Consider the following 72089-nt stretch of genomic DNA (forward strand, 5'->3'; position numbering starts at 1 on the left):
CCTGGCTCCACCTGAAAATCCTTGCAGAAAAAGCGTCACTTCATCTCACCTGGATTGTTCATCTCCTTTGTGGCCCATCTGAATCCATCTACCCTTGTTCAGTAAATATTCAACAAAGCAGCCCGAATGAAACTTTTAATACAGTGGAAGGAAGGGAGGAAGGGGGGAAGGAAGAAAGGGGGGAGGGAAGGAAGGAAGGAAGGAAGGGAGGGAGGAAAAGGGAAAGGGAGGGTAGGGTAGGAAAGAGACAGAGACAGAGGGAAGGAAAGTAAAGGAAAGAGGGAGGGAGGGAGGAAGGAAGGAAGGAAAAAAGAAAAGAAAAGATAAAAGAGGGAAAGAAAGACAAAAAGAGGACAGCATGTGTTTCTCCTCTTCTCTGAGCCCACAGTGGCACACAGCTTAAGGGGTTTACTGAGAGCACACAGTACTGTGGATCATTCCTGATAAGTGAGTAAATCAATGTGGCCAGCCAGCTTATGCCCACATCAGGAACCAACAGTTCTGTTAATTCACTGTGGTTTTAGTTCACTATTTTTGCTGTGTTCTATTCCTTCCTCTTATACTTGAGTGAAATCATTGGGAATATTATCTTCATTTGACCATGAAAAATTCATAAGGGATGAAAACATTATCTTTTTTTTTCCAGCATAACAGTATTCATTATTTTTTCACCACACCCAGTGCTCCATGCAATCCATGCCCTCTATAATACCCACAACCTGGTACCCCAACCTCCCACTCCCCTGCCACTTCAAATCCCTCAGATTGTTTTTCAGAGTCCATAGTCTGAAAAACATTATCTTAATAAAATCTATGCACTTGCTCCCAGTGATACAATACTGGATGTCTCTTACACATACTGAATTATGTGGTATATGATTCCTTAAAGCTTAAGAAAGAAAAATCCAAAGCCTTCCCAGTAAATCAGCCCCCATTTTTCTCCTCCCATCTCCTCTACAAGCTCTTTGTCCACTTTTATCCTACCCCATTCTGCTCCCAGCACTCCAGCCCCCTTAGTATTGTTCAAACCATGTAGGTTTTGACTCCTTTTCAATTCAACACAGTCAGTTCCCTGCGATATTATCTCTGTGTATTTCTAGGGGGCTCATACCCTATGCTGCTCAGATACCTTCTCCATGGTATCTTTTCTAGTTTCTTTATAGCCATTCTGGGAGTTTAGGACTTCAACTCAATGTTCAATGCTAGAAGGACCTTAATTATATTAAGCTAAAAAATAAAACCAAGGGGCACCTGGCTGGCTCAGGGGTTAAATCCTCTGCCTTTGGCTCAGGTCATGATCTCAGGGTCCTGTAATTAAGCCCTGCATCGGGTCTGCTCAGCAGGGAGACTGCTTCCCACCTCTCTCTGCCTGCCTCTCTGCCTACTTGAGATCTCTGCCTGTCAAATAAATAAATAAAATCTAAAACAAAACAAAACAAACAAACAACAACAACAAAAAAGATCAAATCAAAATGAAAACATTGCCTCCTAAAATGCTCAGTTCATGTTAGCATTAAAACCTACTTGAGATCTCTGTGTCAAATAAATAAATAAAATCTAAAACAAAACAAAACAAACAAACAACAACAAAAAAGATCAAATCAAAATGAAAACATTGACTCCTAAAATGCTCAGTTCATGTTAGCATTAAAACCACCAGCGTAACCTCAGATCTAAGTTTGGAGGTTTCTTTGAGATTATATGAAAATAAACATTAAAACTGGTATTGTTGCAATCCTGCCTAGAGTCAACTAAACAGCCTTTGGCTCCTTGAAAATTCGTTCTTGGTTATTTTTCCATTATTACAGATGTGTATACTAAACAATTTAGGCAAGACCATTTACTTAGTTTTCACATGGATAGAACATCAGCAAAGGCTGAAACTACCTTGATAATGAGAAAGAATTTATGGATATCTGTGTAATTTGAGAATTCAATGTCAATAACCAAAGCAAACAACACAACAAAGTGTATGTCACTTGACACTAAAGCAAACACCACATTGATTTCCTTCTGAAAACCTTTGTGGCTGTCTACATGAGCCTCTCCTACCTGTCCTTCTCCCCAAAATGGAGAGCCCTGATGTGTCCCTTGCAGGGTCTCTCTTGCCCTCCTTGATCCCAAATGTGGGCCGTGCTTTCCTCATGCAAGTGGAAATTTCCCATCTTCTCTGGTGGGGTTTGACCCTGGATGAAGCCATCTTCTCCTTTTAATAACTGAGTTTCTTGGGGACCTGGCCCTTCTGAGAATCCCAATCCCCAGATATTTTGTCTGTAATTTGTCAGTTGAGTTAGTAAACAATGGAACCAATCTTCCGTGATTCAGCTCTACCCACTGAGGCATAGATGTCTATAACACATTCAGGATAAGTGAATCTTCACATCCTTTTCTTTCAGTTAGGATTGGTCTAAAAAATGTTGAGACAAAAATTGAAGCAAAAAGAGGGTTTTTCTAAAATAGACCAAGCAGGCCATTACTGAATCACCTATCCTGAGAACTGGGTATTAAATAGCTGCTTTTTGTTGAATGGCATTTTGCCATCATATTTTAATTGCAAGTATAAGTAAATGAAAAACAAAAACAATTTATGATTGAAAATTAATTAATTTATGCAATGAGAGCAATCTGTACCCAAGCTCATTCTAAGTGTGAATCTGTCAATTTATCAAAGAAAATGCAATATCTGAGTTTTCTGAGAGGCTGTTTTAATGTGAGTTTTGGGAGATGAGTTGGAAAAGAAAAGATTCTCATACCATTTATAATTTAGCAGGATTAAAAACAAAACAAAACAGGGACGCCTGGGTGGCTCAGTTGGTTAAGCAGCTGCCTTCGGCTCAGGTCATGATCCCAGCGTCCTGGGATTGAGTCCCACATCGGGCTCCTTGCTCAGCAGGGAGCCTGCTTCTCCCTCTGCCTCTGCCTGCCATTCTGTCTGCCTGTGCTCACTCTCTCCCCCTCTCTCTCTCTGATAAATAAATAAAAAAAAAAAAACAAAAAAAAAAAAACAAAAACACATGGAAATTTTTTTAAAAAATTGAAGTGTATGAAAAGTCATCTAATCTGAGGCATTGATATTCACTTTATTTTTTTTAAAGATTTTATTTATTTATTTGAGAGAGAGACAGTGAGAGAGAGCATGAGCAAGGAGAAGGTCAGAGGGAGAAGCAGACTCCCTGTGGAGCTGGGAGCCTGATGCGAGACTTGATCCCAGGACTCCGGGGTCATGACCTGAGCCGAAGGCAGTTGTCCAACCAACTGAGCCACCCAGGCGTCCCTGATATTCACTTTAATACCATTTTTGGAAGGCAGCTATGCTCACCACTATACCACCAACGCAACTTTAATACCATTTTTGGAGATAATATGATTGTCAGTATACTTTTCAGTAAAGTTGGAAATGGAAAGAAGTAGACAAAAATATCAGTACATTTATTTTGCTGTGATATGTATAAAGGATTGTTTGGTTTTAACTCAACAACATAATTCCTAATTAATATGTAATGAATTCTAATAAAAATAATTTTTTGTGTAAACTGTGATGAAATAAAATATGCAGCAAATGGCCCCAGTAGTATGTTCCTTAGGATATGTTGACCACTGCAGCATCAGAATCCAGGGTGCTCATAGGTAATAAAGGTTGTTGGAAAAACTTTCCAAGTTACTTGGGTGTGGGATCCATAATACTGTCTCCCAGAATTAGGCACTTGATGTCTTACTTTCCACACATTTTGTAAGTTATACATACAGGGAGATGCATTTAGGTTACTACTGTATAGGCTATTTTCATAGCTAATTATATAGCCTGGGTCATCTTGGCATTTTTTTGCAATGACTTCTATGACTACTTTTCACCAATAGGACTTTTCTCATGGTACTAAATTTGGGTGAGCAAAATGAAACACCATTGATAGACTACACGGTTGTCTTGTGTGAGATGAACTTTTCACATCTAATCTCAAATCTAGATTTGTAATTTCTGCATGTTTCCAGATAAAAAGAAATGAAAGCCATGGTACGGTCTTCACATCAGCCACAGCTCTACTCATGTTGGGGGGGGAGGTATCCAGACCTACACAGATCATCACTGTGTCAACATGAGGGACAGCCAGCTGGAATGACCAGTATATGTATGTACCCACAACCAGAAAGCATCAGGCTTCACAGGTACACTTGGCTGCATGTTGAGAGCCAACTATGGGACTAGCTTCACTCTAGTATTTAAGCATGTGGTGACCAAAAAAAAAAAAAAAAAAAAGTCTCTTCTCTGGCACCAGTAGATAACCACCTCTGGGACTGAGCTACATAATGAGGATTAAAACCATATAATGAAACGTATACATGGCAAACTATGGTGCACATTGGTAGGTTTTGAAGGGTATTAATGACATAAACACTTAGAAGCCTACAGATGTGTACTATATGGAATATATATAGGGTCTCTTCACTGGGTCCTCTTTCTCTCACTACTCCTGGACATCAATTATCTTGGGTGTTCTTCCCAATACCTTTTGTTTCCCATGAGCATCATGGCCTCTGATAGAGCAATATGCAATCTGTAGTAAGGAATGTTCATAATGGTCATTTGCTCTGAATTTTATTTCATGGGCTGGCAAGAATCCTATTTTTGATTTCTTATTTCAAACATTATAAGTTTATTTTTACTAAAATTTATTGCATATTAATTAAGAATTATGTTATTGTATTAAAAAATCTATTTAGGTGTAAGGGGGTAGAGAGATGGGTTGGCCTGGGGATGGTATAAAGGCGGGCATGATTGCACGGAGCCCTGAGTGTTACAAGCAAACAATGAATCTTGGAACACTGCATCAAACACTAATGATGTACTGTACAGTGACTAACATAATAAAAAATAATAAAATAAAGTAAAATAAAATAAAATAGGTTTAATATTTAAAAGAAGAACAGTTAGTCCCTGCACACAATTGAATGGATGATATCTCCCAAGATCTGTACTTTCTTTTCTTTCTGTCTGGTGCATTGTATTACTGAATAGTGAAGGGTTTGGACCAGAATTTGTTGAGTATGTATTAGATGTCAGGCTCTCCGTGCACAAAAACCCATGTAAGCCTTATAGAGAACCCACTTCCCCCACAAAGACACAGTCACAGGGGCCTACATCACACACCGGGGTCACCTGAGGGTTATTAGAATGACATAATATCACTTCCCAGGATCAGAGCACATGTGTTTGAATGCACATCTATTTTACCTTCAAATCCACTGTCTTTCACCCTTATGCTCTGCTTTTAGTGCAATTCCACAAATTGTGCAAGCTGTATCAGTGGATTCAAACTCAAGGGACACCAAAGGAAATGAATAAATGTTAGTTGTACTAATGATAGAAGGTCTGCTTTCTTGCTTGGTTATTCAGGAGCTAGCAGGAGAGACAAATGAGTGAAAGACTTACTACACTCGCATGAAAGAGTATTTCCACCTTGGACAAAGGGTGGGGGTCTAAATGGGATGGGGAGTTGGGAAAACCCTCCTTGGGGAACCAGGAAAGATACTGAGTTATAGAAGCTGGGCTAATGGCACAGCATTCATCCAGGAAAATCTGCTTTCCAGAGAAATTTCACCTTAAAATTGTTTCTGGCATTTTAGGTTTTACCCTTAAACGGGCCAGCTCTGGTATTTAAGGCCGCCTCTCTTGGGAAATTTAATTACTCCATTTCACTTTTAAGATGCTTGTAATAGCATCTGATTTTGCAAATGGAAAGCAATCTGGACAGGATTTTTTGCTTCTACAAAAGAGGTGGAAAGAGAGGGGAGACAAGATGGCAGGGAAGTAGGAGGAGGCGCCCTTTCAACCTGTACCCTAAAGTGAGCTCATCACCTGCCAAAGAACTCTGATCACCCACGAAATCAGCCTGAGATCAGAATCATACACGTCTGGATCTCTACCTGAGCAGAAGACGCCAGTAAGCAGATAAAGCGAAGTGGGAAAGTCGGACTAATATCATAAGATAAACAAAAGGGGGAGGGAGCCACCAGAGGCGACCCATTGGAAAGTATATAACAATACAAGAGTGTCCTGCATCTGGGGACCAGCATTAACTTGGGAGTCTGGTAGAAAGCACTTGAAAAGACCAAAGGATCACCAGGGGAAATTGCGAGAATCAGTGTGTTAGGGTCAGGGTCTTAAGTCTGCAGACCCAGGACAGCCACCCAAGCAAAGAGCCAGATATAGTGCAGCAGAGAAACCAGGTCTTGGTCCCTGAACCACCAGCGCACCTGAGAGCACATGGGGCCCGGCTCCTGTGAGGGGCTGGGAGCCTCGCCAGCCAACAGAAGCTCAGCCTTTCTCACAGAATCCTAGAGGAGAACATAGGCAGTAATCTCTTCGATATCAGCCACAGCAACTTCTTTCAAGATATGTCTCCAAAGGCAAAGGAAACAAAAGTGAAGATGAACTTCTGGGACTTCATCAAAATCAAAATCTTCTGCACAGCCAAGGACACAGTCAAGAAAACAAAGAGACAACCCATGGAATGGGAGAAGATATTTGCAAATGACAGTACAGACAAAAGGTTGATATCCAGGATCTATAAAGAACTCCTCAAACTCAACACACACAAAACAGACCATCATATCAAAAAATTGGCAGAAGCTATGGACAGACACTTCTGCAATAAAGACATAAAAATGGCTATCCGACACATGATAAAATGTTCATCATCACTAGCCATCAGGGAGATTCAAATTAAAACCACATTGAGATATCACCTTACACCAGTTAGAATGGCCAAAATTAGCAAGACAGGAAACAACATGTGTTGGAGAGGATGTGGAGAAAGGGGAACCCTCTTCCACTGTTGGTGGGAATGCAAGTTGGTACAACCTCTTTGGAGAACAGTGAAGAGATTCCTCAAGGGTGCAGTTTGCTTTCCTCTAAACCTACAAAAATCATCAAAAGTGGTCAAGGCGAGAGAGAAAAACAAAAGTGAACAAATATAAAAACCTCCAGAGAACAAAAGCCTGAAAAAACTAGTTTTCTCAGAGCCCATCCCCTTGAGGGAGGCAGGAGGACTTAACACAAAGAACATCATTGAAAACACACGTGGCAGGCCCCTCCCCAGAAAACCAACCAGGAAAGAAAAAAAAAAAAAAAAAACACGACAAGAGAGCAACACCACTACTTCATGGGACAATTTTTATTATAAATTCATTCCCACTATTCTGGCTCATTTTTTTTAATATAGATAATTTCTTATTATTTTATAGATAATTTTTTAACTTATTTACCATAACAGTGAGATGATGAGTACATCAAATTCCATAAACCTTCTAACCTGAAATTTTTGATACATACACCTGTGTTTTCCTTTTACATTTCTATTTTTTAAATATCTTTTTTTTAATTTTAGTTTAGTCTAGTTTATTCCTTTCATTTAATTTTTATTTTCTAATATTCATATAGAGTTAAACTTCAAGGTAATCCCCTTTAGCAAACCAATCCTACCCCTATAGGTAAACCAATTCTTAATCGTCCTTTATCTTAGGAAAGTTGAGTCCTTTAACAAAGATTGCAAGTTACATCCAGAAAGAATCAAAACAACCTTCCTCACCCCCACTGAGAATTTACAACCACTCTCCCATCTTTTTCTTACACCAGTATTTCTGTGTTTTTGTGTTTGTCCTGATAGTATATAAATCTTACACTCGGGGTTCTTTTTGACGAGGTTCTTCCTTTATTTGCATATATATATTATTTTTCTCTTGTCATATACTTTTATCAGTCTTTTTGTTTGTCTGTGTCTGTTTGTATACTTCATAAATCTTACCTTGGGGCCCACTTGGGCTAAACCTTCTCTTTTATCTCACTTTCATTCCTGTCTCTCTCCCTCTCTCTTTTTTTTTTCTTTTCCTTTTCTTTTTCCTCTCATTTGGGTGGAGAACCCTGATTGCTCAGAAGCGTTCCAGGGTGCACCTTGACTGCACCACAGTCAATACATACAGCTACACCCGTTCAGCCATCTCTCACCAAAATGACTAGGAGGGGGAATGCCCAACAGAAGAAAAATACAAAGTATGGGACTTCTGCAACAGAGCTAACAGCTATCAACATAGATAATATGTCGAAAAGAGAATTCAGGATAACAATTATCCAAGCAATAGCTAGGTTGGAGAAAGCCATAGGCGACCAAATGGAATTGATTAGGGCCGAACTGAAAATAACCAGAGGTCATTTTTCCAATGTTAGGGAAGAGCTGAAAGCTACAGTGATGAGTTTCACAATGTTCTCAATAAGTTCCAATTTAATCTAAATTCTCTCACAGCTAGAGTAACTGAAACAGAAGATAGAATTAGTGATCAGGAGGACAAACAGATAGAAAGGATCAAGAGGAAGCGTGGAACAGCTTAGAAGTCACGAAAACAGAATCAGGGAAATAAATGATGCCATAAAAAGTTCCAACATCAGAATTATTGGAATCCCTGAAGGGGAGGAGAAAGAAAGAAGTCTAGAAGACAGAGTGGAACAAGTTCTTCATGAAAATTTTCCGAATCTCGTGAATGGAACCAGCATTCCTGTACTAGAGGCCAAATGGTTTCCCCCCAAGATTACAGATTCTCAAAAGTCCTCGAAATACCTAATAGTAAGAATGGAGAATTATGATTGTAGGCAGAACCTCTTGAAAGCAGCTAGGACAAAGCAGCTCCTTATGTACAGAGGAAAGCCCATCAAAATAATGTCAGACTGTCCACAGAGACCTGGCAAGCCAAAAAGGGCTGACAAGATATATTCAGGGCACTGAATGAGAAGAACTTGAAGAAAAGAATACTTTATCCAGCAAGACTAACATTCGAAGTGGATGGAGAGATAAAGATTTTCCAAGAACAGCAAGGCTTAAAAGACTATGCAACCAACAAGGCAATAGTGCATGAAAAATTAAGCGGGGTTCTATAAAAGAAGTAAAATTCTAAGAATAGTATTGAGCAGAAATATAGAGACAATCTACAGAAAGAATGACTTCAAAGGTAACACGATGTCAATAAAAATGTATCTATCAATAATCACTCCCAATGTTAATGGCCTAAATGCGACCATAAAACAGCACAAGGTTGCAGATTGGATAAAATGACAGTACCCATCCATATGTTGTCTACAAGAGATCCATTCTGAACCTAAAGGTACACCCAGACTGAAAGTGAAGGAATGGAGAAGCATCTTTCATGCCAATGGGCCTCAAAAGAAGGCATGCATAGCGATTCTCATATCAGATAAATTAGATTTTAAACTAAAGACTGTAGTCAGAGATAGAGAAGGAGACTACATCATTCTTAAAGGGACTATCCACCAAGATGATCTAACAATTGTAAATATCTATACCCCAATATGGGAGCAGCCAATTACATAAGAAAACTGTTAATCAAGATAAAGAGGCATTTTTTTGAGATAGTATTTTATTCATTTATTTATTTTTAGAATAACAGTATCATTATTTTTTCACCACACCCAGTGCTCCATGCAATCCATGCCCTCCCTAATACCCACCACCTGATACCCCAACCCCCCACGACCCCCGCCACTTCAAACCCCACAGATTGTCAGAGTCCATAGTCTCTCATGATTCACCTCCCCTTCCAATTTACCCCAACTCCCTTCTCTCTAACTGCCCATGTCCTCCATGCTTTTTGTTATGCTCCACAAATAAGTGAAACCATATGATAATTGATTCTCTCTGCTTGACTTATTTCACTCAGCATAATCTCTTCCAGTCTCATCCATGTTGCTACAAAAGTTGGGTATTCGTCCTTTCTGATGGAGGCATAATACTACATAGTGTATACGGACCACATCTTCCTTATCCATTCATCAGTTGAAGGGCATCTTGGTTCTTTCCACAGTTTGGCGACCGTGGCCATTGCTGCTATAAACATTGGGGTAAAGATGGCCCTTCTTTTCACTACATCTGTATCTTTGGGGTAAATACCCAGGAGTGCAATGGCAGGGTCATAGGGAAGTTCTTTTTTTTTAATTTCTTGAGGAATCTCTTCACTGTTCTCCAAAGAGGTTGTACCAACTTGCATTCCCACCAACAGTGGAAGAGGGTTCCCCTTACTCCAAATCCTCTCCAACACGTGTTGTTTCCTGTCTTGCTAATTTTGGCCATTCTAACTGGTGTAAGGTGATATCTCAATGTGGTTTTAATTTGAATCTCCCTGATGGCTAGTGATGATGAACATTTTATCATGTGTCGGATAGCCATTTTTATGTCTTTATTGCAGAAGTGTCTGTCCATAGCTTCTGCCCATTTTTTGATATGATTGTCTGTTTTATGTGTGTTGAGCTTGAGGAGTTCATTATAGATCCTGGATATCAACCTTTTGTCTGTACTGTCATTTGCAAATATCTTCTCCCATTTCAAGGGTTGCCTCTTTGTTTTCTTGACTGTGTCCTTGGCTGATTTTGATTTTGATGAAGTCCCAAAAGTTGATTTTTGCTTTTGTTTCCTTTGCCTTTGGAGACATATCTTGAAAGAAGTTGCTGTGGCTGATATCGAAAGGATTACTGCCTATGTTCTCCTCTGATTCTGATGGATTCCTGTCTCACATTGAGGTCTTTTATCCATTTTGAGTTTATCTTTGTGTAAGATGTAAGAGAATGGTCGAGTTTCATTCTTCTACATATAGCTGCCCAGATTTCCCAGCACCATTTATTGAAGAGACTGTCTTTTCTCCACTGTATATTTTTTCCTTTTTTTTCGAAGATTATTCGCCCATAGAGTTGAGAGTTCATATCTGGGCTCTCAACTCTGTTCCACTGGTCTATGTGTCTGTTTTTATGCCAGTACCATGCTGTCTTGGTGATCACAGCTTTTTGGTAAAGCTTGAAATCAGGTAACGTGATGCCCCTCATTTTATTTTGTTTTTCAACATTTCCTTAGCAATTCGGGGTCTCTTCTGATTCCATACAAATTTTAGGATTAGTTGCTCCAGCTCTTTGAAAAATACCAGTGGAATTTTGATCGTAATGGCATTAAAAGTATATATTGCTCTAGGCAGTATAGACATTTTAACAATGTTTATTCTTCCGATCCAAGAGCATGGAATGGTCTTCCATCTTTTTGTGTCTTCTTCAATTTCTTTCATGAGTGTTCTGTAGTTTCTCAAGTACAGATCCTTTACCCCTTTGGTTAGGTTTATTCCCAGATATCTTACGGTTCTTGGTGCTATAGTAAATGGAATCAATTCTCTAATTTCCCTTTCTGTATTTTCGTTGTTAGTGTATAAGAAAGCCACTGATTTCTGTACATTGACTTTCTATCCTGCCACGTTGCTGAATTGCTGTGTGAGTTCTAGTAGTTTGGAGGTAGAGTCTTTGGGTTTTCCATATAAAGAATCATGTCATCTGCGAAGAGAGAGAGTTTGACTTCTTCATTACTAATTTGGATACCTTTTATTTCTCTTTGTTGTCTGATTGCTGTTGCTAGAACTTCTAATACTATGTTGAACAAGATTGGTGAAAGTGGGCATCCTTGTTTTGTTCCTGATCTCAACAGGAAGGCTGCAAGCTTTTTCCCATTGAGGATGATATTTGCTGTGGGTCTTTCATAAATAGATTTGATGAGGTTCAGGAATGTTCCCTCTATCCCTATATTTGGAAGCGTTTTAATCAGAAATTGATGCTGGATTTTGTCAAATGCTTTTTCTGCATCATTGAAAGGACCATGTGGTACTTCTCTCTTCTCTTATCAATTTGTTCTAACACATTGATTGATTTGCAAATGTTGAACCATCCTTGTAGCCCAGAGATGAATCCAACCTGGTCATGGTGGATAATCTTTTTAATGTGCTGTTGGATCCTGTTTGCTAAGATCTTGTTGAGAATCTTAGCATCCATATTCATCAGTGATATTGGTCTGAAAATCTCCTTTTAGGTAGGGTCTTTGCCTGGTTTGGGGATCAGGGTAATGCTGGGTTCATAGAAAGAGTCAGGAAGTTTCCTTCTGCTTTAATTTTTTGAAACAGCTTCGGGAGAATAGGTGTTATTTCTTCTTTGAAAGTTTGGTAGAATTCTCTGGGAATCCATCAGGTCCTGGGCTCTTGTTTTTTGGGAGGTTGTTGATCCTTTCTTCAATCTTGTTACTAGATTTTGGTCTATTGAGGTTGTTAATTTCTTCCTGATTCAGTTTTGGGAGTTTATTGTTTTCCAGGAATGCATCCATTTCATCTAGGTTGCTTAGCTTATTGGCATATAACTGTTGATAATAACTTCTGATGATTGTTTCTACTTCCTTGGTGTTCGTTGTGATCTCACCTTTTCATTCATAATTTTATGTATTGAGCTTTCTCCCTTTTCTTTTGGATTAGTCTCCCCAATGGCTTATTGATCTTATTGATTCTTTCAAAAATTAGCTTCTAGTTTCATTGATACGTTCTGCTGTATCTCTGGTTTCTACCTCATTGAACTCAGCTCTAATTGTGATTATTTTCCTCCTTATGTGTGGAGTTGGTTTGATTTGTTCTTGATTCTCCAGTTCTTTACGGTGTAGAGACAGCTGCTGTGTTCTGGATTTTTCAATTTTTCTGAGGGAGGTTTGAATGGCTATGTATTTCCCCCTTAGGACCACATTTGCTGTATCCCATAGGTTTTGGATCGAAGTGTCTTCATTGTCATTGGTTTCCATGAATTGTTTCAGTTCTTCCTTGATCTCCTTGTTGATCCAAGCATTCTAAGCAAGGTGGTCTTTAGCTTCCAGGTGTTTGAGTTCGTTCGGAACTTTTCCTTGTGATTGAGCTCCAGTTTTAAAGCATTGTGATCTGAGAATGTTCAGGGACTAATCTCAGTCTTTTGCTTTCGGTTGAGTCCTGATTTGTGACCCAGTATGTGGTCTATTCTGGAGAAGGTTCTGTGAGCACTTGAGAAGAATGAGTATTCATTTTTTTTAGGGTGGAATGTTCTGTATATATCTATGAAGTCCATCTGGTCCAATGTGTCATTCAATGCTCTTGTTTCTTTATTGATATTCTGCTTTGATGATCTGTCTATTTCTGAGAGAGACATGTTAAGATTTCCTACCATTAGTGTATTCATATCAATATGACTCTTTATCTTGATTAACAGTTTTCTTATGTAATTGGCTGCTCCCATATTGGGAGCATAGATATTTACAATTGTTAGATCATCTTGGTGGGTAGTCCCTTTAAGAATGATGTAGTGTCCCTCTGTATCTCTGACTACAGTCTTTAGTTTAAAATCTAATTTATCTGATATGAGAATCACTACCCCAGCCTTTTTTTGAGGCCAATTGGCATGAAAGATGCTTCTCCATTCCTTCACTTTCAGTCTGGGTGTATCTTTCGGTTCAAAGTGGGTCTCTTGTAGACAACATATGGATGTGTCCTGTCGTTTTATCAATATGCAACCCTGTGCAATTTTATGGGTGCATTTAGACCATTCACAATGAGGGTGATTATTGATGGATACGTTTTTATTGACATCGTGTTACCTTTGAAGTCTTTCTTTCTGTAGATTGTCTCTATATTTCTGTTCAATGCCATTCTTGGGCTTTTTCCTCCTTTTAAGAAGCCCCCTTAATATTTCCTGCAGTATTGGCTTGGTGGTTGCATAGTCTTTTAAGCCTTGCCGGTCCTGGAAACTCTTTATCTCTCCATCAGTTTTGAATGTCAGTCTTGCTGGATAAAGTATTCTTGGCTGCATGTTCTTCTCATTTAGTGCCCTGAATATATCTTGCCAGCCCTTTCTGGCTTGCCAGGTCTCTCTGGACATGTCTGACATTATTCTGATGGGCTTTCCTCTGTACGTAAAGATTTTCTTTGCCCTAGCTGCTTTCAAGAGGTTCTGCCTACAATTATAATTATTCATTCTTACTATTAAGTGTTTCGAGGACTTTCGAGAATCTGTAATTTGGGGGGAGACCTTTCAGCCTCTAGTATATAAACGCTGGTACTATTAACGAGATTTGGAAAATTTTCATGAAGAATTTGTTCCACTCTATCTTCTAGACTTCTTTCTTTCACCTCCCCTTCAGCAATTCCAATAATTCTGACCTTGGAACATTTCATGACATGATTTATTTCCCTGATTCTGTTCTCATGGCTTCTAAGCTGTTTGTTCCAGGCTTCCTCCTGATCCTTACTCTCTATCTGTTTGTGTCCAGATCACTAATTCTATCTTCTGTCTCAGTTACTCTAGCGTTGAGAGAATTTAGATTAGATTAGAACTCATTGAGAGCATTGCGAAGCTCATCCCTGGTAGCTTTCAGCTCTTCCCTAATATTGAAAACATGATCTCTGGCCATTTTCAGTTTGGCCCTAATCAATTCCGTTTGGTCACCCATGGCTTTCTCCAACCTAGCTATTGTTTGGATAATTGTTAGCCTGAATTCTCTTTCCAACATATTGTCTATGTTGTTAGCCATTAGTTCTGTTGCAGAAGGTCCATCCTCTGTATTTCTCTTCTGTTGGGCATTCCTCCTCCTAGTCATTTTGGTGAGAGATGGCTGAACGGGTGTAGCTGGGTGTATCGGCTGCAGTGCAGTCAAGGTGCATCCAGGAATGCTTCTGAGCAATCAGGGTTCCCCACCCAAATGAGAGGAAAAGAAAAGAAAAGAAAAAGAGAGAGGGAGAGAGACAGGAATGAAAGGTGAGATAAAGAGAAGGTTTAGCCCAAATTGGCCCCAAGGTAAGATTTATGAAGTATACAAACAGACACAGACAAACAAAAAGACTGATAAAAGTATATTACAAGAGAAAAATAATTATATATATATATATATATATATATATATATATATATATATATGCAAATAACGGAAGAACCTCATCAAAAAGAACCCCGAGTGTAAGATTTATATTCTATCAGGACAAACACAAAAACACAGAAATACTGGTGTAAGAAAAAGATGGGAGAGTGGCTGTAAATTCTCAGTGTGGGTGAGGAAAGTTGTTTTGGTTCTTCCTGGATATATCTTGACATCTTTGTTAAAGGACTCAACTTTTCTAAGATAAGGGGGCATTAGGAATTGGTTTACCTATAGGGGTGGCATTGATTGGGGAAAGGGGATTACCTTGAAGTTTAACTCTAAATGAATATTAGAAAATAAAAATTAAAAAAAAGAATAAACTAAACTAAACTAAAATTTTAAAAAAAGAAATTTAAAAAATAGAAATGCAAAATGAAAACACTGGTGTATGAATCAAAAAGTACAGGTTAGAAGGTTATTATGGAATTTGATGTACTGGACATCTCACTGTGACAGTAAATATGTTAAAAAATTATCTATATAAATAAAAAATTAACTATATTTAAAAAATGAGCCAGAATTGTGGGATCGAATTAATAATAAAAATTGTCCTATGTAGTAGTAGTGGTTGTCTCTTGTAGTCTTTTTTTTTTTTTTTTTTTCTTCCACGGTTGGTTTTCTGCGGGATGGGCCTGCCATGTGTGTTTTCAGTCCCTGAAATTCTCTCAGCTAAGTCCTCCCGCCCTGCTCAAGGGGGTGGGCTCTGAGGAAACTGGTTTTTTCAGACTTTTGTTCTCTGGAGGTTTTTATATTTGTTCACTTTTGTTTTTCTCTATTGCCTTGACCACTTTTGATGGTTTTTGTAGGTTTAGAGGAAAACAAACTGCACCCTGACCTCCCTCTCAGAGAGAAGCCTCAGTCCATCTGCAGAGCCCATATAAATCCCACCATGGCTGCTGGCAGAGCAGGTTCACAGTCGCGGTCCCTGGGGACTCAGGGTTTTTTGCTTGTACCCAAAACCAAGGCAGCGGTGGCTGTCTGGGCAGCTCAAGACTGCCAGAGAAGTTTGAAGGAGCAATCACACACTGAGATTTTCCCACTGACCCAGGCTGGGAGTGCCTGGTCTTTCTGTCTGAGAGCACCTGGCTGTCCTTTGTGTGTACCTCTCTCAGGGGTGGGCACGGGGCACAACTCGGACTCTGGCACAGCAGGGCACTTGCATAGGGACTGCAAAAAGGCTGTGCTTCTGTTGGCTGGCGAGGCTCCAAGTTTCTCAAGGGAGCCAGGTGCCATGCACTCTCAGGCACTCTATTGTTTCAGGGACAGGGACATGGTTTCTCTGCCGCACTCTCTCTGGCTCTGCGCCAGGGGTGGCTGTCCTGGGTCTGGGGACTTAAGCCCAGACCCTAACATCTCCATATCCGCAACTTCCCCCCCCCATGATCCTTTGCCCTTTTTGAGTGCTTTCTACCAGACTCCCTTTAATGCTGGTCCCCAGGCGCAGGGCACTCTCCTGTTGGGATATTACTTTCTACAGGTCACCTCCAGTGGCTCCCTCCCCCTTTTCTTTATCTTCATATATCATTCCGACTTTCCCACTCCACTTTACCTGCCCACTGGTGTCTTCAGCTCCAGTAGAGATCCAGACGTGTATAATTCTGATCTAAGGCTGATTTCATGGGTGATTGGAGATCTTTGGAAGGTAATCAGTTCACTTTAGGGTGCAGGTTGAATGGGCCCCTCCTCCTACTTCCCCACCATCTTCTAACCCGATAAAGAGGCATATTGATAAGAATAGAATAATCGTAGGAGATCTTAAAATGCCTCTCTCAGAAATAGACAGAACATCGAAGCAGAAAATCAATAAAGATACAAGAGCATTGAATGACACATTGGAACAGATGGACCTCATAGATATATACAGAACATTCCACCCTAAAACAACAGAATACTCATTCTTCTCATGTGCACATGGAACCTTCTCCAGAATAGACCACATACTGGGTCACAAATCAGGACTCAACCAAAACCAAAAGACTGAGATTAGTCCCTGAACAATCTCAGCTCACAATGCTTTGAAACTGGAGCTCAATCACAAGGAAAAGTTCAGAAGGAACTCAAACTCCTGGAAGCTAAATATCCCCTTACTTAAGAATGCTTGGATCAACGAGGAGATCAAGGAAGAACTGAAACAATTCATGGAAACCAATGAGAATGAAAGCACTTAGACCCAAAATCTATGTGATACAGTAAAGGTGGTCCTAAGGGGGAAATACATAGCCGTCCAAGCCTCCCTCAAAAAAAATTGAAAAATCCAGAACACAACAGCTGTATCTACACCTTAGAGAACTGGAGAATCAACAACAAATCAAACCAACTCCACACATCAGAAGGGAAATAATCAAGAATAGAGCTGAGATCAATGATGTAGAAACAAGAGATACAGTAGAACATATCAATGAAACTAGAGGTTAGTGTTTTGAAAGAATCAATAAGATCAATAAACCATTGGCAACCTCTCTGGAAAACAGCATGGAGGTTCCTCAAAATGTTGAAAATAGAACTGCCCTATGACCCAGCAATTGCACTATTGGGTATTTACCCTAAAGATACAAATGTAGTGATCCAAAGGGGCACGTGTACTCGAATGTTTATGGCCATACTAATCTAAAAGAAAAGAGAGAAAGCTCAAATTCATAAAATTATGAATGAAAAAGGAGAGATGACAACAAATACAAAGGAAGTTGAAACAATCATCAGAAGTTATTATCAACAGTTCTATGCCAATAAGCTAAGCAACCTAGATGAAATGGATGCATTCCCGGAAAACTATAAACAACCAAATTTGAATCAGGAAAAAATTGACAACCTGAAAAGACCAATATCTAGTAACGAGATTGAAGCAGTGATCAAAAACCTCCCCAAAAAACAAGAGCCCAGGACATGATGGATTCCCTGGGGAATTCTACCAAACGTTCAAAGAAGAAATAACACCTCTTATCCTGAAGCTGTTTCAAAATATTAAAGCAGAAGGAAAACTTCCAGACTCTTTCTATGAAGCCAGCAATACCCTGATCCCCAAACCTGGCAAAGACCCTACCAAAAAGAAGAATTTCAGACCAATATCACTGATAAATATGGATGCTAACATTCTCAACAAGATCCTAGCAAACAGGATCCAGCAGCACATTAAAAAAGATTATCCACCATGACCAGGTGGGATTCATCCCTGGGCTACATGGATGGTTCAACATTCGCAAACCAATCAATGTGATAGAATAAATTAATAAGAGAAGAGAGAAGAACCACATGGTCCTCTCAATTGATGCAGAAAAAGCATTTGACAAAATCCCGCATCCGTTCCTGATTAAAACGCATCAAAATATAGGGATAGTGGGAACATTCCTGAACTTCATCAAATCTATCTATGAAAGACACCACAGCAAATATCATCCTCAATGGGAAAAAGCTTGCAGCCTTCCTGTTGAGATCAGGAACACAAGGATGCTCACTCTCACCACTCTTGTTCAACATAGTATTAGAAGTCCTAGCAACAGCAATCAGACAACAAAGAGAAATAAAAATATCCAATTGCCAATGAAGAAGTCAAACTCTCTCGCCTCGCAGATGACATGATTCTTTAGATGGAAAACCCAAAAGACTCCACCCGCAAACTACTAGAACTCATACAGTAATTCAGCAACGTGGCAGGATAGAAAGTCAATGTACAGAAATCAGTGGCTTTCTTATACACTAGCAATGAAAATACAGAAAGGGAAATTAGAGAATCGATTCCATTTACTATAGCATCAAGAACCATAAGATACCTAGGAATAAACCTAACCACAGAGGTAAAGGATCTGTACTCGAGGAACTACAGAACACTCATGAAAGAAATTGAAGAAGACACAAAAAGTTGGAAGACCATTCCATGCTCTTGGATCAGAAGAATAAACATTGTTAAAATGTCTATACTGCCTAGAACAATATATACTTTTAATGCCATTCCAATCAAAATTCCACAGCTATTCTTCAAAGAGCTGCAGAAATAATCAAAAAATTTGTATGGAATCAGAGGAATAGCTAAGTAAATGTTGAAGAACAAAAATAAAAAATTAAAATGCAAAAAAAAAAAAAAAGACTCAATCAGTACAAAGCACATGGTATAGGGCTCAGCACAAAATAAATTCTAAACTGAATTTACCTATTACTACTACTACTACTACTACTACTACTGTTATTGTGAATGTTCAATAAATGTTATAAATGTTGTTAAAATAAATAAATAAAAAATAAAAAATAAATAAAACGGATGGCATCATGCTACCTGATTTCAAGGTGTACTACAAAACTGTGATCACCAAGACAGCTTGGTACTGGCATAAAAATAGACACATACACCAGTGGAACAGAGTAGAGATCCCAGATATGGACCCTCAACTCCATAGTCAAATAGTCTTCGACAAAAAAAAAAAAAAAAAAAAAAAAAGTATACAGTGGAAAAAAGACAGTCTCTTCAATAAATGGTGCTGGGAAAACTGGGCAGCTGTATGTAGAAGAATCAAACTTGACCATTCTCTTAGTCCGTACACAAAGATAAACTCAAAATAGATAAAAGACCTCAATGTCAGACAGGAATCCATCAGAATCTTAGAGGAGAACATAGCCATATCAGCCAGAGCAACATCTTCCTAATATGTCTCCAAAAGCAAAGGAAAAAAAAGTGAAAATAAACTTTTGGGACTTCATCAAAATCAAAAGCTTCTGCACAGCAAAGGAAGCAGTCAAGAAAACAAAGAGGCAACCCACGGAATGGGAGAAGATATTTGCAAATGACTATACAGACAGAAGTTTGATATGCAGGATCTATCAAGAACTCCTCCAACTCAACACACACAAAACAGACAATCATATCAAATAATGGGAAGAAGATATGAACAGACACTTCTCCAATTAAGACATACAAGAGGGTATCAGACACATGAAAAAATGTTCATCATCACTAGCCCTCAGGGAGATTCAAATTAAAGCCACATTTAGGTATCTCCTTACGGCAGTTAGAATGGCCAAAATTATCAAGACAGGAAACAACATGTGTTGGAGGGGATGTGGAAAAAGGGGAACCCTCTTCCACTCTTGGTGGGAATGCAAGCTGGTGCAGCCTCTTTGGAGAACAGTATGGACTTTCCTCAAGAAATTAAAAATAGGGGCGCCTGGGTGGCTCAGTGGGTTAAGCCGCTGCCTTCGGCTCAGGTCATGATCTCAGGGTCCTGGGATCGAGTCCCGCATCGGGCTCTCTGCTCAGCAGGGAGTCTGCTTCCTCTTCTCTCTCTCTCTGCCTGCCTCTCTGCCTACTTGTGATCTCTCTCTGTCAAATAAATAAATAAAAAATCTTAAAAAAAAAAAAAAAGACACTGCTAGTGTTATAAAAAAAAATTTAAAAATAGAACTTCTCTATGACCTTGCCATTACACTCCTGGGTATTTACCCCAAAGATACAGATGTAGTGGAAAGAAAAGCCATCTGTATCCCAGTGTTTATAGCAGCAATGGCCATGGTCGCCAAACTGTTGAAAGAACCAAGACGCCCTTCAACGGACAAATGGATAAGGAAGATGTGGTCCATATACACTGTGGAGTATTAGGCCTCCATCAGAAAGGACGAATACCCAACTTTGGTAGCAACATGGATGGGACTGGAAGAGATTATGCTCAGTGAAATAAGTCAAGTAGAGAGAGTCAACTATCATATGGTTTCACTTATTTGTGGAGCATAACAAATGGCATGGAGGACTTGGGGAGATAGAGAGGAGAAGGAAGTTGGGGGAAATTGGAAGGGGAGGTGAGCCATAAGAGACTATGGACTCTAAAATATAATCTGAGGGGATTGAAGTGGCAGGGGGGTGGGAGGTTGGGGTACCAGGTGGTGGGTATTATAGAGGGCATGGATTGTATGGAGCACTGGGTGTGATGAAAAAATAATGAATACTGTTATGTGGAAAGTAAATAAAAAATAAATTTAAAAAAATGAGGTGGAAAGCAAAACCATCGTGTACAGTGTCTGGTTTGTAGGGCGCTGTCACAGGAACGACATGCGCTGGAGCAGTGGAGGTGGCCCCACCAGGCTCCTTCCCCAGGTGCCTGGCTCTACATCCAGCCATTGCAGCTCTGGTCTTTGGGAACACCTGTGTTTCCCCTTGATTCCTGGAGTCCATTTGTCAGCAAGATGCATCCCCAGGCATCAGAAAAGCCTACAAGAGACTATTTTGGAGTCTGGAAATGCTCAAAAATGTTTTTAATGACAATTGCTTTTATTTATTTTTTTAATATATTTTTTTATTTTTTATAAACATATATTTTTATCCCCAGGGGTACAGGTCTGTGAATCACCAGGTTTACACACTTCACAGCACTCACCAAAGCACATACCCTCCCCAATGTCCATAATCCCACCCCCTTCTCCCAAACCCCCTCCCCACAGCAACCCTCAGTTTGTTTTGTGAGATTAAGAGTCACTTATGGTTTGTCTCCCTCCCATTCCCATCTTGTTTCATTTATTCTTCTCCTACCCACTTAAGCCCCCATGTTGCATCACCACTTCCTCATATCAGGGAGATCATATGATAGTTGTCTTTCTCTGCTTGACTTATTTCGCTAAGCATGATACGCTCTAGTTCCATCCATGTTGTCGCAAATGGCAAGATTTCATTTCTTTTGATGGCTGCATAGTGTTCCATTGTGTATATATACCACATCTTCTTGATCCATTCATCTCTTGATGGACATCTAGGTTCTTTCCATAGTTTGGCTATTGTGGACATTGCTGCTATAAACATTCAGGTGCACGTGCCCCTTTGGATCACTACGTTTGTATCTTTAGGGTAAATACCCAGTAGTGCAATTGCAGGGTCATACGGCAGTTCTATTTTCAACATTTTGAGGAACCTCCATGCTGTTTTCCAGAGTGGTTTCACCAGCTTGCATTCCCACCAACAGTGTAGGAGGGTTCCCCTTTCTCTGCATCCTTGCCAGCATCTGTCATTTCCTGATTTGTTGATTTTAGCCATTCTGACTGGTGTGAGGTGATATCTCATTGTGGTTTTGATTTGTATTTCCCTGATGCCAAGTGATATGGAGCACTTTTTCATGTGTCTGTAGGACATCTGGATGTCTTCTTTGCAGAAATGTCTGTTCATGTCCTCTGCCCATTTCTTGATTGGATTATTTGTTCTTTGGGTGTTGAGTTTGCTAAGATCTTTATAGATTCTGGACACTAGTCCTTTATCTGATATGTTGTTTGCAAATACCTTCTCCCATTCTGTCAGTTGTCTTTTGATTTTGTTCACTGTTTCCTTTGCTGTGCAAAAGCTTCTGATCTTGATGAAATCCCAATAGTTCATTTTTTCCCTTGCTTCCCTTGCCTTTTGCGTTGTTCCTAGGAAGATGTTGCTGCGACAGAGGTCGAAGAGGTTGCTGCCCGTGTTCTCCTCAATGATTTTGATGGATTCCTTTCGCACATTGAGGTCCTTCATCCATTTTGAGTCTATTTTTGTGTGTGGTGTAAGGAAATGGTCCAATTTCATTTTTTTGCATGTGGCTGTCCAATTTTCCCAGCACCATTTATTGAAGAGGCTGTCTTTTTTCCATTGGACATTCTTTCCTACTTTGTCGAAGATTAGTTGACCATAGAGTTGAGGGTCTATTTCTGGGCTCTCTATTCTGTTCCATTGATCTATGGGTCTGTTTTTGTGCCAGTACCATGCTGTCTTGATGATGACAGCTTTGTAATAGAGCTTGAAGTCCGGAATTGTGATGCCACCAACGTTGGCTTTCTTTTTCAATATCCCTTTGGCTATTCGAGGTCTTTTCTGGTTCCATATAAATTTTAGAATTATTTGTTCCATTTCTTTGAAAAAGATGGATGGTACTTTGATAGGAATTGCATTAAATGTGTAGATTGCTTTAGGTAGCATAGACATTTTCACAATATTTATTCTTCCAATCCAGGAGCATGGAACATTTTTCCATTTCTTTGTGTCTTCCTCAATTTCTTTCATGAGTACTGTATAGTTTTCTGAGTATAGATACTGTGTCTCTTTGGTTAGGTTTATTCCTAGGTATCTTATGGTTTTGGGTGCAATTGTAAATGAGTTTGACTCCTTAATTTCCGTTTCTTCTGTCTTGCTGTTGGTGTAGAGAAATGCAACTGATTTCTGTGCATTGATTTTATATCCTGACTCTTTACTGAATTCCTGTATAAGTTCTAGCAGTTTTGGAGTGGAGTCTTTTGGGTTTTCCACATATAGTATCATATCATCTGTGAAGAGTGATAATTTGACTTCTTCTTTGCCGATTTGGATGCCTTTAATTTCCTTTTGTTGTCTGATTGCTGAGGCTAGGACCTCTAGTACTATGTTGAATAGCAGTGGTGATAATGGACATCCCTGCCGTGTTCCTGACCTTAGTGGAAAAGCTTTCAGTTTTTCTCCATTGAGAATGATATTTGCGGTGGGTTTTTCATAGATGGCTTTGATGATATTGAGGTATGTGCCCTCTATCCCTACACTTTGAAGAGTTTTGATCAGGAAGGGATGCTGTGTTTTGGCAAATGCTTTTTCAGCATCAATTGAGAGTATCATATGGTTCTTGTTCTTTCTTTTATTGATGTGTTGTATCACATTGACTGATTTGTGGATGTTGAACCAACCTTGCAGCCCTGGAATAAATCCCACTTGGTCGTGGTGAATAATCTTTTTAATGTACTGTTGAATCGTATTGGCTAGTATTTTGTTGAGTATTTTCGCATCTGTGTTCATCAAGGATATTGGTCTATAGCTCTCTTTTTTGGTGGAATCCTTGTCTGGTTTTGGGATCAAGGTGATGCTGGCCTCATAAAATGAGTTGGGAAGTTTTCCTTCCATTTCTATTTTTTGGAACAGTTTCAGCAGAATAGGAATTAGTTCTTCTTTAAATGTTTGGTAGAATTCCCCCGGGAAGCTGTCTAGCCCTGGGCTTTTGTTTGTTTGGAGATTTTTAATGACTATTTCAATCTCCTAACTGGTTATGGGTCTGTTCAGGCTTTCAAATTCTTCCTGCTTCAGTTGTGGTAGTTTATATGTTTCTAGGAATGCATCCATTTCTTCTAGATTGTCAAATTTATTGCCGTAGAGTTGCTCATAGTATGTTCTTATAATAGTTTGTATTTCTTTGGTGTTAGTTGTGATCTCTCCTCTTTCATTCATGATTTTATTTATTTGGGTCCTTTCTCTTTTCTTTTTGATAAGTCGGGCCAGGGGTTTATCAATTTTATTAATTCTTTCAAAGAACCAGCTCCTACTTTCGTTGATTTGCTCTATTGCTTTTTTGGTTTCTATTTTATTGATTTCTGCTCTGATCTTCATGATTTCTCTTTTCCTGCTGGGCTTAGGGTTTCTTTCTTGTTCTTTCTCCAGCTCCTTTAGGTGTAGGGTTAGGTTGTGTACCTGAGACCTTTCCTGTTTCTTGAGAAAGGATTGTACCGCTATATATTTTCCTCTCAGGACTGCCTTTGTTGTGTCCCAGAGATTTTGAACCTTTGTATTTTCATTATCATTTGTTTCCATGATTTTTTTCAGTTCTTCTTTAATTTCCCGGTTGACCCATTCATTCTTTAGAAGGATGCTGTTTAGTCTCCATGTATTTTGGTTCTTTTCAAACTTCCTTTTGTGGTTGAGTTCTAGCTTTAGAGCATTGTGGTCTGAAAATATGCAGGGAATGATCCCAATCTTTTGATACCGGTTGAGTCCTGATTTAGGACCGAGGATGTGATCTATTCTGGAGAATGTTCCATGTGCACTAGAGAAGAATGTGTATTCTGTTGCTTTGGGATGAAATGTTCTGAATATATCTGTGATGTCCATCTGGTCCAGTGTGTCGTTTAAGGCCTTTATTTCCTTGCTGATCTTTTGCTTGGATGACCTGTCCATTTCAGTGAGGGGAGTGTTAAAGTCCCCTACTATTATTGTATTATTGTTGATGTGTTTCTTTGATTTTGTTATTAATTGGTTTATATAGTTGGCTGCTCCCACGTTGGGGGCATAGATATTTAAAATTGTTAAATATTCTTGTTGGACACACCCTTTGAGTATGATTAGTGTCCTTCCTCATCTCTTATTATAGTCTTTGGCTTAAAATCTAATTGATCTGATAGAAGGATTGCCACTCCTGTTTACTTCTGATGTCCATTAGCATGCTAAATTCTTTTCCACCCCCTCACTTTAAATCTGGAGGTGTTTTCGGGCTTAAAATGAGTTTCTTGGAGGCAACATATAGATGGGTTTTGTTTTTTTATCCATTCTGATACCCTGTGTCTTTTGACAGGGGCATTTAGGGTAACTATTGAGAGATATGAATTTAGTGCCATTGTATTGCCTGTAAGGTGACTGTTACTGTATATGGTCTCTGTTCCTTTCTGATCTACCACTTGTAGGCTCTCTCTTTGCTTAGAGGACCCCTTTCAAGATTTCCTGTAGAGCTGGTTTGGTGTTTGCAAATTCCTTCAGTTGTTGTTTGTCCTGGAAGCTTTTAATCTCTCCTTCTATTTTTAATGATAGCCTAGCTGGATATAGTATTCTGGGCTGCATGTTTTTCTCATTTAGTGCTCTGAAAATATCATGCCAGCTCTTTCTGGCCTGCCAGGTCTCTTTGGATAAGTCAGCTGCCAATCTAATATTCTTATCATTGTATGTTACAGACTTCTTTTCCCGGGCTGCTTTTAGGATTTTCTCTTTGTCACTGAGACTTGTAAATTTTACTATTAGGTGACGGGGTGTGGGCCTATTCTTATTGATTTTGAGGGGCGTTCTCTGAACCTCCTGAATTTTGATGCTCATTCCCTTTGCCATATTGGGGAAATTCTTCCCAATAATTCTCTCCAGTATACCTTCTGCTCCCCTCTCTCTTTCTTCTTCTTCTGGAATCCCAATTATTCTAATGTTGTTTTGTCTTATGGTGTCACTTATGTCTTGAATTCTCCCCTCGTGGTCCAGTAGCTGTTTGTCCCTCTTTTGCTCAGCTTCTTTATTCTCTGTCATTTGGTCTTCTATATCACTAATTCTTTCTTCTGCCTCATTTATCCTAGCAGTGAGAGCCTCCATTTTTGATTGCACCTCATGAATAGCTTTTTTGATTTCAACTTGGTTAGATTTTAGTTCTTTTATTTCTCCAGAAAGGGCTTTTATATCTCTCGAGAGGGTTTCTCTAATATCTTCCATGCCTTTTTCGAGCCCGGCTAGAACCTTGAGAATTGTCATTCTGAACTCTAGATCTGACATATTACCAATGTCTGTATTGATTAGGCCCCTAGCCTTCGGTACTGCCTCTTGTTCTTTTTTTTGTGTGTTGAATTTTTTTTAATGTATGCACTTCACAATTTCTTTGTTATGTTCATTTAGCCAATGTATAATCCTAAATTTTTGTTGTAATGTTCAACGATTCATTAGTATGCATTTTTGTTCACAAGAGGTTTCATAGGAATGCCCCACTTTGGGGAGGAACATGTAACTTCTTCATTAATACGTTGGGAATGTATTCATTTATTTAAAAAATAAGGTTAAACTTTGCAATCTCTGTTTGTTTGTTCTAAGTGCTTTATGTCCAGTCTTGGGAAACCCTTTTCAAATATCACCATGGAAGCTTCCTGATTTGTCTTCCACCTTTCCACTAATTAAAAGCATGTATATAACCTTTTGTCTTCCCTTAAATATTTTTTTAAGATTTTATTTATTTAAAAATAAGATTTTATTTATTCATTTGAGAAAGAGACACGAGAGAGCACAAGCAGGGGGAGAGGGAGAAGCAGACTCCCCAGTGAGCAGGGAGTCCGACGTGGGGATCCATCCCAGGACCCAGATATCCTGACCTGAGCCAAAGGCAGATGCTTAATGACTGAGCCCCCAGGTGGCCCTCTTTCGTTAAATATTATAAGAAAGCAGGAAAAATCCTTCTCTATGATTCACGCTTTTCCTTGTTATGTTATAGTGTGTTTGTAGAAGACTCAAAAGCACAGACATTCTTAGGATGTGGTTCATCCTCTATGTCCTAAATGTCAAAGCCTACTTTTTGTGTAAAAGTGATTTACAAGAATAGCATTCCATCCTTGGCCTTTACTTGCAATTGTGTGGAAGTCTATATATATGGGGAAATGTCTCTGATGTATTTTACACAGAATGGACATTGAAAAAGGAGTAGAGCAGTTGTACTCATGGAAGAGTGTTTCAGAGGCCTTGCTTGGAGGTCTGTTTTTACAGTTATTGGCCCTACGATAATGGAATCTATATGAACACAGTTGGGTTCAGGCTGCCTCTACCAGCTGAGAGAAATTCCTATGTCCCATGTCACCCCACACCCCTGGTCACATGTGAGCATCCCTGAGGATGGGCAGAGCTCTAACTCCCAGTGACCCTCAGGGCTTCAAAACCCAGACCACGAGGAAAAACAGCCATGGGGATTGGATATCACACTCAGAGATGATAGCTGAAAATCTGTCACCAGTGCCCTTTGCCCACAAATAAAAATCTATACAACCTTGCAGAACATGCAGAATCAGCCATCAGTCTGTGCTTCCCCAGTCTCAGGTAGACTGGGAGCCACAATGAACCACTGGAACTTCTGATACACCCAATGTCCTTTCAGAATTAATGGGGTTTCTACTCTTGTGTTTCTTGTGCCCAGACTCCATGGGACCCACAGATGGAAGCTGCAGCTCTAGGTCTCCCTGGAAACTCTATTCCAAGACTAGTGCCTTGGTGGTCCTTTTATCCATGACTATGCAGTTTGTATCTCCATTCTGGCCGGTCCCTTCATGCACCCTTGTGGGGACCCGGGAATATTGGCCACTACCTTCTTATTCTATGCCCAGCTCTCTCCTATGGCTGGGTATAAACCCGGGCTCATCTTATTTGTTAGGTTTGCACTGGATCCCAGGACCTGGTGCCAAGCTCCTACAACCATCTATGGTAGGAGGAATGCCATCCCTGCATGGTTTTGGAGAGCACAGTAGTATCAACATGGAGCACTGCACAAAACAAAGACAGGCTCTGTGTCTATTACCTGCATTTGTTACATCTCAGGTTTCTTGTATATAATATATGCGTCGGGTTTACAGTATTATTTCAGAGAACAATTCTGAATCTTAGATGGGATATTGCATTTATTAATCTATTCCAGAAGCTCTACTGAGCCATCACCCTGTGCACCCAAGGGAAGGACTTTGGAATAAAGCTATGAACAGGATGCATTTTTCTCAAGTCCCTCAAATTGTCTAAAGAAAATCCTAATGTGAATCTTTTTTTTTTTTTTAAATACAGCATGACTCCATGAATCCACCTTTGCTAACCTGCACGTATGGGGAGTGGAGGTCACGTGTGTGGGAAAATGGCTACGCAGTGGCATTTCTCTCACAGCCCATCCCATGTCCCACACATGTTCTCTCTGCCTTAGAGTCGTGGGGACCTTCTCTGGTTCATCTCTGTTTCCTGGGTTCCCTCCACGGAGACACGGAGCTCCATGGGCTACAGGTGCCCCTTGCCTAATGAGGGAAGGCTGAGGCTGTGTGCACAAAGGACATCTGCATACCTCAGCTCAAAAGCCCCAAGGCAGAGTTTGGGGGAAAAGGAGCCATAATAATGCAGGGCATAACGGCTGAATGAAAACCCACCCAAATCCTTTTGAAAACCACAAACAGGAAGGAAAGTGCTGTGTCAGTGGCTGTTGCATTTGCGGTTTTTGAGGTTTGAACTTTTTTTTTTTTTTTTTTTTTTTTTTTGCTGTGGGGTGGAAGGAGCTTGGCTAGAGGAGATTGTGGGTCCCCAGAGCTGAACCACACTCTGAGGCCCAGGGAGACCTGAGAGTCTTCAGGAGAATGACAAGGGACCCAGCTAGGAACGACAATATGGATGCCCTGGGGACAGTTAGGGGAGGTGAGCGTGGAGGAATGTCCATAGAGGGATGATCCCATGCTGTTGGAGAAGACAGGACACCAATGGGGAGTAGAACTAGAGAAGAGGTACTGGTGAGAGTCAGGGTGGATTTGGAACGAGGCAAACTGAAAAGGACAGGTAAGACTCCAGGAGAGAGTGCGCCAAAATGAGGCCGTGTCCCCACAAGGACATGTTTTGTTCACCTTAGCAGAAAGATTGTGAGAAAATACAAACTTCAATTAGACCAACCCTATTAAACAAAAAAGCACCCAGGTGGTCACTTCTCCTGGCGTTTGTAAACACAACAAAATCAAATTATAATCTGTTGCACTCGTTACCTGCAGAGACAGGCTCCAAGGGAAGGGTCTTTCTAAGAACAATGAGGGCACAAACTTCATTCCTCAGCAAGGAGTCTTGAGACAAAGCAGAGCTTAAACTCAGCTTCCCTAGAATCCTATGGGGAAGAACCACTGTCTGATGTCTGCTTGCTCACTCAGCCAGGGTTTCCTGGGTGTACAAACGGGCGTCGCTCTTCACGGTACTGGGAACATAGCATTACATAAGGTGGAAAAAGCTCTCCTGCCCCATGGAGCTTAGCTCTGTGTGGCCATCCTTCTCCCACCTATTATGCCCTTTGCCCTTTTTGTTTAGGTGACCATATGTAGGGACTTGTGCCGGAACCTGAACCAGATGTGTGGTGCCCATGAGTCTGACTTATCATTGAACTGTACTGTCAGAGGGACACCAACCATGTCCTCCTGTTTCAGAGTACGCTTGGCAGTCAGAGGGGGACACGGCCTTCTCGAAGCCCCCGGAGATAGAAAGGGACACAGTCCTCAGCATGAATCAGCCTCTGTGTTTGCACTGAGAATCCCGGCACCCTTCTGCCTTCTTCTCTGGCTTATCTCTGCTGCTTTGCCCACACTCATGTCTGTTTGCACTCAGAGAGATCTAGTTTGTTTATGAAACTGGCCTTGAGCAGATGACCTCGAGCCTTCAGATGGTGCCCAGCACCAAGCTTCAGGGCAAGCCCTGGTCCTCAGAATAAAGACCCACATGTGCTGAACAGGTGGCTCAGTAGGAGAAGCATAGGACTTGGGGTTCTGCTCAGGTCATGAACTCGGGGTTATAAAATCAAAGCCCTCCTCCTTGTTGGGGGGGTCCTCGCCCAGCGGGGAGTCTGCTGTACAGTCCCACACCCTCCACCCCTCCCCTCACTCTCAAATACATAAATAAATCTTTAAAAACAAATTAATAAGGGCCACAGACCTCACGGGAGCCCCAGAGACCTGAGTCATCTGCCCCCACCTCTGACTGGGGGACCTTATCTCCGGCTCCTCCTCCTCATCTGGCCACACACAGCCCGCCTCAAGGGCTGATTCCTGCTGCCTCCCACCACAGTTCATGTGTGTGTGCCCTGCAGTCTCAGAGTGCTCTGTCCTAGGCTTCCCTTCCTGCTTGTTCCTTGGATGGCCCTTCTGCTGTTAGCCCAGAGACCACTGGGAGCCTCACCCAACCCAGCAGGCTAACTCAGAGTCCCCTCATATTCCTATTGCTGCTGAGCTTTCTCCCAGCCATTACTCAGTGATTGCACAAGATCTCTTGATGCACCCTGAGGCTCCCTGGGAGCTGGTACATAACGCTTTGAACTTGCCCTTGTGTCTGGGCCTCCGGTAACCACAACATGTGTTGTGGTCAGATTGGATGACTTCGTACAGGCATTCACACCATCACTCCAAATTCAGCAGAACGGAAGTCACATTTTGCTCCAGGAGGGACCCTCCCTGCTTTTGCCACCTCACCATATTTTCCCAAATGGCGATCACATCTTCTCTTAGCTTTCTTCTGCTCCTTACTCACCTATCCAGGCATCACCACATAAGCCCATCTGCTCATGTCTTTATCCTGAGCTCAGTAGTGGAGGGTAAGAGGTTAAAGTTTGGCAAACACTATAAGAAATTATTACGCCATATAAGAAGGACTGGGTGGCTCAGGTGGTAAAGCGTCTGCCTTGGCTCAGGTCATGATCCCAGGTCCTGGGATTGAACCTCATATGGGGCTCCCTGTTCTGCTTTTCTTCTCTGCAGCTTTCCCTGCTTGTGCTCTTTCTCTGTCAAATAAATAAATAAATAAATAAAATCTACCCAAAAAAGAGAAATTATTTTGCCTTACAGGATAAGGAGGCTGTGGGGTAGTTCAGAAAAATAATGGAAGGACAGCTCAGGAATTCTCCCAGTGCCCTAGCAGTGAGAAAAGGAGTAGGGCCTCCATTCAGACATCATGGGATGGGTTCCCCTACACATGCCCAGTGCCCTGGCAACGCAGGGGGACCGGGGAAATGTGAATCCTGTCCTTGTAACTGAGGGCTGGTATGTGACTTGTTGCCAGGAGGGGCTCTGCTGGGCTCTTGAACTAGAGCCAGGGATGAAAGCCACGTTGTGCTGGCATCTCCGGAGGCTGTGTGCTCCTCCCTTCCAAGCCAGACGGTGAGCGCAGATAACTGGGCTGCGGAGGAGGGCCGCGCTGCATTAGCAGGCAGCCATGGCCTCCGGGGCACCTGGGGAGCGGCTGCGTGATGAGGCCCGCTGCCCTGTGTGCCTGGACTTTCTGCAGGACCCGGTCAGCGTGGCCTGCGGCCACAGCTTCTGCCGCAGGTGCATCTGCGAGTTCTGCGAGAAGTCCACCAGCACACAGGGCGGACTGTACACCTGCCCTCAGTGCCGCGGCCCTTTTGGGCTGGACAGCTTGAGGCCCAACCGGCAGCTGGCCAGCCTGGTGGATGGCGTGCGGCAGCTAGGGCTGGGCACGGGGCCCGTGGGCATGCACCAGTGCGCGCGACACAGCGAGGACTTGACCCTCTTCTGTGAGGATGACGAGGAGGCCCTGTGCTGGGTCTGTGACACCACCCTGGAGCACAGGGACCACTGCACCGTGCCGCTGCAGGAGGCTGCCAGGGGTTACCAGGTGAGAACTCGGGCTCCGCAGGGCAAGGTACAGGAGGCCACCAGGGGTTACCAGGTGAGAGCCTTGTGCTCTCTGCAGGGCACAGGTGCAGAAACCCCAATGGAAGCAGCGAGGGCCATGCTTTAGGGGCAAACCCAGAGGAAAGCATCCTGACCTGAATGACTCCTCCCAGCTCTGCTCTCCCTCCCAGCTCAGTGCAAGCTGGGCCTCCCAGCCTGGCCCTATGGTGACCCCCTGGGACCTCTGTTCAGGAGCTCGAATGCACTGCTTCACCTGAGCAGATCACTAGAGAGGGTCCCCTGTTTCTGAAGCCTTCCCTTCCGCAGCCCTTGGCTGCCATCCTGGCTTTGTTCTCTGCGATGCTGACATTCCGATCCCAGACTAGAGCTCTACTGTGGGAGGCCGGACTTGTCAGTGCCTGGAGTGGGGGTAGGCTTTCCAGTGTGGTCTGGGTTACAGTTGTCCATCTTTACTGCCAATGCCTCCTAAGCTGGTCAAATAATGTCCTGTCTTCCATAGTGCTTAGCTCCATATTAGTTAAAACTGTCACCAAAACAACCGTGGGTTCCACTCACACTAGCATCTTCCCAGTGCACAGCTCTTATCTCCTGTAAGGCCTGCAGTAGAATCTGTCCCCTGAAGTAAAGATTCCAGGAGCTAAGTCCACTCAACACGCATTCCAGGACTGAAAGCATGAGCAACCTCAATGAAGAGGGAACTCGTATTGGAGGAGTTGGCACCAGAAGGGGCATCTGTGAAACTCTAAAAGAATACCCCATACTGGTGCACTTCAAAAGCTCTTTGACATATTCTTTTTTTGTTTGTTTAATTTACTTTTTTTCAATTTATTTATTTTCAGAAAAACAGTATTCAATATTTTTTCACCACACCCAGTGCTCCAAGCAATCCGTGCCCTCTATAATACTCACCACCTGGTACCCCAACCTCCCTTCCCCCTGCCACTTCAAACCCCTCAGATTGTTTTTCAGAGTCCATAGTCTCTCGTGATTCACCTCCCCTTCCAATTTACCCCAACTCCCTTCTCCACTCTAACAACCCTTGTCCTCCATCATATTTGTTATGCTCCACAAATAAGTGAAACCATATGATAATTGACTCTCTCTGCTTGACTTATTTCACTCAACATAATCTCTTCCAGTCCGGTCCATGTTGATACAAAAGCTGGGTATTCATCCTTTCTGATGGAGTCATAATACTCCATAGTGTATATGGACCACATCTTCCTTATCCATTCGTCCATTGAAGGGCATCTTGGTTCTATTCACAGTTTGGTGACCATGGCAATTTCTGCTATAAACATTGGGGTACAGATGGCCCTTCTTTTTGTGACATCTGTATCCTTGGGGCAAATATGCAGGAGTGCAATTGCAGGGTCATAGGGAAGCTCTATTTTTAATTTCTTGAGGAATCTCCACAGTGTTCTCCAAAGAGGCTGCACCAACTTGCATTCCCACCAACGGTGTAAGAGGGTTCCCCTTTTCTCCACATCCTCTCCAACACATGTTGTTTCCTGTTTTGTTAATTTTGGTCATTCTAATTAGTGTAAGGTGATATCTCAATGTGGTTTTAATTTGAATCTCCCTGAGGGCTAATGATGATGAACATTTTTTCATGTGTCTGATAGCCATTTGTATGTCTTCACTGGAGAAGTGTCTATTCATATCTTCTTCCCATTTTTTGATATGTTTGCCTGTTTCGTGTGTGTTGAGTTTGAGGAGTTCTTTATAGATCCTGGATATCAACCTTTTCTCTGTACTGTCATTTGCAAATATCTTCTCCCATTCCGTGGGTTGCCTCTTTGTTTTTTGACTGTTTCCTTTGCTGTGCAAAAGCTTTTGATTTTGATGAAGTCCCAAAAGTTTATTTTCACTTTTGTTTCCTTTGCCTTTGGAGACATATCTTGAAAGAAGTTGCTGTGGCTGATATCGAAGAGATTACTGCCTATGTTCTCCTCTAGGATTCTGATGGATTCCTGTCTCATGTTGAGGCCTTTTATCCATTTTGAGTTTATCTTTGTGTACGGTGTAAGAGAATGGTCGAGTTTATTTTTCTACATATAGCTGTCCAGTTTTCACAGCACCATTTATTGAAGAGACTGTCTTTTTTCCATTGTGTATATTTTCCTGTTTTGTCGAAGATTAATTGCCCATAGAGTTGAGGGTCCATATCTGGGCTCTTTACTCGGTTCCACTGCTCTGTGTGTCTGTTTTTATGCCAGTACCATGCTGTCTTGGTGATCACAGCTTTGTAGTAAAGCTTGAAATCAGGTAAAGTGATGCCCCCAGCTTTATTTTTGTTTTTCAACATTTCCTTAGCGATTCGGGGTCTCTTCTGATTCCATACAAATTTTAGGATTATGTGCTACAGCTCTTTGAAGAATACCGGTGGAATTTTGATCAGAATGGCATTAAAAGCATAGATTGCTCTAGGAAGTATAGACATTTTAACAATGTTTATTCTTCTGATCCAAGAGCATGGAATGGTCTTCCATCTATTTGTGTCTTCTCAATTTCTTTCAGAGTGTTCTGTAGTTCCTCGAGTATAAATCCTTTATCTTTTGGTTAGGTTTATTCCCAAGTATTTTATGGTTCTTGGTGGTATAGTAAAGGGAATCAATTCTCTAATTTCCCTTTCTGTATTTTCATTGTTAGTGTATAAGAAAGCCACAAATTTCTGCACATTGACTTTGTATCCTGCCACGTTGCTGAATTGCTGTATGAGTTCTAGTAGTTTAGGGGTGGAGTCTTTTGGGTTTTCCATATAAAGAATCATGTCATCTGTGAGGAGAGAGAGTTTGACCTCTTCATTACCAATTTGGATACTTTTTTTTCTCTTTGTTGTCTGATTGCTGTTGCTAGGACTTCTAATACTAAGTTGAACAAGATTGGTGAAAGTGGGCATCCTTGTCTTGTTCCTGATCTCAACGGGAAGTTTGCAAGCTTTTTCCCATTGAGGATGATATTTTCTGTGGGTCTTTCATAGATATATTTGATGAAGTTCAGGAATGTTCCCTCTATCCCTATACTTTGAAGCATTGTAGTCAGGAATGGATGCTGGATTTTGTCAAAGGCTTTTTCTGCATCAATTGAGAGGACCATGTGGTTCTTCTCTCTTCTCATATTAATTTGTTGTATCACATTGATTGATTTGCGAATGTTGAACCATCCTTGTAGCCCAGGGATGAATCCCACCTGGTCATGGTGGATAATCTTTTTAATGTGCTGTTGGATCCTGTTGGCTAGGATCTTGTTGAAAATCTTAGCATCCATATTCATCAGTGATATTGGTCTAAAATTCCCCTTTTTGGTAGGGTCTTTGCCTGGTTTGGGGATCAGGGTAATGCTGGCTTCATAGAAAGAGTCTGGAAGTTTTCCTTCTGCTTCAATTTTTTGAAACAGCTCCAGGAGAATAGGTGTTATTTCTTCTTTGAAGGTTTGGTAGAATTCCCAGGGAATCCGTCAGGTCCTGGGCTCTAGTTTTGGGGGAGGTTTTTGATCACTGCTTCAATCTCATTATTAGATATTGGTCTATTCATGTTGTCGATTTCTTCCTGGTTCAATTTTGGGAGTTTATAGTTTTCCAGGAATGCATCCATTTCATCTAGGTTGCCAAGATTATTGGCATATAACTGTTGATAATAACTTCTGATGATTGCTTCTACTTCCTTGGTGTTCGTTGTGATCTCTCCCATTTCATTAATAATTTTATGAATTTGGGCTTTATCTCTTTTTTTTTTTTTTTGATTAGTGTGAACAATGGTTTATCGATCTTATTGATTCTTTCAAAAAACCAGCTTCTAGTTTCATTGATACGTTCTACTGTATCTCTGGTTTCTACCTCATTGATCTCAGCTCTAATCGTGATGATTTCCCTTCTTATGTGTGGAGTTGGTTTGATTTGTTGTTGATTCCCCAGTTCTTTAAGGTGTAGAGACAGCTGGTGTGTTCTGGATTTTTCAATTTTTTTGAGGGAGGCTTGGATGGCTATGTATTTCCCCCTTAGGACCGCCTTTGCTGTATCCCATAGGTTTTGGACTAAAGTATCTTCATTCTCATTGGTTTCAATGAATTGTTTCAGTTCTTCTTTGATCTCCTGGTTGATCCAAGCATTCTTAAGCAAGGTGGTCTTTAGCTTCCAGGCGTTTGAGTTCCTTCTGAACTTTTCCTTGTGATTGAGCTCCAGTTTCAAAGCATTGTGATCTGAGAATATGCAGTGAATCATCTCAGTCTTTTGGTATTGTTTGAGTCCTGATTTGTCACACAGTATGTGGTCCATTCTGGAGAAGGTTCCATGTGCACTTGAGAAGAATGAGTATTCTGTTATTTTAGGGTGGAATGTTCTGTATATATCTATGAGGTCCATATGGTCCAATGTGTAATTCAATGCTCTTGTTTCTTTATTGATTTTCTGCTTCAATGATCTGTCTAATTCTGAGAAAGCCGTGTTAAGATCTCCTATGATTAGTGTATTCATATTGATATGAATTGATATGACTCTTTATCTTTTTTTTTTTTATATAAACATATATTTTTATCCCCAGGGGTACAGGTCTGTGAATCACCAGGTTTACACACTTCACAGCACTCACCAAAGCACATACCCTCCCCAATGTCCATAATCCCACCCCCTTCTCCCAACCCCCCTCCCCCCACCAACCCTCAGTTTGTTTTGTGAGATTAAGAGTCACTTATGGTTTGTCTCCCTCCCAATCCCATCTTGTTTCATTTATTCTTCTCCTACCCACTTAAGCCTCCATGTTGCATCACCACTCTTTATCTTGATTTACAGTTTTCTTAAGTACTTGGCTGCTCCCATAGTGGGAGCATAGATATTTACAATTGTTAGATCATCTTGGTGGATAGTCTCTTTAAGGATTATGTAGTGTCCTTCTGTATGTCTGACTGCAGTCTTTAGTTTGAAGTCTAATTTATCTGATATGAGAATCGCTATGCAGGCCTTCTTTGAGGCCCATTGGCATGAAAGATGCTTCTCCATCTATTCACTTTCAGTCTGGTTGTATCTTTAGGTTCAAAATGGGTCTCTTTTAGACAACATATGGGTGGGTCCTGTCGTTTTATCCAATCTGTAACCCTGTGCCGTTTTATGGGTGCATTTAGGCCATTCACATTGAGAGTGATTATTGATAGATACGTTTTTATTGACATTGAGTTACCTTTGAAGTCCTTCTTTCTGTAGACTGTCTCTATATTTCTGTTCAATGCTATTCTTGGGATTTTTCCTCTTTTATAGAACCCCCCATAATATTTCCTGCAGAGTCGGATTGGTGATTGCATAGTTTTTTAAGCCTTGCCGGTCTTGAAAACTCTTTATCTCTCCATCCATTTTTGAATGTCAGTCTTGCTGGATAAAGTATTCTTGGCTGCATGTTCTTCTCATTTAGTACCCTGAATATATCTTGCCAACCCTTTCTGGCTTGCCAGGTCTCTGTGGACAGGTCTGATGTTATTCTGATGGGCTTCTCTCTGTAAGTAAGGAGCCTCTTTGCCCTGGTAGCTTTCAAGAGATTATACCTACAATTATAATTCCTCAATTTGACTATCAGGTATCGTGATTTTTTTTTGGAATGTATAATCTTGGGTGGAGACCATTCAGCTTCTAGTACATGAACGCTGGTTCCATTCGTGTGTTTGGGAAAATTTTCATGAAGGACTTGTTCCACTATATCTTCTAGACCTCTTTCTTTCTCCTCTCCTTCAGGGATTCCAAAAATTCTGACTTCGGAATGCTTCATGGCAGCATTTATTTCCCTGATTCTGTTTTCATGGTTTCTAAACTGTTTGTTCCAGGCTTCCTCCTGATTCTTTCTCTCTATATGTTTGTCTTCCAGATCACTAATTCTATCTTCTGTCTCAGTTACCCTAGCTTATAGAGAGTTTAGATTAGATTGGAACTCATTGAGAGCATCGTGAACCTGGCATCTTTAAGCTCTGCCCTAACATTGTGAACATCCTGTCTGGTGGCTTTCAGTTCGGCCCTAATCAATTCCATTTGGTCTTCCATGGCTTTCTCCAACCTAGCTATTGCCTGGATAATTGTTAGCCTGAATTCTCTTTCTGACATATTGTCTATGTGGATATCTGTTAGCTCTGTTGCAGAAGGTCCATCCTCTGTATTTTTCTTCTGTTGGGCATTCCTCTTCCTAGTCATTTTGGTGGGACATGACTGAACAGATGTAGCTGGATGTATCAACTGTGGTGCAGTCAAGGTGCCCCCGGGAACACTTACGAGCAATCAGGATTCCTCACCCAAATTAGAGACAAAAGAAGAGAAAAAAAAAAAAAGAAAAGAAGAAAAAAAAAAGAGAGAGAGAGACAAGAAAGAAAGGGAAGATGAAAAAGAAGGTTCAGCCTAGATGGACCCCAAGTTAAGGTTTATGAAGTAGGCAAACAAAAAGAGATTAAAAAGACTGATACAAGTATATGACAAGAGAAAATATATATATATATATGCAAAAAGAACCCTAAGTGTAAAATTTATATGCTATCAGGACAAACACAAAAAACACAGAAACACTGCTGGAAGAAGATGGAAGAGTTCTTATAAATTCTCAGTGTGTGCGAGGAAGGTTGTTTTGATTTTTCCTGGATGTATCTTTATATCTTTGTTAAAGGACTCAACTTTCCTAAGATAAAGGGGATTAAAAATTGGTTTACCTATAGAGGTAGTATTGATTGGGGAAATTCATATTCTATATGAATATTAGATGATAAAAATAAAAACGAATTAACTAGACTAAACTAAACTAAAATTTAAAAAAGGACTTCAAAAAATAAAAATGCAAAAGAAAAACATAGGTGTATGTATCAAAAAGTTCTGGTTAGAAAGGTATTATGGAATTTGATGTACTGTACAACTCGCTGTGATGGTAAATAGGTTAAAAAAATTACCTATGTAAAAAAAATAATAATAATAATAATAATAATGAACCGGAATAGTGGGAATGAGTAAACAATACAAGTTTTCCTATGAAGTAGTGGTTGTTCTCCTGTAGGTCTTTTTTTTTCTTTCTCTCTCTCTTTTTTTTTTTCTTTCTTGGTTTGTTTTCTGGGGGAGGGGCCTGTCACCTGGCTTGTCTTTCAATGATGTTTCCTGAGTTAAGTCCTCCCGCCCCCCTCAAGGGGGTGGGCTCTGAGGAAACTGGTTTTTTTCATGCTTTTGTTCTCTGGGGGTTTTTATGCTTGTTCACTTTTTTTTTTCTCTCACCTTGACTGCCTTTGATGGTTTTTGTAGTTGTAGAGGAAAACCAACCGCACCCTGATCTCCCTCTCAGAGAGAAGCCTCAGTCTGGGTACAGAGCCTAAATAAGTTCCCCCTTGGCCACTGGCATAGCAGGTTCCAAGTTGCAGACCCTGGAGACGCAGAATCTTTTGCTTGTACCCAAAGCCAAGGCAATGGCAGCTGTCTGGGAGCTCCCAAACACCAGAGAGGTTCCAAGCAGCAATTGCACACTGAGATTTTGCCGCTGGCTCTGGCTGGGTGTCCCTAGCTTGCACACACCTCTTTCAGAGGCGGCGCGTGTCTTGGTCACTGAGAACGGGGCGCTGGTCCGTAAGCACCAGGCTGGGCTTTTGCACACCTCTGTCAGGGGAGAGTTTGGGGCACGCAGTTTAGGCTTTGAAACAATGTTGTAGGTCCAAGAGCGCCAGCTGGGCCTTTGTAACTCTCAGTGGAACATGAGGAATGTGCGTGCGTATCTCAGGCTTTGTAGCAGGGCTTGCTCTTTCTGCCCATCGGCATGACTCCCATCCCCTCACAGGAGCCAGAACCCACGCATTCTCTGGTGCGCTGGCAGCTTAGGGACCAAGACCTGGTTTCTCCCCCGCACTCTCTCTGCCTCAGCACCAGGGGAGGCTGTCCTGGGACCTGGGACTTAAGCCCCTGTCCCTAGCTGCCCCGATTCCCACAATTTCCCCCCTCAATCCTTTGCTCTTTTGGAGTGCTTTCAACCAGTCTCCAAGTTAATGCTGGTCCCCAGACGCAGGGCACTCTCGCTCTTATTGGGGTATTACTTTCCAACTGGTCGCCTCAGGTGGCTCCCTCCCCCTTTTGTTTATCTTCTGATATCAGTCCTCCATTCCCATTTCGCTTGACCTGCCCACTGGCGTCTTCTGCCCCTGTAGAGATCCAAACGTGTATGTTTCTGATCTCGGGCTGATTTCATGGGTGATCGAAGTTCTTTGGTAGGTAATCAGCTCACTTTGGGGTACCGGCTGAAAAGGCGCTTCCTCCTACTCCCCCACCATCTTGTGTTTGTTTAATTTATTTATTTGACAGAGAGAAATCACAAGTAGGCAGAGAAGCAGGCAGAGAGATAGGAGAAAGCAGGCTCCCTGCTGAACAGAGAGCCCAATGTGAGGCTCTATTCGAGGACCCTGGGACCATGACCTGAGTGAAGGCAGAGGCTTTAACCCAATAAGCCACCCAGGCACCCCATATTTGACATATTCTGATCACATTTCAATGCCCAATATCTAGAACACCCACTACCCGAAAGGAGATGGTAGTGGTCTTCAAGTCTTCACTCTACCTACGTGGTTAACTGAAGTAATGTCACAATGAGATACATTGTAAACATTGGACTTCCTCAACTTTATTATTATTATTATTATTATTATTATTATTATTATTATTATTATTTTAACTTTGTTCCTTTTAAATCAAGGTTTTGGAATACTGCCCACCTCAACTTCCTTCTTGACATACCTGGAAACATCTCTTAGCTTTTCTTTCTTTCTTTCCTTCTTCTTTTTTTTTTTTTTTTTTTTTTTCTTACTTTGGTTGTCATCTACAAGATCCAGCTGCTAGGTCCTTTCCAGGCACACTTTTGAAGTATGCTATTTCTGCTTTCTTTTTACCAGAAGTGACCTAAACGTAATGTGGATGTATGTAATATATCTAAAGACGTTCCATATATTTCAGTAATCCTTAACTAAATAGCAAATAAATATCCATTAAATGCCTTGGCCTATAAGTCAAGACTTCCTAGGCCCTAAGTTCTGTTTTTACACTTCTTGTCTCAGCCAACCATGAAGTCCTTCAAAACTAGCCTAATCACTGTTGTCCTCAAACAAGCCGCATCTTTTTCATCTCCTTGCTTTTTTAAAAACATTTTTAAAAATTTCTTTTCAGTGTTCCAGAATACATTGTTTAGGCACCACACCCAGTTCCCAATGCCATACATGCCCTCCACAATACGCACCACCAGGCTCACCCAGCATTGCCCCCATTCCCCTCCAAAACCCCCAGTTAGTTCCTCAGAGTCCACAGTCTCTCATGGTTTGTCTCCCCCTCAAATATCTCCAGATCACTTCTCCTCTCCAACTCCCAATGCCCTGCAAGTTATTCCTTATGCTCACAAGTAGGCAAAACGGTATGATAATTGACTTTGTCTGTTTGAGTTATTTCACTCAGCATAATCAATTCCAGTCCCATCCATGTTGATACAAATGTTGGGTATTCATCCTTTCTGATGGAGGCATATCACTCCATAGTACATACTGACTACATGTTCTTCTTCTTCTTTTTTTTTTTTTTTCCTTTGTGGTTGCATTCTTCTTTTTTTCTTCAGAATAACAGTATTCATTATTTTTACAACACACCCAGTGCTCCATGCAATCTATGCCCTCTATAATACCCACCCCCTGGTACCCTGACCACCCACCCCCTGCCCCTTCAAAAACCTCAGATTGTTTTTCAGAGACCATAGACTCTCATGGTTCACTTCCCCTTCCAATTTCCCCCAACTTGCTTCTCCTCTCTATCTCCCCATGTCCTCCATGCTATTTGTTATGCTCCACAAATAATTGAAACCATATGATAATTGTCTCTCTCTGCTTGACTTATTTCACTCCGCATAATTTTTTCCAGTCCCGTCCATGTTGCTACAAAAGTTGGGTATTTGTCCTTTCTGATGGAGGCATAATACTCCATAGTGTATATGGACCACATCTTCCTTATCCATTTGGCCATTGAAAGGCATCTTGGTTCTTTCAACAGCTTGGCGACCATGGCCATTGCTGCTATAAACACTGGGGTACAGATGGCCCTTCTTTCCACTAACTCTCTATCTTTGGGGTAAATACCCAGGAGTGCAATGGCAGGGTCATAGGGAAGTTCTATTTTTAATTTCTTGAGGAATCTCCACAGTGTTTTCCAAAGAGGCTGCACCAACTTGCATTCCCACCAACAGTGGAAGAGGGTTCCCCTTTCTCCACATACCCTCCAACACATGTTGTTACCAGTCTTGCTAATTTTGGCCATTCTAACTGGTGTAAGGTGATATCTCAATGTGGTTTTAATTTGAATCTCCCTGAGGGATAGTGATGATGAACATTTTTTAATGTGTCTGATAGCCATTTGTATGTCTTCATTGGAGAAGTCTCTGTTCATTCTTCTGCCCATTTTTTAATATGATTGCCTGTTTTGTGTGTGTTGAGTTTGAGGAGTTCTTTATAGATCCTGGATATCAACCTTTTGTCTGTACTGTCATTTGCAAATATCTTCTCCCATTCCTTGGGTTGCCTCATTGTACTTGACTGTTTCCTTGGCTGTGCGGAAGCTTTTGATTTTGATGAAGTCCCAAAAGTTTATTTCGCTTTTGTTTCCTTTGCCTTTGGAGACATATCTTGAAAGAAGTTGCTGTGGCTGATATCGAAGAGGTTACTGCCTATATTCTCCTCAAGTATTCTGATGAATTCCCATCTCACATTGAGGTCTTTTATCCATTTTGAGTTTATCCTTGTGTACGGTGTAAGAGAATGGTCGAGTTTCACTCTTTTACATATAGCTGCCCAGTTTTCCCAGCACCATTTATTGAAGAGACTGTCTTTTTTTCCACTGTAGATTTTTTCCTGTTTTGTCAAAGATTATTTGATCATAGAGTTGAGGGTCCATATCTGGGCTCTCTACTCTGTTCCACTGGTCTATGTGTCTGTTTTTATGCCAGTACCATGCTGTCTTGGTGATCACAGCTTTGTAGTAAAGCTTGAAATCAGGTAATGTGATGCCCCCAGCTTTATTTTTGTTTTTCAACAGCGATTCGGGGTCTCTTCCGATTCCATCCAAATTTCTGGATATTTGTTCCAGCTCTTTGAAGAATATGGTGGCATTTTGTTCGGAATGGCATTAAAAGTATAGATTGCTCTAGGCAGTATAGACATTTTAACAATGTTTATTCTTCCAATCCAAGAGCATGGAATGGTCTTCCATCTTTTTGTGTCTTCTTCAATTTCTTTCATGAGTGTTCTTATTTCCTCGAGTACAGAATCCTTTACCTCTTTGGTTAGGTTATTCTCAGGTATCTTATGTTTCTTGGTGTTATAGTAAATGGAATCGATTCTCTAATTTCCCTTTCTGTTTTTTCATTATTAGTGTATAAGAAAGCCACTGATTTCTGTCATTGACTTTGTTTCCTGCCACGTTGCTGAATTGTTGTATGAGTTCTAGTAGTTTGGGGGTGGAGTCTTTTGGGTCTTCCATATAAAGAATCATGTCATCTGAAAAGGGAGAGAGTTTGACTTCCTCATTACCAATTTGGATACCTTTTATTTCTCTTTGTTGTCTGATTGTTGTTGCTAGGATTTCTAACACTATGTTGAACAAGAGTGGTGAGAGTGCGCATCCTTGTCATGTTCCTGATCTCAATGGGAAGGACGCAAGCTTTTTCCCATTGAGGATGATATTTGCTGTGGGTCTTTCATAGATAGATTTGATGAAGTTCAGGAATGTTCCCTCTATCCCTACACTTTGAAGCATTTTAGTCAGGAACGGATGCGGGATTTTGTCAAATGCTTTTTCTGCATCAATTGAGAGGAGCATGTGGTTCTTCTCTCTTCTCATATTAGTTTGTTCTATCACATTGATTGATTTGCAAATGTTGAACCATCCTTGTATCCCAGGGATGAATCCCACCTGGTCATGGTGGATAATCTTTTTAATGTGCTGTTGGATCCTGTTTCATGGCATCATTTATTTCCCTGATTCTGTTTTTGTGGCTTCTAAGCTGCTTGTTCCAGGCTCCTCCTGATCCTTTCTCTCTCTGTTTGTCCTCCAGATCACTAATTCTATCTTCTGTCTCAGTTACCCTAGCTTTGAGGGAATTTAGATTAGATTGGAACTCATGGAGAGCATTGTGAACCTTATCCCTGGTAGCTTTTAGCTCTGCCCTGACTTGTGAACATCATCTCTGGTCACTCATTTTAGCCTTAATCAATTCCGTTTGGTCTTCCATGGCTTTCTCCAACCTAGCTATTGCCTGGATAATTAATAGCCTGAATTCTCTTTCTGACATATTGTCTATGTTGATTTCCATTAGCTCTGTTTCAAAAGGTCCATCCTCTGTATTTTTCTTATATTGAGCATTCCTCCTCCTAGTCATTTTGGTGATATATGACTGAACAGATGTAGTTGGATGTATTGACCATGGTGCAGCAAGGGGCACCCTGGAACACTTCCGAGCAATCAGGATTCCCCACCCAAACAAGAGAAAAAAGAAAAGAAAAAGAAAAAAGAGAGAGAGAGAGAGAGAGAGGAATGAAAGGGAAGATAAAAGAGAAGGTCCAGCCCAAATGGGCCTCAAGGTAAGATTTATGAAATATACACACAAAAACAGACAAACAAAAAGACTGATAAAAGTATATGACAAGAGAAAAAAATTATATATATAATATATATATATATATATATATTATAATATATATATATATATATATATATTAAGGTAGAACCTCATCAAAAAGAACCCCAAGTGCAAGATTTATATACTATCAGGACAAACATAAAAACTCAGAAACACTGGTGGAAGAAAAAGATGGGAGAGTGGTTATAAATTCTCAGTGTGGGCGAGGAAGATTGTTTTGATTCTTCCTGGATGTATCTTGATATCTTTGTTAAAGGACTCAACTTTCCTAAGATAAAGGGGGATTAAAAATTGGTTTACCTATAGGGGTAGTGTTGATTGGGGAAAGGGGATTACTGTGAAGTTTAACTCTATATGAATAATAGAAAATAAAAATAAAAAAGAATAAACTAGAATAAACTAAACTAAAATTAAAAAAAAGAAATTTTAAAAATAGAAATGCAAAAGAAAAATGCAGGTGTATGTATCAAAACATTCAGGTTAGAAGGTTATTATGGAATATGATTGTACTGGACAGCTCACTGTGATGGCGAATAGGTTAAAAAATTATCTATATTAAAAAAATGAGCCAGATTAGTGGGAACAAATTAAAAATAAATGTTGTCCTATGAAGTAGTGGTAGTTGTTCTCTTGTCGTCTTTTCGTTTTTCTTTTCTGGTTGTTTTTCTGGGGGAGGGGCCTGCCACATGTGTTTTCACTCAATGATGTTCCCTGAGTTAAGTCTTCTAGTCCTGGTCAAGGGGGTGGGCTCCGAGGAATACGGTTTTTTCAGGCTTTTGTTTTCTGGAGGTTTTTATATTTTTTCACTTTTTTTCCCCTCTCATCCTGACCGCTTTTGATGGTTTTTATAGGTTTAGAGGAAAGCAAACTGCACCCTAACCTCCCTCTCAGAAAGAAGCCTCAGTCTGTTCTTCTGTGGGTGTTGCAGAGCCCATATAAATTTTCCCTTGGCAGCTGGCAAAGCAGGCTCTGAGTCGTGGTCCCTGGGGATGCAGGATCTTCTGCTTGTACCCAAAACTGCAGCAGTGGCGGCTGTCTGGGAAGCTCCAGACTGTCAGAGAGGTTCCACGCAGTGATCGCACACTGAGATTTTTCCGCTGGCCCAGGCTGGGAGTGCCTGGTCTTTCTGTGTCGGCTTGTGCCCGGCTTGTGTGCACCTGTCTCAGGGGAGGCTGTGGGTCGAGTGTGGGTCTCAGGTTCTGAGAGTGGGGTGCATGTCTGAAAGCACCAGGCTGGGCCTTCGCACACCTCTGTCGGGAGAGTTGGGGCATGTGTCTCAGGCTCTGAAACAATGGCGCCAGGCTAAGAGCGCTGGCTGGGTCTTTGTGCACCTCTCTCAGGGGAGGATGAGGGGCAGTGCATCTCAGGCTCTGTAGCAGGGCTCGTGCATTCTGCCATCTGGTGTGGCTCCCATCCCCTCACAGGAGCCAGACCCCATGCAATCTTGGGCGTGCTGACGGCTCAGGGGCCAAGACCTGATTTCTCTGCCACACTCTCTCTGGCTCAGTGCCACGGGAGGCTGTCCTGGAACCAGGGACTTAAGCCTGTCCTTAGCTGCCCCCATTCCCACAGTCCCCCACCCCCATGATCCTTTGCGCTTTTGGATTGCTTTCAACCAGTCTCCAAGTTAATGCTGGTCCCCAGGGCACTCTTGCTCATATGAGGGGTACTACTTTCCAACCGGTCACCTCTGGTGGCTCTCTCCCCCTTTTGTTTATCTTCTGATATCAGTCTGCCATCCCCACTCCGCTTTACCTGCCCACTGGCATCTTCTGCCCCTGTAGAGATCCAGACGTGTATAATTCTGATCTCAGGTGATTGGGGTTCTTTGGTAGGTAATCAGCTCACTTTAGGGTACAGGTTGAAAAGGTGCCTCCTCCTACTTCCCCACCATCTTGTCCCCCTCTCTAAAATATACTTACCTTAATTGACTTTGTAATTGTGAATGTTTATTGCCATTCAATATTCTGCAGCATTCTATTTTGATACCATCATGTCAATATAAAATTCATCTTTCTCACTTTCCTATTTTTCACATTTGATAAGTTACTTCTACTATTTTAAATAATGCTGCAATGAACATACGTTTTGATAAATCCTTGATTATATCTGGCATTAGTATTTAAAAACATATTCATATTTTACTTGATCATTGATGAGGCTGAACATTTTTATGTGCTTTCCGGGGCCTGTTTTAGTTGAGCTTTGCATTTCCTGATATTCCTAGTTGATACGAGGTACTGAATTTGGGCATCTATAATGGGCTCAGCACATCTCTCCAAACAGGCAAAGCTCCAGATGGCCCTGGAGCTTGTAAGGAAGGAGATGGAGGAGACCTTCACTCAGGAGGCCAACCTGGGGAAGAAAACTGTCATTTGGAAGGTAAGGAACCTTGGGACTACTGACACATCCCAGTCTGCATCATTAAATTACTCTTCAAGCATCTTCCTTGCTGCACACTTTGGTTTCATTTACATGGTTGCTGTGGGGAAACACCTGGGTCATCTTGGATCATCACATCCCCTCAAATTATATTGTGTGTGTTCTTTATCTCTACCAGTACATCCTCAATCCAAATAATAAATATAGTTTTACTGATCTCGAGTGTGCTATAACTCATTGCTCCATTCCAGTACCTACAGAAGAGTCTCAGACTATCTTTACTAGTTTAAAACATGTGTGTATAAATGTATGTGTATTCATTGGAAAAATGACATAATAAATATTTAATAGGATATATATATATGAAATATAGCTAATATTGATCATTCTACCTATAGGAGGACAATTTGAACTTTCAGCCTCTTGTCAGTAATCCATACACATATCTTCTTTATTTTTACACTCCATCAGCTTTTTCGCTTACCTATTTACACACACATACACACACACACACACACACACACATACACACACATAGTGGTTCTCAGTCTTCCACTGACCTCCTCCTCTGCTTATGCTATCTCTCTGTCAAATAAATAAGTAAAATCTTTAAGGTTTCACAGTTGCCATATTACTAAGTAATGTTCAAGTTTCTAATGTCTGAGACCTTTTTTTTCATATTTACAAATCAGGTCTCTGTAATCTCTCTTCATACTGATACAGTTGTTTTGACCCTGTTCTCATTCTAGTGACTACTTTTATGATGTATGTTAACGTCCTTGTGATACTTATTTTGCTCAGCAGTTTAACAGATATTTCATCTTAATCCCTGTACTCCTCTTGCCCCATAATTTAGATATGGTGGGAATCCTTGTGTGTAAAACTGTCTTGCCCCGGTGTCCATCGCAGGATGAGGACTCAGATCCAGCAGTCTCTCAGACTGTCCACCTGAGGGCCGCGTGTCCTCAGAGCAGTGTCTGCTTTCTGTTGTTGATGAGAGGCAGCTCATGAGTGGACAGAGTTAGGGTGCCAAGGTCTCTGCACCTTGCTGCCCCTGCCTGGCCCACACCTGCAGCACCCCTGGTGGGTGTCTGCTTCCGTGTGTCACTCCAGGAAAAAGTGGAAATGCAGAGGCAGCGCTTCAGGCTAGAGTTTGAAAAATACCGTGGGTTTCTGGCCCTGGAGGAGCAGCTGCAGCTGCGGCGGCTGGAGGAGGAGGAGCGAGCCACCCTGCAGAGACTCCGTGAGAACAAAAACCGGCTGGGGCAGCAAAGCAGGGCCCTGAGGGAGCTGGCCCAGGAGCTGGAGGAGAGGAGCCAGCGCCCAGCACTGGAACTGTTGGAGGTGAGCCCTCGTCCCTCAGGGGCTGGGTCAGCATGAGGTGATCCCAGTCCTCTCAGCCAAACCAGGGCCATGTGAGAGAACATGGTGACACACAGACACTTGCCACCACAATCCACTTGCACCTTCATACCTTTTAGGAAAAAGGACCCTTGACATCAGTTTGGAAAGCACCTGAATTCTAAGTCAGCACCAGAATGAGAGGAGACTCTCAAGAATTGTATAAGATGTTTCTTATACTTATCTTATCTTATTTTTATCTTAGAGACCAAAATGAAATATTTTTTTAAAAATAAAGTTAATTTGATATCTAACCTATAAGGTTATACAAAAATATGGATAGGCAATGCTATGTGGCCTGAAAAACAGTTTAAAATCTCCCAGTTAATCTGTCAATGTGCATAACCAATTCCAGAAGTCTTTGGCACCCCTTTTCTGTGTCAGTAGCTGAATGTAAGAATGAGTTCTTAAATTGTCCATCTTTATGTTTTCCGGTTAAATTTTGTGGCAAACATGAATTTGCTTGTCCATATTGCTTGGTGGGAAGGGCTTAAATAGGCTCCTTGCCATTTGCCCCAAGTCTGTAAGGGATTGTACAGCAAAGAGACAAAACAGGAAAAAAGGAAAATTCTTGTTTTTAATCGTGCATGAGGTCATCAAAATCCCAAGTGTATTGAGAAAGCCCTCGTTGATAATGCATGTGTATTATCATGACAGGATGCACGGCAGATTCTGAATGAAGTACCCCCACCCTCATCCACCTGCTGACCCTCAGATTCCACCTTGAGTTAGCTCCCAACGCTGAAACTGCCCTGAAATCTCCATATTCACTATCTTCACAGGTTACATAGTGGGCAGTTCATTAATGGAATGAACTTACGAATGTTTTTATTGATTTTGTCTTAATAGTTCATTTTGTCTTCTATATAGTCATATATATAAGCAACACTTATATTTATTATTTTTTATTTTTATTATTAAAGTTGCTAGGCTTATTTTCATGCAAACAAACTGAGCATCAGAAGGGAAATAATTTCTGAATTTCAAATAGTAAATATACACAGAACTTTCATATTTTGCATAATGACATCCATCACCTTCTTTTACTATATTTCAAAACACAACATTGAGAAAAAGAATTTGTTAACAGAATTATACTACAAATCTTATAGAAAGTTTTTTTCTATATTTATTTTCATTTTTATATCCACATTTTGCTTTCCTCCTCAGTACCAGTACGCAGCATTTTACCCCCAAAATGAAGCAGAGGCCAAAAACAAGGCCTGCCATCCCCATAAAAAGGAAAGGCAATTATCTTCCTGCCTTTGTGCCTTCTCAAAATTTATCTGACACTGTGACTATTTTTAGAGGGACAAGGAAAATATAAAGCAAGTGATTTATTTAAATAATGTCCTTTGAGATAAAACATTGGAATTAATTAGTAACTTCCTTTTTTATCCAATAAGGTAACAAACTCACCCATGAGTTCGTAGCTATGGTGTGGTGGTTCAAAGAAAGAGGAGTTTTTGTTTTTTTTTTTTTTTTCCACAGAGACATTGGGAGTAAAATTTTTGGGCTATACTTTTCTCCATCAAGCAAATATCTGGAGATATTTCAGGTGTTACAGAGGCATTGGGAGTAACATTTTTTGTCTATACCATTCTCTGTCCCCCAACTAAATTCTGGAGATATTTAAGGTCTATTTTTACCCTAGTTCCTTCTACATTTGTTACAAAACATAACTCTTTACTAATATATCCAAAAGCCAGAATTATAAATTCAGAAAACAGTTTAAGTAGTTGATACCATTGGAATTAACCTAAACTTGGTGTGGTCTGACTCCCCTGTAGTAGAGGCCAACAGATTTTAAAATTGTTGAAAGACACTCACATCTCCTACAGTTTTATGTTCATACTGGACCATGTCTGGTTATTCCTAAAGCAGGGTTGGTGGTTTGTTTCTGTCAGACACAGTCTTCAGCTATAACTCGCCCCTGCCTCTGTTTCCCCTTTCCTTCCAGGGTGTGAAAGGAGCCTTGAGCAGGTATATTCCTTTCTGAACCAGGGACTGGGCTAGGGAGGACAAGGATGCAGGTGCATGAACACTACTGAGAACTTTCACTTCTCTGACCTTCTCAGAAGTAAGGATGTCACACAGCCAGAACTGGAGCCTGTCCCCATGGAGCTGAGGACAACATGTCGCATCCCTGGGATGAGGGAAATGTTGAGGAAGTTCCAAGGTGGGCTGCGTCTTTGAGCTGGGACAACTGCAATGTCTATGTAGTGTTCAGGGATTTCTACAGTTTGTCACCATGCAGGTCAGGCTGCAGTCACAGAACCCAAAGTTTAGTTTTGATTTTTAAGTTGCATTTATTTATTTAAGACAGAGAGTGGGAGAGAGTGACCCAAGCAGACTGTTCACTGGGGGTGGAACCTCATGTGGGACTTGATCTCATGACTCTCAGATCATACCTGAGCTAAAACCAAGACTGAGCCTCCAGGCTGCCTAGCAAAGGTCCACTTTTAGATGATGTCACTGGTTTACTAGGGATTGCAGACAATTTTGTTTCACCTTACCTCCCTCTGGGACCCATGCAGATAGAGCCCCACATCCCTTCTGTTGCTGGTGGCCCTGGAAAGGGTCAGGTTAGGGTGGATTAGGCACTGGTCCTAAGGGCATCCACACTAAAGTGGCACACAGCTTCCCTGAAGATTTTAAGGACTGCAGTGGGTCCCATGATCAAGCCAAGTTAGAAGGGGGACTGGAGAGAGCACCATGTTCAGAAGCAAGAGAACAGGGATATTTGTGTAAAGTCATAAAGGGTAGCAGAGTCCCTAACCCCCATTTAAGCTCCACTTAGTTATCACAATAGGCTTGAAAGTGAGGTTCCCAGCTTATTAGCTATGATATGAGTAACACTAATTCCAATGAATAATTATTTCCTTATTTATAAAATGCTGAAAAATGTATACAAATGTGAAAAAGCAATACAATGTATACTAATGTATACAAATGAGAAAAATATATACAATGTATGCAAATGTGAACAAACAGTGCAATGCACACCTTGCACACAAACAAATTACTGGTTTCATTACTTAGATGGAAGCTTCAACCCATAATGAGAAAACCCATTTTAGCCCCCCTATTCAATGATGGGCAGATTAACAAGTATTAACCAAATGACTTCTTGAAATTTATTACACTCCCATAATCAGTGTCCTCATATTCCTATTTTTAATGAATCGAATAATTAATGGATCAATTCAATAAATGTTCTGTATTTTGTTCCACACACTTTTCTAAGTATTGAAATATATTATCTGGCAATAACAAAAAAATCCTACAAATCCATAACTTCATGTTTTCATGTTGTACATATTTATGTAAATTATGCAAAATGCACAGAATGTTGGAATATTGACAGAATATTGGGAGAAAAAATAAGGTCAGGGTGGCCAAAAGTTTTCAGGTTAAGACATCTAATTTTGAATTTAATGATCAAGGAAGTCACCTTGGGGCTAACTCATCACATATCTGATGTGGAGGAAAACCTTTCAAACAGCAGAAACAAGGAGTGCATAGGCCTGAGGCAGAAGTACAAAAGATGTATTCCAGGAGTGATGAGGAGATCTGTGTGGCTGGGGAGGAGTACATAAAGGCAGGGTCAGAGAGGCCAAGGGAAGTCCAGCTAGCACAAGATGCTCTGGGCAGGGCACTGGGACCAGGATGATTTATCTTCTGGTAAAACAGGAAATCCACGGAAAGTAGTAAATGCAAGAATAACATGACTAGATTAATGTTTTGGAAGTCTTACTCTGAATTTGAATAAATTCAAAGGGGCAAGGCTTTCAGTGGGCAAAGCCATTAGGAACTCTTGTTATAATTCCGTCAGAGATGATGATGGTTCGATTAACATGGTAATATTACCCCAGGGGCTGAGATGTGGAGTGTGGACAGAATCTTGGTCAGATTCAGAGGTAGAACTGCCAAAATCTGCTGGGAGATTAGATGCACATTGTCAGAAAAAAAGAGACAAGTCAGAAATGATGCCAGAAGTTGTTTTTTACATAGACAGTTAAAGCTGCAGGTGTGGCAGAGGAAGGAGTTGGGTTTTGAATGTATCAATGTGGTGGTGTATGTTAAAAATCCAGAGTTTAATGTCAGGTAAGAAGATGATTCTGCAAATGCAGAGTTTTGGGAGAAAGGTCAAATGTAGAGTCATGCATTTGGAATCAGTAAGTAAATGAGTGGAATTGAATCAAAGCAATGATCCAGCCAGCCCAGATCACATTGAGAGGGAGCTGAGAAAGAAAGAAGTCCCGGTCCTGGAGCTATTGGAGGGAGAAGAGGGGGAAACCGCCAAGGAGACCAGGAAGGAGTGATGAGTAGAGAGGGAAGGAAAGTGTGATGATCAGTGTCTTTGGGAAAGAGAAAGGAGGTTTTCCAGAATGCAGGGATTCTCAACAGCACTGAATGCTGCAGAAAAGTAATTTAAGCTGAACTCCAATGACGACTAACCAGTGTGGAGGTCTTTGGGAATTCGCATTAGGTACCATTATAGCGTGATGAGAAGCTGAGTGTAGGAGATGATCCATGGCAACAGTGGCCTCTGGGAAGCAGAGAGGGTTTTGGAGGGTAGGGGCGTGGGGTTGGGTGAGCTTGGTGGTGGGTATTAAGGAGGGCACATATTGCATGGAGCACTGGGTGTGGGGCATAAACAATGCATTTGGGAACACCGAAAAAATTAAACTAAATTAAATTTAATTTTAAAAAAGAAATAGAAAAAAAGGAAAGAGAGAGAGAAAGGTAGGGAAGCTATTGGGGATAGACCCTATTCACAACCATTTCACAGATTTATTTTCTTATAAATGGAACAAGGACATATGCTGGGGTGGACACGATGTGTAAAGACAACAGATATTGAGTAGGCCTAACACGGTTCCATGGAAACCCACCTGTCAGTCTGTTATGACCTCTAGATTTGGGAAGGCCACATGAACTCTGACTTTGAGTCTCCTCCTCTATAAAGTGGGGATGATACCAGTCAGCTTGAGGGTGGTTAAACAGGTGAGTAGGGATGATATAGTACATACATGACCCACTCAGGTTGCAATGTCAACACAAGACCCACAGATGTGGATTTACAGACAAATTTGTTATTATGATATTTTTAAAAAGCTATATTAATTAAATTTATCATTTTTAATGCTTCTAAAGAGAAGACACAGGCTACTTTCCATCCTTCCTCCCTGCAGAGATTTTACTCATAAATAGGTTTACTAATGTGCCTGAGTAAAATGTCACATCCATGTCCTGGGACTTCACAGTATTGGTATTGATTTTCTATCATCATGTAACAAATTACCACAGAGTTCATTACCTAAATCCACCTGCATTTATTGGGTCATAGTTACATGGACCAGACATTTATGTGAGATGAGCTCATTTCTCTGCTTGGTTTTCACAAGATCCATATTAAGGTTTCAGCTAGGCTGGGCTCCTCTGCAGACCCTGGGGAGAGGTCCACTCCCAAGCTTATTCAGAAGAGCAGAATGTTGTTATGGCAGCTGTGGGACTGAGATCCCCGTGTCCCTGCTGGCTGTCTGCTGGAGGTCACTGGCCTTTCTCCTCATGTGGCCTCCTCTATCTTCAAAGCCAGCAAGGGCACATTAGATTCCAATCTCTCTGACTCCCTGTTCTACCACCAGCCTGACAGCTGGAGAGACCTTTCTGATTTAAGGGCTCTTAGGATTAGAGGAGATCCACCCAGATCCTGTTCTTATCATAAAATATAATCATGAGAGTAGCATCAGGGGCTATAGATCATGGGGCCATCTTAGAATTCTGCCTACCAGAGTGACATAACATTGGAAGTGGTAGGTTTCAAATTAAAGACATTTTCCTGTGATTTTGAGAAGAAAATAAGTAAATACAGAAGATCTCCCTAAGATCACACAAGTACTCTGAATGTAGGTGACAGGGATCTAAATAATTGCACTGATGGTTCATCATGTCATCAACAGTTGTGTGTTTACTGGCGTAGTATGAATCCCGAATGATGCAGAGGTAGCAATGAGAAGTCTACTAGTGACCTCCAGGGTCAAATATTACTTTGCTTTCTTTAGTACTCATTTGAGAGGGAAGAGTGAGGAGAGGTGTGGCTATTATATGAGATATTGTTCTTCCTAGGCTTTTACCAGTCTCCTCTGACCATTCCCCTGTCCCCCCCCACCCAATCCTTCCTACAGTTGATGTCAAGCTGGACCCCGTCACCGCGCACCCCAGCCTTCTCTTAACCGCCGATCTGCGCAGCGTGCAAGATGGAGAGCTGTGGAGGGAGCTCCCCAACAACCCCGAGCGATTTGACACATGGCCCTGTATCCTGGGTCTGCAGACCTTCTCCTCGGGGAGGCATTACTGGGAAGTCATGGTGGGAGACAGAGCAGAGTGGGGCTTAGGTGTATGTCAGGAGACCATGCCCAGGAAGGGGGAGACCACACCATCTCCTGAGAATGGGGTCTGGGCCATGTGGCTGCTGAAAGGGAATGAATACATGGTCCTTGCCTCTCCATCGGTGCCTCTCCTCCACCTGGACCGGCCTCGTTGCATTGGGATCTTTCTTGACTATGAAGCAGGGGAAATCTCCTTTTACAATGTAACCAATGGGTCTTACATCTACACGTTCAATCAGCTGTTCTCTGGTATTCTCCGACCTTATTTCTTCATCTGTGACACCATTCCTCTTACCTTACCATCTATGACAGACGTGGAGTCAGGAGACTGGGCGTGCAGGGGTCATCTTGACTCTGCTTCTAGTGTAAGACACGATTGCTCCTAAAATGCACTTCCTGAGGAGTTTATGCCCAGCAGAATTTCCTGGAGTGGAATGAGGATACAGACATGCTAGGCCCCAGCAAATGCCCCCATTCAGACCAGTTCTTTAATCCTTCCTGCTATGGACATTTTTTTCCATCAGGATAAAACAGAAAATATTAAATATTTATATTTGGAGGAGAATTGTAGAATACACATATATTTATAATATGTAAATATATTAGAAATAAGCATATAAATATATATTATATATAATATATATAAAATGTATATTTATATCAAATATAATTATAAATTATACATTAATTGATAAAAATATACATTTATATATAATATATATAACATATATATTATATTTAATAATATAATTATATTTGATAGATATAGAATAGAATTATATTTGATATAAATATACATTTATATAATATATATAAAACTTATATATATAAAACTTATATATGTTATATAAATGTATATTTATATATGTAAAATATAATATATAATTATATTTGATATAAATATACATTTATATAACATATATAAGTTATATATATAACATATATAAGTTATATTTATATAATGTATAATGATATAAATATACATTTATATAACATATATAAGTTATATTTATATAATGTATATTTATATAATGTATAATGTAATTTATATAATGTATATTTATATATAATGTATATTTATATATGTAAAATATAATTTATAATTATATTTGATATAAATATACATTTATATAGATATATAATGATTATATACATATATTATGACTTATATATAAATATATATTCACACATGCTTTATAAATAAATTATATATGAATAATAAATATATATATTTAATTTTGTAAGAGATGATTTCTACAGCTCACGTGGAACTTGAACTCATTACCTGAGATCAGGAATCACATGCTCTTCTGGCTGAGCTGGACAGGCACCCACATAGATCATAATTTTAGAAATGGAGCAGACTTCCTAAGTCTTCCAAAGGGCGCTACCCATTTTCTTGATGAGGCTTTGTCCAAGTCAATGGAGCTTGTGTTAAAGATTTCTAGACATTCGTTATAATTTCTCATTCCTTTAAATCTCCTTTCATTCCAACTCTTATTAAGAAGAAGAAATATCATTTCTTTTTAGATATGGCAACACTTAAATTGGTGGAACAGTCCAATGTCACTCCAGTATCAGATCCATAATTCTGTTTCTCCTCCTCTCTCAGTCTGCCTCTGCCTCTTTCCTTCTTTCTTGCTCCTGACTTTTTATTTATTGTTTTATCCATATGATTGATAATCTCTTTTCTTCTAGATTAACAGGTTCAGAAACATTTCTTTTTACATTCAATTCTCTTATGACTATATTCATTTACTTTCTAAATCTTCATTAAACTGGACTAATTTCTAAAGTTTATGAAATCCATTCAACTGATTCCAATATAACTGATTATGACCCCAGATCCATCTAGGACTACAACTCTGTCCTTTATCTTTAGGGACATTTTTTATTTTAGAGTAGAAATTTCTCAGAATTCTGATTCAGCTCATTCTTTTACTTGGCCATTTATCAGTGGCAAGACCTCAAACAAATAAACCCTTTGTCTTTAGATCTGAGCAACTTAATATGGTTCCTATAAGGGAAATAATAATAAGGACCTTTCAATGCTCTGGCAAATACTTAAGATCATGATTGATATGACTGTTCTTAATTAGACTTATCTACTTAAATACAAGATAAAGATGATGATGGTGAATGGATAATGATATTTGACTTATTTTTTTAATTAATTTATTTATTTTCAGAAAAACAGTATTCATTATTTTTTCACCACACCCAGTGCTCCATGCAATCCATACCCTCTATAATACCCACCACCTGGTACCCCAACCTCCCACCCCCCGCCACTTCAAACCCCTCAGATTGTTTTTCAGAGTCCATAGTCTCTCGTGATTCACCTCCCCTTCCAATTGACCCCAACTCCCTTCTCCTCTCTAACTCCCCATGTCCTCCATGCTATTTGTTATGCTCCACAAATAAGTGAAACCATATGATAATTGACTCTCTCTGCTTGACTTATTTCACTCAGCATAATCTCTTCCAGCCCCATCCATGTTGCTACAAAAGTTGGGTATTCATCCTTTCTGATGGGGGCATAATACTCCATAGTGTATGTGGACCACATCTTCCCTATCCATTCGTCCGTTGAAGGGCATCTTGGTTCTTTCCATAGTTTGGCGACCGTGGCCATTGCTGCTATAAACATTGGGGTACACATGGCCCTTCTTTTCACGACATCTGTATCTTTGGGATAAATACCCAGGAGTGCAATGGCAGGGTCATAGGGAAGTTCTATTTTTAATTTCTTGAAGAATCTTCACACTGTTTTCCAAAGAGGCTGCACCAACTTGCATTTCCACCAACAGTGGAAGAGGGTTCCCCTTTCTCCACATCCTCTCCAACACATGTTGTTTCCTGTTTGACTTATTTTAAAGTGTACTCTTCTTCCTAAAAAAAAAAAAAAAAAATTAAGTCATTGAGGGCTAACTTTGCTGCTATGTTTCTATACATCTCTGTCTAATAATTGCCAGACAGGGGGTAAAATACTTCAATGCTAAATGTTTAAGTACCATACAATTGTTAATTAATGGGAAATTTAGTTAACATGACTTTGATAATAATCTGCCAACATTTTAATCCACCACTTTAACTCCACCTTGAACTTTAACATATTTTTCTCTTCCTAAATGATCTCTTTGACTAAAATCTTTCATTTACTTTCCAATAACATCATTAACATAGTTTTCTTCCTAGAGTTTTCAAACATTTTTCTTTGTCTTGACAGTCCTTTTACATTTGGAGGGCTATTCTAAAGTATAATAATTTTAATGGACCAATCTCATAAACTCTATTTCCAGATGGCTCTACATACTTTATTGATGAGTCCTTGTATTAAACAGATTTCTGTGCATTCATGTGTGATGCATTTTGTTTGATCATAAGCAAGCAAGTCCTCTCTTCATCTCTCTTCTCCAGATGGAGGTAATACTAATGTATTATTTATGCCTCCTGTTGATATTTTATAGACCACACATACCTGAAGCCTCTTCCATGCATGGTCTAAGTGGAGAAGAGGCTCTGGGTTTCCATTCACACTTCCCCATCTTCAGGGATTAACCAGGAGCTGGCAATTTATCAAGCATAACACCTACCCACATCGCTGTAATGCGAGGGGTCCATGAGAGGAGGCCATACAGAGAATATACCCTCAGAGAAGTAGGGACCCTTGTCTATGGGCTTCAAGAGGGACATAGTCGCTGCTCTGAAAGCATGTTTCCCCAGGAGGTCCCACCCATCCACTGGAGCTCAACACACAGAAGGACTCCATGGCACACTCTCAGACCTTCCACCATGTTCAAGGCATGAACAGAGAATGATAGTTCCTAGACAAAGTTAACATAGGGCACCTGGGTGGCTCAGTGGGTCAAGCCTCTGCCTTCAGCTTAGGTCATAATCTCAGGGTCCTGGAGTGGAGCCCCACATCGAGCTCTCTGCTCAGCAGGGAGCCTGCTTCCCCCTCTCTGTCTGCCTGCCTCTCTGCCTACTTGTGATCTCTCTCTCTCTGTCAAATGACAGAGATATATTAAAAAAAAAAAAAAAACTACACAGTCTGAACCACCTCGGGATCTACTCAGAGCCCACTCTCCCCGTCCTTTTTACTAGGCCCAATGGAGGATTTTTCACCCCAATATTACACTTAACGATTTCTAGATGCATTCTACTATATTGTTATCTTATTTAATGGGTTTGCTTTTGTTTGTTTGTTTTGCCTTTTCTTGGTAGAATGCGAGCACTCTGAAGGAAGGGATCTTTGTCTATTAATAACAATATTTTCTACATATCTCAAGCCCCTCAAATACTATTGGTTTGAATGTAGTTATCACTTAATGCATATTTGTTGAATAAACGCATTATTGACTTTCACGGGACAGAATTTAATGGTCTAAAAGTGTTTTTCAGAATGTAATATATTATTATTATTGTCATTATCATCACTATTATTTATAACTGCACAACCACTGAGCAATGACATTTAAGGTCAAATGCTAAATGCATAGAATCAATTTTTGGGTATAGAGAAAATTGATTAGAAGGAGCTAGTAGTTTCCAAAATGGCAGGGAGTAGGGGGACCCTGAACTTGCCCTGTCCTCTGAATACAACCTTCAACTATTTTGAACAACTAGGAAGAAGATCAGAGGAGTAGAGAAACAATGTGCACATTCAGAATGACTGAATTTGGCAGGAGGAAGGTTCAGAGCCATGAACTGGGGGACAGGAAGCTGTGGGTCTGGGAATGGAAGGAAGCTGGGTTCACGGAGCCAAGCCAGGAAGAGGGAGAACATGGGAAAGACTGCCCTGGTCTGTGACTCTGAGTACATCCTGGCGAGCAGATCCCTGGGTTGCTCAGGGAGAGATCTCTCCCCTTTCTGGGAGCTGAAGAGCATTGTTTGTCTTCTCTAGAGACCAGTAACAGCTGGGGAGGCATGGAGTGGAGCACCATGGTGGGGTCAGAAGGGCATGCAGAGAGCCAGAAAACCTCTTACTTTTTGGTGTGAGCCAAAGCAGGCCTGAACCTCTGTGTGTGCTTGAGGAAGCTGATTTCTGGGACTAGCTAGGCACAGAGCAGAGAATGGAGTAGATCACCACTAGCCTGGACACTGCTTTGCTGTCTACCACACAGATTCAGGCCTCTGCAGCAGCTTTTCTGGGACACAGGGCAGGAGGGGACTGAGTCAGGGACACATGGCTGGTACCCTGGCTGCAGGTTTTTGCTGAGTATTACAATGAACTCTGACCTCCGTGTGTGCACTGTGTGAAGACTTTTGGGGACTGGATTGTGCTGGGCAAGCCTGGAGCCTCCCCACTTGCAACAGTAGTGGGTAAACCCATATAACCAGGCTTTTTCAAACTTGGAGTTTTGGATCTTAGGCACTGGCCAGAGATAAATCAGCATGCACCAGAATTGTTTCCTGAAGACATGGTAGCTGTGGATAGAAGTATTGCTGTTTGGGCTGATTTATGTTTTTTTTTTTTTTCCTCTCCTCCCCCACCCCATTCTCTTTCCTTCCTCCTTTCTTCTCTGAACAAAACAACTAGAAGGAGAAATTCACAACCGAAGAAAGAACCAGAGGTAATGCTCCCTGCCATAGATTTAATCAATCAGGATGTAAGACGTTGGAGCTGGAATTCAGAACAATCTTTGTGAAGATAACAGTCTAGGGCTGAGAAAGGAACAAAAGAAATGGGAGAATTTCTCAGTGCAGAAATAATAGAACTAAGATCTAATCATGCAGAAGTTAACAATGTCATTACTGAGATGAAGTGAAAAATGGAGGTCCTGACCACTAGGTTGAATGAGGTAGATGAGACAATCAGTGACATAGAAGACTAAATCGTGGAAATCATGGAAAGAGGTCTGTTTACGGATTAACAGAAGCCTGGCAAGTCGAAGACCAAAGCGGGTAATGTCCCTAACTGTCGGGGGATGGCTTTTTTCAGGTGAGTTATGGAAGTAAGGCCATGATTCCAAGGTGTTAAGAAGGCACAGAATAAGGGGAAGAGGTAGGAGAGTCATATGCAGGATTGGGTGGAAGCAGGGAGTCCAAGACCCAGGTTAGTGGGGAGAGAGCACTCAGCAAATTTTGGGTGGTGATCTCAAGTCTGCATGTTTCCAAGGGCAGAGACACTGGGAACACTGGAATTCCTTAAACCTGTCTGCCCCTCAAGCACGTGGGTTTCCTGGGTTCTGCTGGGGCCCAACACTGCTCCTCTTACACAGGAAAGGTGGTCTGATACAGAGAGGGTACAGTCCACCAACCTGCATGTCACACCTCTTATATGGGATATCCTCCTCATCCCCTGATTCTGTAGCTGTATGAATGCAGAAGCACCCAAACCATCCCTCTAATCCCCTTGCTGATTGACTCAAATGGGTCAGATGATTCTCTGATATCACGAGGCTGATTGCCTGGACTCGATTTCAATTTATTCTCTTTATCATTATTAAAAAAAAATAAACTAGCTACCTGAAGTCATACTGGCTTCTCCAAAAGCTTTTAAAAACATGCTCATAGGCACATAATCTAATAAAATTAGGGGCTTATGATGCCTGCTTAATGTTCCTCTAGTTTTAAAATGATGTAGTACAGATCAGTATATGCTAACATCCTCCCTTCAGGTCCAAAAACAAATGACTTCACTCAATTACCTCCTTAAATTAATAACAAAATATTTCTTAATCAATGCACCTGTGTCATTTTTTTACTATTTCTACTATTATTTATATTTCTTCCTATTTGTTTACTATTATTATAATAAGTAATTATTTACTATTTCTACTACTTTTACTATTATTTATATTTCTTACTATTTACTTACTATTTATTATAATAAGTAATTATTTACTATTTACTACTATTTTTAATATTATTTACTAGATAATGCTGTCTTCTTATCATACATTACAGTTTTAGTAAAAAAAAAAAAAAGTCAAAATACTTTTGCTATATTTTCCATAGATTAAGGAGGAAAGAAAACAAAAAGTAAGAATAAGTAGGAATAGATAAAGCATGATCCTATTCCAGGTTGTGTGGGACTGATTATGCCTCATTTGTTTTTTAGACACACAAAATTGGGAGCAACTTTGGGAAATTTGGGGATTGGGGGGAAATTGGGGGGCAATATTGATGGTAGCAAAGGGCCCATCAGTGTTTATGTTTAAAGAACAACACATTGAGTCCCCAGATTTACTTACACGAAGGAATAAATCCCTTTTATATCAAGGGACAAATTCTCCTGGTCCTCATTTGAGTCTAGACCCTACAGGGGATTGAACAGTTCAATGTCATGTATGCCTACAGCACAGCTCCGTGCATGTACTAATGACCCCTGTGGGCTTACAGGTTCCCCAGAGCACTGGGCTGTTGATTAATCAGGACCACCATTAAAACCCCTCCCGTCTCTCCTCAGAACAGCGATCTGCACTGCCCTCCTGGCTCTCTGCACAAACATTGTGGTCCATTGCATTTATAGGGGTACGGCAAGCCCAGGAGAGGTGCCTTCCTTTCCTCCCATGTCTGGAATTACCCCTGCCTAGAGCAGCCGTGTGAATGCACAGTCAGGGAGAGGACACTGCACAATCCCCTGGGACCCTCCACCTAGATCTGCACCTTCTGCCTTCTGACTTTTAGTGGCATCCAGTACATACAAGTAAAAATGGTGAGTATATCTCTGGATTTAGGGACTCAACTTATGAATCTGTACTTTTCTTTTGGTTTGTTAAAAAAAAAAAAAAAAGGAAAAGTTGTATGGAATGAACCAAAGGAACAGAAAAGTAGGAAATGAGGAGCATTGTTCTTGCTGTTGGAAAGCTTATGGGTTATGGCCAACAGATCAAGACAAAAGCTGCACACAAACCCAGACTTCACAACTCATGTTCTTTAACTACAATAGAAAAAAAAAAAAAAAAAAAAAAACATCTACCAAAGCAAAATCACTTTAAAGGATAACACGTGGTCACCTGAATGGCTCAGTCGGTTAAATGTCTGCCTTCGGCTCAGGTCATGATCCCAGATCCTGGAATCGAGCCCCATATCAGGCTCCCTGCTTAGCAGAAAGCCTGCTTCTCCCTCTGCCCTTCACCCTACTTGTGTTCCCTCTCTCACTAGCTCCCTCTCTCAAGTAAGTAAAAAATCTTTAAAAAAAAAAAAAAAAAGGAAAGCAAATAAAAGTGCTAACAAGGCAAAATATGAAGAAACAAACATGTGAGTTCCTTTTTTTTTTTTAATGTTGGAATCAATGTTAATAAGGAAGGCAGTCAGGAAAACTTGAGAAAATAAGATCTGAGATGTGGGTTTCCTTTTGAGAAAAAGAAAGAAAAGGAAATAATATTCCCAATTTCTTGGAGGGAGCTGGGGTGATGTCAGCCCTTGCCTGGAGATGGGCCTGCCCCATCCCCTCCTCAATACATCGATCGAATTCCTTATCATCCACCATTGGGGCCACAGTTCTTGTGAGTTTAAATGTCTTTAAGATTAAAAATACTTGGAAAACAAGCTAAACTTCTGGATCACATGGCCACCTGCCCTCCAGAACTGAAAGGCAGTAGGTTTCTTTGACTTGTGTTTGAAAGGTGGGTGTTTCTGCAGTAGGATGGTGCATTTAGGTGCAATGGCATTCCCAGAGTTCAACCAGCACCTACAGGGAGAAACGTGTTATACCTTTCCATACCCTGCCAGAATACACACCCCAAAACACAAAAATCTGTTCTTTTGCAAAGCAATAATCTCATTTCTGCAGGCACGAGGCTCTTTTATCTCCAATTCCACACAAAACTAGGTCTGAAAAACCGAGTCATCAGTCACTAGGTTGATGTCCTGACCTTTCCACGAGTTGCCACCTGCATGGGTGGGGAGAGGTCAGGTCTTTCCAGTTAAGCATCTGAGACTGCCTTTCTTCTCCAGCTTTGAGCAATGGAGAGGATGTGCTTCCAGGGAGGGCAAAGTTGAAATGCCACATGAGGCAATTAATTGTCTATCCTTTGAGCTACTAAGTTGTGTCCATGTATGAAAGGTAAAATAACGGTATTGCCCAATCTCTCCAACACCAGGAAAGTAGTGGCAAATTTGCATGACACACAGTAAGATATGCTTTCTGCAGGGGCGGGTGTCCAATAAGGTCAAGTATGAAGACAGTCACAGTGGCTCTAGAGAGTCCTTCTAACATGTGAAACGTGTGTTGGGAGGTTGTTAATGCTGAGCTAGTGTGCTGAGAAGGATCTCCACACAAGGAAAAAAAATGATCACATTCTTTCCAAAGTTTGAATTTAAGGGAAAAAATAGGTGTGACTTTCCCAGAATCATTCAGAAAATGACTGTATTCCATGTTCTTCGTGAGACACCAGGTTCCCCCATGGAGAGAGCCTTTGCAAGCCGCAGGGCTCCTGCATCAGCCCTCCCAGAACTCCAGTGGTGGGACAAGGGACTCCCCTCATCCCAAACACAAGACAAGACAAGGAGCTGGGAGATGAGCTATGACATTAACGGTGTCTCCTCATTGTCTCCCACACCTTCCCCTAGGGTCTTTTTTACCTCCACGTGGGAGCTGTGGAAACAGTTCAGAAGGAGACTAGAATTCAAATTATCCTGAAAGGCAAACTCAGGCCCTTTCATAGTATTTGGATTATTTTGAGCTCCCCAGTCTTACTTTTCTGTTATTTCAGAGGATTCATAATTTTACGGTGAGAAGCTTGTGCAGCTGTTTGATGTAAAACACTGACATTATTAGAGTGATTGGAAATTTGTTTCAGTCTTATTTGCCTCCTTATTTTCTATCTTTCTTCCTACGTTTATGTCCTTTTTAGTTTGTTAATTAATGGGACAATGATTTCTGTTAAAAAGGAATGTCAAAGTTAAAAAGACATATTAACAGATTCAGGGGAAAAAATCAACCATAGGGGAATTTCCTGAATATCAAATCTCCTTTTCCTCTTGCTATAAATATTTTATTTTATTTATGTGTATATATATATTTTTTTCATTCATTCATTCATTTATTAATTTTTACAATGTAAGAGCCCCTTTGGTTTTTGTTTTGTTTTAGTTTGTTTGTTTGTTTTCATATTCTTGGAAACAGTCCACAAAACATAGAGACAACCCACAGAAATGGAGAAGATATTCACAAATGACACTAGAGTCAAAGGGCTGACATCCAAGATCTACATATATCCTTTATGATTTCCCAATACATGATTATGTATTACTAATTAATAAAGAATAGATCATGTAAAAATCAAAGTCTTTAAAATCCATCACACTCAGGGTATCTGGGTGGCTCAGTGGGTTAAAGCCTCTGCCTTCGACTCAGGTCATGATCTCAGGGTCCTGGGATGGAGCCCTGCATCGGGCTTTCTGCTCAACAGGAAGCCTGCTTCCTCCTCTCTCTGCCTGCCTCTCTGCCTGCCTGTGAGCTCTGTATGTCAAATAAACAAATAAAATCTTTAAAAAAAAATCCATCACACTCTCTGGAAGTAGGTCTCTTTAACAGTTCAGGGTATGCTTTCAGATAGTGTTTCTATTTTAATATAATATATAGAGCGGTATTTTTTTTAAGATTTATTTACTTATTTTAGAGAAAGAGAGGGAGTGCATGAATGGAGGAAGGGGTAAAGGAAGAGATAGACCGGGAGAGCGGACTAATTAATTTTAAATTTTATAGAAGATAGGTGTTTCTATTGTTAAAATGACATGGACAATGTCAACAATGTCCAGATAAAAATTTTTAATTAATGATCTTTAACCTTCCAAAGGTTAATTCTTATCAAAATTTAATGGGCTTATTTCCCCATACTTTCCCAGCTCTGTATATAACACGTGTTCAAATACTAACCTATCTAAAAAGCAAATAACCTTATATTTATATTTTAAAACCTTAATGTTTCAAATCACAGTTTTGTAAATAACTTATTTTCTTGTGCACTCTTTCTTTAAGTCCTTACCTATTTCTCATTACATGTTTTCACTCCAATTTCTTGAAAAAAAATGGTAAACAAGGTACCCTGTCCATCATCATGTTGATTTCTTCTATTATTGTGATTATTTCTTAGGTGTTGTTAGTAGTAGTTCTTAAATATTTTTTTAATATGCTATCAAATTGATTTGTATTTTGCCTCAGAGCTTTTGAGAATTGCAATTTGTTTTGTGAGAACTGACTAAATCCAAGATAATCAGGGGGGAAAAAAAGAGAACAACTGTCATTCTTCCTTATATACTAGCTGTTTGATTTAAATTTTTTTTGTGAAAGTAGTGAATTAGGGATCCACAGTGACCCCATTCAAATTCCTTGTCAGTGATCCTATTTTAATCATTGTATTTTGGGGGTGCCTGGGTGGCTTAGTGGGTTAAAGCCTCTGCTTTCAGCTCAGATCATCGTCTCAGAGTCCTGGGATTGAGCCCCACATCAGGCTCTCTGCTCTCTCTCTACCTGCCTCTCTGCCTACTTGTGATCTCTCTTTCTGTCAAATAAATAAATAAAATCTTTAAAAAAATTATTATATTTCCAAAGTAGGTCTGAATATACTTAAAGGTACTTTCCTCTCACTAGAAAATTTTTTTTTTCTTCAGACCTTCCTTTTCTAGGGGTGCCTGGGTGGCTCAGTGGGTTAAGCCTCTGCTTTCAGGTCAGGTCATGATCCCAGGGTCCTGGGATCGAGCCCCACATCAAGCTCTCTGCTCAGCAGGGAGCCTGCTTTCCCCTCTCTCTCTCTGTCTGCCTCTCTGCCTACTTGTGATCTCTGTCTGTCAAATAAATAAATAAAATCTTTTTTTAAAAAAAAGAAATTCCTTTTCTAGTCTCATGGGCTTATTTTGCCATTACCTGTTCATATGAGACATAACCTTTATGTCACATACATACAGATTTTCACACTGATTGACGTTCTTTCGTTATTTAAAAAACAATCTTAAAACTCACCTGTAAAATAAACAATGTTGTTTATTACTATTTTAGATTAGAAAACTATGAAGAAGGTGAAGAACTTTCTGAGATCTCATAGTTGTGTCTTGTTGGCTAAGGGATTGTGAAGAGGGAGATTGGAGCTGTAGCCCAAGATTTTTTTATGTCTCTTCCTTGACACTAATCTGCAAGAGTTGTGGGTTAGGCTCTCCTTGGATTGTGATTCATTCTTGGTGTTTAAATGGGATCGATGTTTCTGCACATACATGTGAATTATTGCCTTCAAGTTTTATTGTCTGTTGGATAATGTGATATTTTTTCCTCAAACACTATATAATGTTTTAAAAGAAAAAAATATACCCGTATTTCTTTCTTTTTAAAGATTTCACTTATTTGAGAGAGGAAGAGAACATGTGTGAAAGAGAGTGCATCGGGGGAGGGGTAGACGGCAAGGGAGAAATGGGGTCCCAGCTGAGCAGGAAGCCCACACAGGGCGCAATCCCAGAACTTCAGCATCATGACCTGAGCTTAAGACAGACAGTTAACTGATGGAGCCACCCAGGCACCCCAGATACTCATTTCTTAAATACCATCCCCAGTTGAGAGAAGAAGAGAGAGAAGTGTGGGGGGGTGATTTTATGTGTATGTTGCTTTAGTAATATTCTATTGTTCCTACATTATTTTTCTACTCAAAATCATCTCAGGAACATCACAATGAATGAGGTTTGTCTTTTGGATAGACTGGATAAAGTATTCCACATATAAGGGATAGTCTCCAAATACTATTAATTGGTTATTCTGGAGCTCCATTGGGTGCCTTTGAGGTTTGAGCAGGAGCTTAGGAAGTTGGCTTTTGAGAGGAATCAATGACTGGGCTGAAGCAGCATGTCCTTTCCTGTCATGGAATTAGAATCTGTTCCAGTAAAGGATGAAGATTCTAAATTCCATTTCCTGGATTCAAAATCAGCTCTGCTCCATTCTAGAATATAGTAATTTGCTGAACACATCTGTCTCTGTTTCCTCTTCTGTAAGTCATGGATAAATAGAAGGCCAACTCCATATCACTGATATTTGATATTAGGGCTTAAATAGCTAAATAAGTGTAAAAAGCATGAAGGAACATTTGAGTCATTGTAAGTGTTCTTCTCTAATAGGTGCTACTATTACTAGTATCAATATTCCTCCTCAGGTACAGTAGAGATGGATGGGACCAATGAGAGCACTCAGGGAAATTTCATTCTTTTGGGGTTTTCTGACCGCCCCCATCTGGAGAGGATCCTCTTTGTGGTCATCTTGATTGCATATCTCCTGACCCTTGTGGGCAACACCACCATCATCCTGGTGTCCTGGTTGGACCCCAAACTCCACACTCCCATGTACTTCTTCCTCACCCACCTATCCTTCCTGGACCTCAGTTTCACCACCAGTTCCATCCCTCAGCTGCTCTATAACCTGAATGGGCATGACAAGACCATCAGCTACACAGGATGTGCCATCCAGCTCTTCCTGTTTCTCGGCCTGGGTGGTGTAGAGTGCCTGCTCCTGGCGGTCATGGCATATGACCGGTTTGTTGCAGTCTGCAAGCCCCTTCACTACATGGTGATCATGAATCCAAAACTCTGCTTGGGCTTGGTGTTGGTAGCCTGGGGCTGTGGGGTGGCCAACTCTTTGATCATGTCCCCAGTAACCCTGCGTTTACCCCGCTGTGGGCACCACAGTGTGGACCACTTCCTGTGTGAAATGCCTGCTCTGATCCGGATGGCCTGTGTCAACACGGCTGCCATTGAGGGCACCGTCTTTGTCCTCGCAGTGGGCATTGTGCTGTCACCTCTGGTGTTCATCCTGGTGTCCTATGGCTACATTGTACGGGCCGTGGTGCACATCCAGTCATCCTCAGGGAGGCACAAAGCCGTCAACACCTGTGGCTCCCATCTCACCGTGGTCTCCCTTTTCTATGGAAACATAATCTACATGTACATGCAACCTGGAAACAGCTCTTCCCAGGACCAGGGAAAGTTCCTCACCCTCTTCTACAACATTGTCACACCACTCCTGAACCCTCTGATCTACACCCTCAGAAACAAGGAGGTGAAGGGGGCCCTGAGGAGGCTGCTGCTGGGCAACAGAGAGGTGGGGAAGGATTGAGAGTGAGTGGGAGACATGCATCTCCATCAGGTGGTCAGCTCCTTCAGAAGCCAGTGATGGCATCTCGAACCATTGAGTCAGACCTGCTTTTCACCTGTTCTTCCAAAATTACATAACTTTTCCTGTATTTCTATAACCATTTCAGTCCCAAATGTTTCAATGCACAACGCTTGGCATTCGAATACCGCCAAATGATCTATAAAGCAGGACTGAAGTACAGAGTGCTGAGTTGTTATATTTTTCACAACTTACACCAGAATGCCAAGTGGGAAACTACTTTTCTTAATCAGAATTTTGCCTTTTTCATCTATTTGTAACTTATTAATATTTTTAACTTATTAACAACTTGCTGGATATTTTAGTTAGAATGATCAGGAATAATAAGTTCTTTTAGGTGAAAACCATCAAACATGGGCTATTTTAACACATTGGGTATTTTTTCCCCAAATACCAAAGCCTTTCATCAAGTCAAGGTTTTTTTTGTTTTCTCCTACCATTTGTCCCAAATCTTCAGCATTTCCATCAAATATGGCTTAAGTTGTAGACAAATCAAGAAGTTAACTCATATAAATGACACATGAGTCATTTCAGTCTTTTTTTTTAAAGATTTTATTTATTTATTTGATAGAGAGAGATCAGAAGCAGGCAGAGAGGCAGGCAGAGAGAGAGAGAGAAGGAAGCAGGCCCCCAGCTGAGCAGAGACCCCAATGTGGGGCTCGATCCCAGGACCCTGCAATCACGACCCGAGCCGAAGACAGCGGCTTAACCCACTGAGCCACCCAGGCGCCCTGAGTCATTTCAGTCTTAATGAAGCACTGTTTTTCAGGTATGTTTTTATTTCATTAGTGAGAAAAACCTGATGTTTATTAAGGTCCTGCTGTGAGTCAGTTGCCCTTAAATCATGTAGTCCCCTTGGCATTTGTCAGAAATGAGCATGATTTTCATTGTTTTTATGTTACCTATATGGTCTTTGAGGCTGCACATTAAATCACTCACTCATGAATAAATGAATGAAAGATTTACTCCAAGTTTCATCTGACTCCCAATTCCTGCTATCTCTCCTGCTACATTAATTTTTAAAGAGCAAAAATCCTTAGGCATTTAAGTAGTGTCAAAACCTTTTAGGTCTAGAAGAGCAGGATTTACTGTCATTGCTTGCATAATAGAGCACAGAGTGTGGGGAGGAAAAGGTTTTCCTGGACCCTTATCATGTCTGGACTGGTTGTGAAAATTAAACCAGCAAAGGTATGTTAATCAGAGAAAAGCATACAAATTTGTTTAATATAAGTTTACATGACATCGTAGACTTCATAAGGAGATAAAGGCCCTGAAGAATGATTGTTACACTAGATTTGATGAAGGGTGGACAACAATAGAGAAATATGATAGAACAAGTGGGGATATAAGTCAAATGTAATAAACGGGGGAAATCTATCAAGGCCTGTGTCTTCAGACTCCTTTCTGGGTCCTGCCATCTTGGGAATAAAGATGTCTCTGTCCTCTAGGAATAGGGAGCAATCCCACATGAGCATCTTAGGACTTGATTCAGGGAGAAGATCAGAAAGCCCTGACTACTTGTACCATTTCACAAATTCCTCCATTTCCAAATATTCAGCACACCAAAGTGCCATATTTTTAGGCAGCATGTACTAAACCCCATCAAAGGCATCTTCCACTTAATATGCAAATGAATGATCTGTGGTCTTATTAACATGCAGATTCTGATCCAGCAGGTCTTAGGACAGGCTGAAGATTCTGCATTTCTGCAGACCTCCCTTGTTTGCCATTGGTTCTTGGACCACATTTTAACATAAAGACATAAAGATTTTGCAGTAATTGGAGGACAGACATTTTCTAGAATAAGCTGAAATGGGATGCATAGAACAAGGGGAGAGAGGTTGGGGAAGGAATGAGGAAAAGAGCCTGGCTAAGTGATGCCATCCTTTCTATTCTCAGCAGCTAAGCTTCATAGTCTCCCCTGTTTCACAATGGTCCTCAAATGCCACTCTCCCTTTCTAACCTCCTTATTGCCTGACCTCACCTTATCTTGAATGGAACCAGCCCAATGAAATTATTTAACTGTGGACAAACCAGGGCCTCTTTAAAGAAGGCATACCACATTTCAGGGTGACCCTGATCAGAATATTCAAAACTGCCATCCTGCGGAAGTAGTGATGTTCAGGAGTTGATGAGTTACTTGTATGACAAGGTTTCCTCCAAAGAATTTTAAAACTCCACAACACCTCCTTAGTACACAGCCCATGGGGCAGTGTGCCCAGAACTTCTGCAAACCCACCTTCGTTTTGGAAAGAACTTGCGGGATGCCCCAAGGGGACCAGAGGTACACCTACGAGGGCTCTGAAGTAGGCAGTGTTTCTACTTTTGGAAAAGTGCCCCAGAGAGAACAAAGAAAGTTTGCAGAACTCTAACAAAAGTAGTCATGTGCACTCTGCTGAATAGTTTTGTTGTTTCCTCTGTTAAGAGAAAAATCCAGTGGAGCCAATTTTAAAGATCTTATTGCTTTATTTGGTGATAAAAAAATTGGACAACATTCAGTCTGACAGGTGGATAGGAATCCCGGAGAGCTCTACCAAATGAAAGGTTCTTACAGGCAGAAGAGAGCAGGAACAGGGAAGTACTGCCAAGCAAAAGTGACCTGAGTATTGCAAGGCTGCTGTCCTTGTAGACGATGGCAGAGGCTTCCCAGGCAACCCTCTAAAGAAGGCTTACCAGGGGGAGCCTGGGTGGCTCAGTGGGTTGTGGCCTCTGCCTTTGGCTCAGATCATGATCTCAGGATCCTGGGATCAAGCCCCAAAAAGGGCTCTCTGGTAAACGGGAGCCTGCTTCCCCTCTCTCTCTCTCTCTCTCTCTCTGCCTTCGTGTGATCTCTGTCTGTCAAATAAAAAATAAATAATTTTTTAAAATCTTAAAAAAAGGGGGGGGTTTACCAGGAAATTCCCGATGAGCCAGTGTAAGATTCCATTTCTGGGAGAACTGAAACTGGAATTAAGTCTTGGTTTGGTAATGTGGGGCTTCATGTAAATGACTACATTTGGGGATCATTGTTTTGTCTTTAACCCATCTGATTCTCTTGTGACAGAGTCAGCATAAAGGTAGTCGTTCAATCCTGGAAAAGACTCCACTTCCTGGAGCTGAGCCAGAGCAAAGTTGACTTTACCAGAGCCCTGTGCTCACAGAAAACAGGTACACGTAAGAAATTCCTCTACTCTTTCTTCTGTGCCCCAGGGGAATATTAACTATAGAGAAAAGACTTCTCTAAATGACTCAGATACATGCTCCCTCCTGTTCCTGAGTCAGGACACCCTTACATAGTTTCTAGATAAGTCTTTAGGCCCCTTCCTTTTCTAGGTGATATTCCTTGAGTTGAAATAAATTTCTAGACCTGAGATGGAGCAGGTGCCATGTCAGCAAACTGAACTTTTGTATTCCTGTAAATACTCTGATTGTCCAGAAACACCATATATCCAAGCAGCCAATCTTCAAATTCCAGGCAAATTCAGTTCAAAGGAAACAACAGGCC

At 40.8% G+C, this 72089-nt stretch overlaps 2 protein-coding genes across 3 annotated transcripts; both read left to right on the forward strand.

Annotated features, from left to right (window-relative positions):
• Positions 1–31201: 31201 nt before the first annotated feature.
• TRIM58 (tripartite motif containing 58) lies at positions 31202–55114 on the forward strand. 2 transcript variants are annotated; one of them, XM_082724434.1, is made up of 6 exons: positions 31202–31650; positions 46616–46711; positions 47825–48055; positions 50073–50095; positions 50191–50291; positions 54304–55114. In XM_082724434.1, the coding sequence occupies exons 1-6, from the start codon at positions 31228–31230 to the stop codon at positions 54891–54893; spliced, it is 1464 nt and encodes a 487-aa protein (XP_082580560.1). In that variant the 5' UTR covers positions 31202–31227; the 3' UTR covers positions 54894–55114. The 2 variants fall into 2 exon arrangements, with proteins under 2 accessions (XP_082580560.1, XP_082580561.1); XM_082724435.1 differs by lacking the exon at positions 50073–50095 and having other exon boundaries at positions 47825–48081; positions 50194–50291.
• Positions 55115–67603: 12489 nt separating this feature from the next.
• Positions 67604–68548, forward strand: LOC309861886 (olfactory receptor 2W3; the record flags this gene model as incomplete). The annotated part of the gene is made up of 1 exon (XM_082725198.1): positions 67604–68548. One exon carries the CDS (start codon positions 67604–67606, stop codon positions 68546–68548), a length of 945 nt encoding a protein of 314 aa, XP_082581324.1.
• Positions 68549–72089: the final 3541 nt, after the last annotated feature.

This window comes from Mustela nivalis (assembly GCF_964662115.1).
Source record: "Mustela nivalis genome assembly, chromosome: 3".
Taxonomy (NCBI): Eukaryota; Metazoa; Chordata; class Mammalia; order Carnivora; family Mustelidae; genus Mustela; species Mustela nivalis.

Bases quoted from the DNA above. Each gene is read 5' to 3' on its own strand.
- TRIM58 (XM_082724435.1), top strand. From the start codon at position 31,228: ATGGCCTCCGGGGCACCTGGGGAGCGGCTGCGTGATGAGGCCCGCTGC. The intron at 46,712-47,824 runs GTAAGGAACCTT...GTGTCACTCCAG, and splicing joins AGAAAACTGTCATTTGGAAG to GAAAAAGTGGAAATGCAGAG. The intron at 50,292-54,303 runs GTGGGCTGCGTC...TCCTTCCTACAG, and splicing joins AATGTTGAGGAAGTTCCAAG to TTGATGTCAAGCTGGACCCC.